Raw genomic sequence first — 72,089 nt, 5'->3', positions numbered from 1 at the left:
GATGGCTCAGTGGTTAAGAGTGCTGACTGCCCTTCCATAGGTTATGAGTTCAAATCCCAGCAACTATGTGGTGGCTCACAACCATCTATAATGAGATCCGATGCCTTCTGGGGTGTCTAAAGACAGCTACAGTGCACTTACATATAATAAATCTTTTTTAAAAAAAATCACTGAGCTATCTCTCCAGGTCTTCCTTTTATTACCATTATTAATTATTCTATTAAGGTTGCTTCATACTCATTTGTTCTGAAATTCTTTTTCTGTGGCATAAATCAAGATTTGTATTTAACATGAGCAGATGTCTCAGAAAGGAACTCTTTATAAAGTAAATAAACCTAAGGAATGACTTAGCGTCCTGGAACGGCACTTGGCTTGGAATATGCACACACGTATAGCAAGGCACTTGACAGCCCATGTCTCTCACAGACATGCCTGAAGCACATGCACGTCTCCTAGCAACATAGGCTCCCACCTATGGGCTGCAGAGAACACTCAGCAGTTACTACTGAGGATCTCCCGAAGGACCCGGGTTCAATCCCCAGCAGCCATAAGGTGACTACAGACATTTGTAACTACAGTTCCGAGGGATCTGATGCCTTCCTTTGGCCTCCGTAGACACTGAATGCATGCAGGTGAGACACCCGCACACAAATTATTATTATTTTTAAAAGGGACTCCCATCTGCATCCGTTTGCATGCACACACCATTCTCAACAATGGGAGACATTTTTTCCTTCACCTTAACAACTACCAAACGTACACATATTCTATTCAATTGAGCTCCTATCATTGTCTGGATATGAGGGCAGAGGAGCTGAACAGGTCTAAACTGCTTTTGAGTTCATTCACAATACAAAAAAACTGTCTTCTAAGGGAACTTTTGGAGGGAACCTTTTTCTTATCGTCTTATCCATATGCACAATGGAGCGTGCATGTAACTAAAATCAGATATATTACAGGTAGGGACGGGCTCAGTAGAGCAAGGTTATACAACTTGAAAATTGTTTCTCAAAATAGAAGACCACCCAAATTATGCCTAGTGAACAAAGTCCTCCTACTTTTGAACACGATAAAAGGAAGCTTCAAACAATCATGAGTATTCGTGCCCAGGAGAGCATCAAGCAGCACCCCTTCTGCTACTTCCTTCAGAGCCTGCCCTTCCCCCACAGCGTTGTTAGCATGCTATAGCAGAGCACTGGAGTCAGATGCTCCGCACTGGACCATTAAACTATGAGGATTTCAGACATAAATTATAAACTTAAATAAAATGCTCTTAGTCAAAAAATAAAACGCCTCAATCCCCACACCCAGCCCTCTCAACTTGTTCCTGACCCTGTGAAAGGGAAGAGCCAAAAGGGAAGATTCCTCCTTTGAGTCTTTGAAAAGCTGCTCAGTCTGCTTTCCCAGAAGAGCTCAGAGGAAGAAGAAACCATGAAGTCCAAAGACACTTTGGGGATTACGGAAGAGAAGGTTCCCCTCCAACCTATGTTGATTTTTAGACAGGCTCTGTAGCTGGATCTAGGGATCTCATTAATATCGAGTCTGATTAACAAGAGAAAAATATCAAAGTTTTATTAAATTTACATATACCTGAGAAGCCACAAGACAGTGATGTCAGAAGAAATAATCAAAGCATGTTGCTTTTCAGACAAAGAAAATCATCAAGGAATAGTGGGCAATGGCTATTTAGGCTAGCATCATTAATTCTGGGCAAATTTCTAAGAAATACATGTTGCGGGGAGTTACAGAGCTAGTGCATGGTAAGAGTGGTTTCAAAGAATTTGTTTATTCAAATTATTGTAACCCCAAATGCTAGCCTCCAGTGATCAAGGCTACTTTCAGGCCTTGGTACATGAAAACCATCTCTCCCAAAAGAATCTTTTAGCTTTCTGCGTGAAAGGGAAGACAGATCAAATAACCGTTTCTGAGGTTGTATTTCCTCAAGTGACTCAGCCTGACATAATCTCATTCAGGTCTCTGAGAGCAAAGCAAGCCAGGGCTTCACCAGACTGACAGAGAAAAGGGGTGTGAAGGGGACTCTGTACCTGAAGACTGAGGGGAGAACGGTCTCTGTGGGGAGGCTGAGGCAACTTCACAGAGCCCCAGACCCTTGCCAAGGAAAGCAAAGAAGGCCTTACAGTCAGGTCAAGACCTCACCAACCGTGACCGTTAGGGATAATCTCTTGTATACTATGTAAAAGCATCACCTGTCAATAAAAAAACTGATGGTCAAGTAGCAAACGGGAGGAGGTAGAAGGTAGGAGTTCCGGGAGAGAGATGAGAACTCTGGGAAGAGTCTGGTAAGCAGGAAATTCACCCCAGACTCAGCAGAAATCAAACGTAGAAAATTAAGGAGAGGTGACTATTCATGTGGCAGACATAGAATAGTATAAATGGGTTAAATAAGTTACGAGCTAGTGGGAACAAGCTTAGCTTTTTAATAAACAATGAGCCTCTGAGTTGTGATGTGAGAAGTGGGGTGTGGATGGAAAAGCCTGCGGCTGCAGTGACCTGCACGGAGTGGGTGGAGCAAAGTCTTCTCAATAAGTACCAGTGTGCAGAAAAGACAAGAACCAGTCAGTGTGCGCTCTTCCCTTCATCCTGGCCAATGAGCCAAGAAGTCATTCTCAGGAGCAGCAAGGACACATGGGAAATGCGCCACACCCCAGGACCTCACCTGCTGCTCTGACATCACAGCAGCCCACCCACCTCCACACAGGATTCAGAAGAGAGAAAAGACCAAGAGTAAGAGTCATGAGTTTGACCCCAAATCAGCTAAGAATAAGCTACCTAAAACAGGGATCGCCCATCACGGTCGTAGAGAAATCAAGGCAGTCCCAGTTCTTGAGAGTTTGCATTTGTAGCAGAGTCATACCAGAGATGTACAAAGAGGAAGAAGCAAGAAAATGCAGGGAGAAGAGCAGTGTTTATGCTGGGAACACAGTGTACACAGATGGAGGTCAGCAGCCTCTGGCTCGGCCTGCAGACGATATCAGGAGAGCAGATCTCAGCACACAGGACTGGAGGAGCGTAAGTTCCTCCAGAAAATCTTGGGGAAAACCTAGCAAGGATGCTGGAGGTCACAGAGCACAAGGGATGGCAGCACCAACAGGTCCTTTGTAGAAGGATGTAGTACCTCTGCAGGTCTGGAGGTTTTGGAGTAGGATGAGGTTGTCTGGATCAGAAGAGGAAGCCTGGTGTACTGGCTGGTTTCGTGTGACAACTTGACACAGCTGGAGTTATCACAGAGAAAGGAGCCTCAGTTGAGGAAATCCCTCCATGAGATCTAGCTGTAAGGGATTTTCTCAATTACTAATCAAGAGGGAAGGGCTCTTTGTGGGTGGTGCCATCCCTGAGCTGGTGGTCTTGGATTCTATAGGAAAGCAAGCTGAGCAAGCCAGGGGAAGCAAGTCAGTAAGCAGCACTCCACCATGGCCTCTGCATCAGCTCCTGCTTCCTGACCTGCTTGAGTTCCAGTCCTGACTTCCTTTGGTGATGAACAGCAATGTGGAAGTGTAAGCTGAATAAACCCTTTCCTCCCCAACTTGCTTCTTGGTCATGATGTTTTATGGAGGAGTAGAAACCCTGACTAAGACCCCTGGTCATCCTCCAATCAGTCATTCCAAAGAACTGGAAAGAAAGAGAGTACAACTAAGAAAGTTATTGTAGATTGAATGTGTATGCCCTCTCACTCAGTCATTGAAATGCCAGCCCCCAGTGGGATGACCTTAGAAGGAAGGCCTCTGGGAGAGAATTAGGTAGTCAGAGCAAGAGGCTGAGAATTCCTCTCCTAAACACTGTGAAACAGGCAAAACTGGAAATGGCATAAAGCCTTTCTTCAGTGGCCTATTCCCTCCTACAAGGCTGCATCTCCTAAGCTAACTGGAGATCAGGTGTTTAAACATATGGGCCTATCGGGGATATTCTCATTCACACCACTACACCTTTCTGTCTTATCCGCTGAGATGCTGGAAAATTACTACTGGAAAGAGAGGAGGGGCAACCAGCAAATACTATAAGTTCGCCTAATGTTACGTAGGTTCAGCTTCGATGAGCTATTTCCAAGTCAGAAAGTCAGCAGCAATCAAAACCCAAGAGAGCAGCATTTGCTCTGTGCTGTGAAGCACTGTTCTCTGGGTATGCCGTGGTCACTGTCCTTCTAAACTCAACGCTGTGACTGCCAGCCCAGGAGCTGAGCAGGACAGAGTCCATTGATGCTCCATTGTAGGGGAGGGCCCAGCAGTTCTATAGGCCGTTAACGGATTCTGAGGGGTGGGAGGAAGAGGCCTCACCCCACCCACTCGCTCCTCCACCCCTGAAGATGTGGACAGCTGACTATGATTACTGGGAGAGTGGGGGACATTTTCTTCCATGATATAAGCACTCAGAAGTTGAGCCACGTTCCTGAAAAGAAACATTGCCCCAAGTTCTTCTTCATAACCTACTTGCTCAATTAGCAACCATGGTGTGACTCATTGGTTGATGGAGTTCGATGTGAGTGGAATCCTTCCATTGGTCTGCCACACCTAGCATAAACTAGTGACTGTCGCCCTTAGAAAAACTCATGCAACGCTCGGCCCGTAGCTATGCCAGCGATGCTGGCCATTTGGATCCCAGAGGTCACAATGTTTTGGAGGGGTAAGAAGAAGAAAAGGAAAATCTGCCCTTCTTCCCCAACAGGCAGACCCGTGTGAATCACTTATTAAAATAGTCTCAAACAAGCTGCTACAGGCTCCTATTTTATCTGCTCTTAGAACATAAAATTCATAGTACAATATTAAAAAAAAGTTATAAGGCTTAAGGCTTAATGCTCCTTACTCGAATAATTACAAATAAACGTGTGTTCTGTGAAGGTCATATGTAATGAGTACCAGCAACTATATCGAGGAAGCATTTAAATTTCAAACTGCTGAGTGTTTTCCCCCTAAGGTGACTTTGGTGAACTTGGTACTAAAGCTCTTCTTAGCTCCAACTTCCATTAGAAATGTTGTATCGCTTTTTAAGGAAGAATGCACTTGATAACAGCGGATATATGTGTTTGCCATTTTGAGCGGGCGAAAAGTGTACGTCTCCTGTGAGCTACACCTGCTCTATTTGATGTGCTATAAAATAGTATAATTAGTTTCTGGTACATATGCCATAACTCACACCTGAAAGTGCTTTCTCCTTCAGGAGTCACCATGGAGACCACGCAACGCAAGTGTCACGGTGGCTCTGCCCCTGGCCAGAGCTGATTTTCAGAAGTCTTTGAGAATGTAACTCTCTTAAAGCATCTCTTGTATAAGTCCCTGAGACAAGAAGTGCTGAGCTTTTGAGGCTATTTCCTCCTCGTAAAGCACTAAGATGTTTTCTAGAAATCAGATAGGTAATGTGAGTGATGAAGACATTTATGAAATAATGAAATGAGAAGGATCACCAATTGACCCACTAACGATTTTTAAAAAACTGAGTGTGATGCTGGGCAGTGGTGGCGCACGCCTGTAATCCCAGCACTCTGGGAGGCAGAGGCAGGTAGATTTCTGAGTTTGAGGCCAGCCTGGTCTACAGAGCGAGTTCCAGGACAGCCAGGGCTACACAGAGAAACCCTGTCTCGAAAAAAAACCAAATCCCCCCCCCCAAAAAAGTAAATAAATAAATAAATAAAAACCGAGTTTAAGCAGAGGACCAGCATCTGAATAAATATGCAACCTCTCAAAGAGACACTAGGAAGAAGGTTTTCACGTAGTATTACTTGGGTTAAATTTTCACTGTTCCTCATATTATGTGTTCTATACTGTAATGCTGGTGGAACAAATTGAAAAACTCAACCCTTCAGTCTCTGCTCCCTGCATTTCCTTTAGACAGGAGCAATTCTGGGTTGATATTTTTGAGATAGATGGGTAAAGGAAAGGCCATCCAGATCCTGACAATACAGATGTGGATGTTGCAGCCAACCATCAGACTGAGCACAGGGACCGAGATGGAGGAGTTAGGGGAAGGACTGCAGTAGTTGAAGGGGTTTGCAGCTCATAGGAAAAACAATATCATCTTACCAGATCCACCCCTGCCTCCCCGAGCTCCCAAAGACTAAACCACCAACTAAAGAGTACACATGGAGGAACTCATGGCTCCAGCTGCATATGTAGCAGAGGATGGCCTTGTCGGACACCAATGGGAAGGGAGGTCCTTAGTCCTGTGAAGGCTCAATGCCCCAGAGTAGGACCATTTGAGGGCGGTGAGGTGGGAGTGAGTGGGTGGGTAGGAGAGCACCCTCATAGAAGCAGGGGAGGGGGTGGGATAGGGGGCTTGAGGAGGGGAAACCGAGAAGGGGGATAACATTTGAAATGTGAACAAATAAAATAACTAATTTAACAAAGAAAAAGAAAAAAGAAAAACTCAACCCAAGTTCACCTCTCTTTAACTGGGACCCAATGCGGAAGAAGCATTGGTCAGCTGTGCCTCTAACAAGGACCAGAGCAGGAACTGCTGTAGTGACTGAGCAGTGGCCAACACTGTCACGAGTTCAGCTGAGGTAAGAACTGGATCTGTCACAACTCTGCAGATTCACTGACCAGGGACAAGAGACCTCAGTGACACCTATACTAACAAATCTAAATCGAATACAGTTGGGCAACAGCAGCTCTGGGATGCCAAGAGCTCTGAACAGCTAGGTAGGAAGCCCAAGTCCAGATATGAAAGGAACAGCCAGGCCAAGGTTACAGTGCCATTTGATCATATTTTGACTGCTTTGTCCTTGGTCAATGTGTTTGTTGCTTGGGAGCAGTCGACTTCATCACTTCCTAGTTTGCAGTTTGAGTGTGATTAATGACCCAAGACAGACAAACAGACTGGGGCCTCTACCTCTGAAATGCTCTGCTCTTCAGTAGCTCTGTGTATACACATCCTTGTTCCTTGACTACGCCTGCTTGAATGTCAAGAATGAAGTCAAGACTCAGTGCTCTGAAATGACATCACAGTCTGTTGTCCAAAGAAAGAAACTGTAGCCAATACTGTTGTTTCTTCTTCTATCAGTAGACAGTAGCCCATACCTTCAAAGACTAGAAAGAGGGCAGAAAGCAGGCTAGAGCAAGCCACAGCTGGCTCAAAAGAGAACTGGGCTATTTCAGAAACAACAGCAAGGAACTGGCCCCAAAGGTATAGACAAAGATTAGTGTTTCGAAACCATCAACCTTGCAGAGTCATGTCAAGATTAAATTGGTTTATTTTCCGTGATGACATTTCCTCTGCAGCTCTGATGAGGACGTCAACGACAACAACAACAACAAAGCCTAAAGAAAATTCAAACTACGTAAGATACCTGCTCGGTCAGAAATGCCATTATCAAGAAATCTTATCACCAATACCAGTAAGGATGTGGAGAAAGAGGAACCAGAAGAACCCTTACCAGCTGCTGGGATGAGTGCAAAATAGTATATCTACTATGGAAATTAGTATTGGGGTTTCTAAAAAAAAAAAAATTAAAAATAGAGCTACCATATAATCCACCTACACAACTCTCGGGATGTACCGAGGACTCCAGAGTCCTTCCAGACAGATATTGCACATCTGTGCCTCTTTCTAGTCTACTTGAAGTAGCAGGAAGATGGACCCAGTCTTGCTGCTCACCAACTGATGAATAGAGGGTGACAATGTGGTGCAGACATATAAATGAATTTTCCTCAGTCGTAAAGAAAACGCAAGTTTCGGGGAAATGGGTAGATTTAGAAAGTATAACACAAAGCAAAGTTTTCTATTGTATTGAATTACTCAATTTCAAAAATCACATGTTCTCTCTCATATGCAGTATCTAGCTAGCCTTTGGTGTGGTGTGTGTGTGTGTGTGTGTGTGTGTGTATGTGTGTAGATTAGGGTAAAATCTAAAGCTAGAAAGTAGACCAAAGCAGGGTGGTGTTGGTGCATGCCTGTAATCCCAACACTCTGGAAGGCAGAGGCAGGCGGATTTCTGAGTTCGAGACCAGCCTGGTCTACAGAGTGAGTTCCAGGACAGCCAAGGCTATACAGAGAAACCCTGTCTTGAAAAAATACCAAATCCAAAAAACCAAAAAAGAGAAAAAAAAAAGAAAAAAAGAGAAGAGAAGAGAAAAGAAAGAAAGAAAAAAAGAGAAAGAGAAAGAGAAGGAGAAAGAGAAAGAGAAAGAGGAAAAAAAGAAAGTAGACCACGAGAGTAAAAATAAGCTATGAGGCAAGATGGAGGAGGACACATGGGACATAGGAGAAGGGGCTGGAAGGGGGAGGGGCCAGGGTGGTGGGGGAGCCGGTGGTAAGGAGACTCTACTAAAACATACTTTGTTTGAAAATCCCATAATAACATATAATATTCTGTATGCTAACTTAAGAATCGTAAAATTAAGAATTAAGAAACGTCTTGGACTGGAGAGATGGCTCAGTGGTTAAGAGCACTGACTGCTCCTCCAAAGGTCCTGAGTTCAAATCCCAGCAACCACATGGTGGCTCACAAACCATCTGTAATGAGATCTGACGCCCTCTTCTGGTGTGTCTGAACACAGATACAGTGTGCTTAGATATAATAATAAATAAATCTTTAAAAAGAAAAAAAAAAAGAAAAGAAAGAAACTTCTTCTTGAACCCAGCAAGATCAAGTCAATAGCTATGAGCTTGACTGACCTCAGAAGACTGGGCTGGATATGTGTGCCTGCTCTTAACCCCAGCTCTTGGTGGGAAGAGACAAAATCCAGCAGGACTCTATAAACTCCAGGCCACTGGGGTCTGTATATGAAATCCCACAATAGGCCTTCCTGGTGAGACTCAATAAACAGTAAATAGTTCATTCATTCATTCATTCATTCACTCATTCATTCACTCATTCACTCATTCACTCATTCATTCACTCATTCAATCAGGGTCAGTGAGATAGCTCAGTTAGCTCCTCGCCACTATGACTGACAACCTGAGTTCAGTCCAGGGAACCCACAGGAAGGCTGGGAGAGACAATTAGTGACCAATTTGAAGATGCGGGAGAGGGGGATGGTGGGAAGGAGAGACTGTTCTGTACTTAAGAGTACTTCCTGCATTTTCAAAGTCCCCGAGTTCAGTTCCCATCTTCTGTCCCACACATCTCACAATAACCAGGTGTCATTCCAACCCAGGAGATGCGGTCCTGTCCTCCAGTCTCCACAGGCATCCACACGCAAGGATCCACACACATACACATACAAAAATAAAAATAACTCTTAAAAACACTAGAAGATGTGAAATTTGGAAAAAAAAATAACAGAATGCACGGGAAAAGTATCATTAAGGAACTGTAAGGGAAGGTTCATGATGAAATATAAGAATTTCCTCCCGGTGGGGAGGGGGCATGTTTTCAATAGGTAAAAGAGCATTTCCTTCTTCAGCTGTGACTGAGCCTCTGTCATCATCCCGGATGACAGGCCCTGTGCAGGTGTGAAAAGCAGGCACTCTTAGCTCAGAAGGAGAAGTAGGCCGCTTTCACTCTGACTCACCCTTGTTTGTGTGCAACCAAAATAACAACGCTGTCTACAAATGTTTCTGGAATCAAAAGGTTAATAATACACAGGAGCTTTCGAGGCAGTTCCCTGACCACTGGTTCAGTTTCTGCTCCTTCAGAGCCATCCGCAGCCATGACTGGGAGCAGGGAGGTTGAGCCGCGTGCGAGGATGAGGAGGGCAGAGCTATCCTTCCCGTCTTCAGGTTCTCCTACATGGGCAGGCGAGCCGGTGAGCTGCGGGTGCAGGACGTCACGGTGCTGTCCTGCAGGCACCACCAGCCCATGGGGGATGCAGAGCCGGAGTCATTATCAGGAGTTGTGCTGTCATGGTCCTGTTTGTGACCGTGTGGAAGGTATATGTTGTGTGTGTTGGCTGCATCCCAGTTGTTGACTAAACAGGAACTTCTTTAACCCAGCAAGATCAAGTCAACAGCTATGAGCTTGACTGACCTGGAAAGGTGTCATGCCAGCCACTTGGAAACGAAAGCAAAGCGACTGCTGCTAACAGGTATGAAGTTCCTTTCCCCGGAAGTAAAAACTGGGCCAGATCTGTGGTGCGGTGACACAATTTTGTAAACATACCAAAACCCTCCAAATCATTCATAAACTGTTTACAAGGGTGAACTTATGCTATATCTGAGTTATAGTCCTATCTTTTCACCAGAAGATGATTAAAGAGTAGTTAGCATGTACCAGGAATCTGTACTAGGTTCTGGATAAATAATAATAGTAATAACAGTAATAACAACAACAATAATAATAATAATAATAAATTTAAAGCTGATGCGTTTGAGTTACTATGCATCAGACTTGGTCCTGAGTCCTTTGTAGATATTCTCTGACATTCATAAGAGAGCCTCAGGACCTTATTTAAAACAAGGGACAGATTCAGCCCCTTGCTCAAAATCACACAGGTGAGACTAGATCAAATTAACTGTGTTGGGCCTTATTTGGCCAGATGCTGAGGCCTAGTGAGGGAGCCTGAGCCTTTGCTCAAGTTTAGAGACCTGTCTCGGTCACTTCCTTACTGGAGTGACTCAGCACGGCCTGCTTAAGCCCGCCTTTGCCTACCTAATTCTGATGTAGAATAACTTCATTGGCCCTGTCAGTCCCCATATCCTCCATCCCCCTCCTCCCCCTATGTCATCTCACCTCAGCTAAAAACCCCACCTCTTCTCTCAGCCCTTTATAAACAAAAGACTGATACAATTAAATTCTTGCTTGGACAGACTCTGGGATCTGGGCATTATTCTCCAGCTCCTCTGGACTTGCCTGCAGAGAGCAGACACAAATGAATCTGCAATTTTGTAGGCGATTTTGTGTTCAAATGCCTTCGGTTGGTTGGCTGGCTGGTTGGTTGGTTGGTTAATTGGTTGAGTTTGTGTTTAAATGTTATTAGGTTGGTTGGTTGGGTGGGTGGTTGGTTTGGTTAGTTACTGGAGACTGAACCTGCAACCTCTCACAAGTTAGACAAGTTTTACCACTAAACTAAATTTGTGTTCCCCCCCCACACACACACACACAGACACATGGTATGTGTCTCTGTGTGTGTGTGTGTGTGTGTGTGTGTGTGTTGAGACAGGATCTACTAGGTACCCAGGCTAGACCTGAACTCTCTCTGTAGCTCAGGTAAACCTCAAATTTGCAATCCTCTGGCCTCAGCTCTTTAGTAACTGCAATCACAAGTATGACCCGCCAGGCATGGTATTTTTGGTTTTTTTGGAACAGAGTCTTAAAATGTAGCCCAAGCCATCCTCAAACTTGTGGTCCTCTTGCCTCTGCCTCCCAAGTGCTGTGATTACAGACAGTTACCATCAGGTCAACCTTAAACATCACCCCTTTCTTATCGCTCAACTTAACTAGGAATGTGGGTCCGTTTTCTCCACGCACAGGTCCGACTGCTGTATCAAGACTTCCAGACACAAGAACGTAAGAGCCCCCATTGACGAACGACAACATACACAAAGCACTTCACAGCCACAAGAGGCAAGCGTCTCTGTGGAGCCACAAAGAACTTGGGTTATGTCCGATGGGGTGCCTGGGACCTCTTGCCCTGACTGATACGACCAGGGCTATCGAACTCCAATGCACTCACTCGCTGTTACCCACTGGTCATTCAGATCTAAAGATGGCCAAATATACAAGGCCCAGCATACTGGAATAGACATGCGTAACCTCCCTACATTTGATTTAAGTGATGGATCATAGGGTCTACCTAACAGAGCACAAAACAGTGGCAGAGCTAAGTAAAAGGCTTCTTGCTCTTACACAGCAAGAAGCTTAGAGGCAAGCATCCAGGAATGAAGGACTAGTAGCTCTGTGAGTCTATTAGAGAGCAGGAGACCCAGGCTACTCATGTCTAAGGTTTTGTGAACAATAGTGACTTAGGGAGGAAAGAGCTTATTTCAGCTTCTGAGTCCTAACCACGGTGCATCACGAAAAGAAGTTAGAACAGGAACCCGGAGGGAGGCAGTAACTGAAGCAGAGGCTGTGAAGGAGCACTGCTTATGGGTGGCTTGCTTTCTTATGACATGTGAATCCACCAGCCTAGGGGTAGCACAACCCACAGAAGCTGGGCCCTCCTATATCAATCAGGAAAATGTACCACAAACTTGTCCATAGGCCAGTGGGGGGCCATTTTCCATTAAAAGAGTATCCCTTCTAAAAGGACTCTAGCTTTTGCCACGTTGAGCTGAAAGTAGCCAGCACATTGTGAAACTGGAGGTGACCTTGAACTTCCCACAGACATGTGCCACCATGCCCAGTTTCTGCAATACTGGAGAATAGAACCCTAAGTCTCATGTATGTCCCCAGGTCCTTCAAATCTCCTTGTAAAGAGCTATCTTAAATACCGGTCAGTTTCAGCCACTTGGCAAGAACTCTATCAGTGGCTTCAATGAAGACTACAAAATGGATTATTTTTAAGCTGGCCACATTTATTATCTATTCATGATGGACAATGACTATACAAAGTCAGCTAACACACTGAGATGAAAACAGCAAGAAATGCAAAAATGTGAGTGGATACATATCAACAAATGTTTCTTGTAGGGATTTGAACTCACACCTTCTCATTGGGTCAGTATGATTAACCTCAGGATATGCTAACTCTTTAAAAGTTATGTGGTCTAGAAAAATATACACTCAAGCTAATAGATCATAAGAAAAGTCTATAGTTTCTTCTTGCTCTTGTTTCTTGGCACAAACTTTGTACCTCTAAACAATAGAAATGAATTGCCTAGTGGTCTTGTTTGTTAGATCTCTGTGGCCGGGATAGAACACTGACCAAAAGTAACCTGGGGAGGGGAGGGGTTTATTTCATCTTACGCTTCTGAGTGTCAGTTCAACATTGTGGGAAGCCAAGGCAGAAACCTGAAGAAGCAGAAACCACAGAGGAAAGCTGCTTACTGACCTAGTCTCCATAGCTCAACCACTTTCCATAGAACCCAGGACCAACTGTCCCCAGTGGCCCCGCACAGTCGGATGAGCCGACTCACATCTATCAGTAATAAATAAATACCCACAGACATGCTCACAGGCTAATCTGTTGGAGAGACGATTTCTCAATTGAGGTCCCACTTCAATTCACAGAGGGTTGACTCTGAAATTTCAAAAGCCCATGCCAGGCCCTATCCCTGACCCCCCCAGTGCCTGTTGTCTGCTGCCCAAGATGAAAAGCTCTCAGCCACTGATCTAGCACCATGCCTACTGCTTTCCACCATGACTGAACCTGCCTAGCCCTTTGAAACTGTAACCATGCATATCTGTGTGTTCATTTGTTATCCTTGTCAGCTGTAACAAAGTACCAGCCAGAAGCAACTAGCTAAAGGAAAGGTTTATTGCGGCTCATTGCTCCATATGAGTTTAGTTCTTGGGCTACCACCAGCACGGTTTCACTGATTACACAAATGGGAACTTATGGCAGTACACAGAGCAGAGAAGGCAGGATAGAACCAAAGGCATAAAATTCAAAGGCCCAGTCCTAGTTCCCTACCCTCCCATCAGCCAGGACTATAAAAGCTCCACAGCCTTTCAAAATGGCACCACAACCTAAGGACCAAGCATTCAAACACGGGACGGACCTCCTCAGATGCAAACTGTATCATTGCTGAGCAATTTGATAAAGTAATTTTTGTAAAGACAATCTTATATAGCTCAGGCTAGCCCATAATTTACTATATAGCGGAGGATGCTTTGGTCTTAGGATCCTCCTGCCTCAGCCTCCCAGGTTCAGGGATTACAGACTCGCACCACCATGCCCAGTTTATGTGAGTGGTACTGTGGCCAAAATCCAGGCCTCCCTGCATACTAAACAGGGACTCTACCAGACAAACTACATCCTTAGTCCTGTGGAAGGACATTTTAAACTGCCTAATTTATGAGTGTTTTTAATATTACCCCTAGTGAGCACTTTCATTTCTGAGTCTAGACAATTTCAATGAAGCAAGACATCCCTTCACCCAGGGGAGCACTCAAAGGCCGAATGCCACCCCTGCCCCCGTTTGTTTTAAGTTACCTTTGAAGACATCAAAGTTCCAGAGCCTTAAGCAGTTATGAAAGGAGGGCTTCTCCCTGCAGTGGGCCTGCGGGGGTTCTCCTCAGTGCATCTCTTTGGAGACCAAGGGAGGAAGGCAGGCAGGCGACCTCACACCCCAGCAAGACTGTGATCCTGACAGTGCTCCCCCACCCCCTACCCTCACCCCCAACCTCCTACCACCCCCCGCCCCCCGCCCCCCGCCCCCCGCATGACTCCATAGCTGGTTTGGTCATGAAATGAAGCAGAATGTGAAAGATAGTAAGGGCGCCAAGGTCTGAACAGGAGTGTTTTCCCTTTCGCCATTTCAAAGGCATCGGCTGCTGCTGGGGGATCTCCTAGAGGAGAGATTTCAAAAGGGATTCAAAAATGCAAGAGGGGGGAAAAAAACAAGCCAGAGATGGTTGATGATTCTACCTTAAGCTCAGGTTCCACACATGCAGTGGAAAGAGGGGTCAGCCTTGGGAGTCCCAGACTTTCTCTTGCGCTGGATTCCTCAACTTTGAGGCTTTGATTCAGGTCATTCCTTGCCCTGCGGACCACTGCTCTAACATAACCAGCAGCATCCTTAGCCTCTGTTCCCTGGATGCCAGAGTCACACCACCCCCACCCCCGGAAATAACCAAAAACTGCCTCCAAACATTACCAAATGCCCCACCCCCACCCCAGGGTTGTAGGGAAATGGTCCTCGACCCAAACACAACTTCTGAGACTTTCATTGCTTCAGCTCCCTGGAACTCTCCAGCAGCTCATAGAATGTCTGGGAACTCTGAGTTTGACCTGGCCTATCACAGACCAGTAGTAACCTTTCACTCTCCTGTTCCCTTAGACCTGTCTCCAAAATCGCATTATAACTGTATTTTCAATATACTACACAGAAGCTGATTAGTGAGGAATGGGGGAGAAGAGCCGCGATGCTTCTCCTAGAGGTATCTCAGGGAGATCTCTAAAACAGCACACACCTACCTCCTGGACCCCAAAGGATGCCAATAACTGCAGCTCGTCACATTTTAAATTGTATAATTTGTCAACAGTGTTAACAGCTAAGAAATTACTTTTTAAAGTGCAGCGCCTTACCCGCACACATAAAATGAAATGCTGGCATAGATGAACGCCTAAAACACGGGTGAGAATGTCTGTTTACAAAGTCATTTCATACAGCTAACCAACTGACTATAGGAGTAGCTGTTCTCTGGATATGGAAGGCAGCAGTGAAATGGATGGTGCCGTAGCTTTAAATGCTCTGACACAGGATGCTCATAGCATGGTCGTGGTCGCGGGGTGATTGACACCTTTTCTTATGTATCCTGCATCCATAATAGCTACAGGGGGGAAAATAGGTCCTTTTCTGCCTCTGCCTCCTGGGCATGCACAGGGCCAGACCCGGACTTCGCCCCTTCCTCCAGCCCCATTCCCTCCTCTACTGGTTCTGCCTGCAGCTGCTTTTCCCCAGCTCTCTCCTTCTGGTCGCATCAATTTTTCATTGCTTCAAGCTGGGCCTCTGAGCATGCGCGAATCCGCCCGCCGCCGGCCTCCTCACCTCCTGTACAGCTGGCTGAGTGATTAGCTCTGGGACAGGACAGAGATGGACCATTAATTCCCAAAGTGTGCCGTTGTTTCTGTGGCTGTCTTCCTGGGGATAAGTCTGAGGCGGTTTTGCAGATTCCCTCAAAGAGTGAATAGAGGAAATAGCAGGAGGAGAAGGAATAACAAAAAAAAAAAAAAAAAAGCTACAAGCTGGAGGGGGCGGGGCGGTGTGCATGTTTTAAAACCATGCACTTTTTAAAGGGCAAGTTGTATACATTCCTGGTACTTTTTAAAGGGGACTGCCCTTGTACATTATTTCCTGCTAAGCCTCCTATTGGTTATTCCTGTAGCTTTGCCCCCTTACGACTGGGCCCAAGGGCCCTGTAAATATCCACCCAAACACAAAATTCGAGAGAGTGCAAGAGTTTTATATCTTTGGACTTTGCGGTTTTAATGTTAAACTAATTAAGGTTCTCCAAAGAAACGGAATCTATAAAATGTAAGCGGGAGGTACGCAGGGTCCGAGACTGATAGACACTGGCTCTGGGTTGAACAGTTCAAATTTGCAGGGTGCTTCAGCAGGGGGAGGGAGGGGGATGGGAGGGGTGGGGAGCGGGCAGGCTGGTGGGGGCGGGCGCTGGGGCAGTGGAAAGCTGATGGCCCAGCCCAAGTCCGAAGGGAGAGCGAGGCAGACTCCCTGCCCCTTTAGAGTCCGTGTTCTCTTTTCTTTAAGGTCTTTGACAGATTGGGTGAGCCTACCCACACTGTAGATGGTGAGCTGCCTCACTCAGAGACTGCTGATGTAAATGTTAGTCACATCTGAAAAAAGAAATAACAGACCAAAAAAAAAAAAGCATCACGGCAATATCTAGCCTGGGGTTTGACCAGGTGGACACACACATAAAATCAACTGTCGTATCTAATAGACTAGAGCTACATCCAAGCAGAGACTGAGATTCGGGCAAGCCCCCCTACAGAGTGCCTTTGCAGAGGTCTGGACTTGGGCACCATAGAGAGTCGTAGTGTCTGCCTCTGTATATCTAGTTACTCCTTCTTGTGCAAACCACAACTGCACTGGAATCCCTGGTCTCCTCCTCAGACAGTCATAATGTAAGCATGAGCCCCTCCCGATGGGTGCCTTGTTGATCTCTTTGCTGCTACTTCATGGCAAAGAGCAGATTCTCCCAGTGGACCCACCACGAGTTACTGCAAGCATTAATGTTCTGGGGAGCTCATGGGTTAGGGTCAAATAGCCGAGATAAGCAATCACAGCATAACAGAAGGACCGCTAACCAAGGAGCCAGACATTATATTTGCCAGTAACAAATATTAAGCACCCAACCCATTTCTCTACATAAAATGAGAAGGCTGGACCCAGTGAGCCAAAACTGTACGTTTTGTGCCAACTTTAATAAGTTCTTTCATCCTGTTAGCCCACGACAATGTAGGCTTTGCTTGCAGGAAACTCCACCCATAACCAAACTGACAGCATTTTGGTATTGTGTACACAATGTATGAAGAAACTACAGACTGCATCCCTGCATCGAGTGATTTCAAATCTAATGGAGGAATGATTCTGTGGCAATGAATTCAGCAAGGAACGCTCTGGAAGACCTTCAACTATGGCGATAATGCAAAAAATCAGTACTATCTAGGCGTTTCTGGGAACAGATGGGTGACAGGCGCAGCGCGAGGATTTTTAGGGCACTGAAATGTCTCTGTATGAGGCTATGTTGGTGTGACATATGGCTTCACATATTGTCCAGAACGCAGGTGGATAGCACCAAGAGCAGGCGGAATGAAAACGATGTATTTTGGAGAGATTGTGCTGTGTCGACATGGGTTCACAGATTCTAGCAAATGTACCGCACTCACGGGGCTGAGGGGTGAAGGTGGAGAAGGTGGTGACGGAAGTGCAGAGACTGGAGTTACAGAGCAAGTCTGTGCATTTGTCATGAACCTAAACCTCCTATCAAATAAACAAACTTTGGTTTTGTCCTTTTTCTTTTTTCCTTTAACATCTGAAAGTTACAGTGCCAGGACTGGTTCAAGAGCCAGAGATTTCATCGAATACACATCTCTAACAGTCTTTCAGCGTCTTGTCCTTAGGCTGTCACTAGCGGTCGCAAGATGGCTGTCACAGCTTCTAGCTCTGCATCTATGAGCGTTCCTACAGAGGCATGCTGAGAGAAAGCACACCTAATGGGCTATTTGCCTGATGGGCTCTGATTTTTTTTCCCCCAGGAAAGAGTTCTTGGCAAATGTACAAAAGACGGCTGCTTTTGTCTTTTCAGCTGAGACTCCGCCACACTCAGCACCAGAGGCTAATCCTGGGAAATGGACCCACTACAATTTATCTCAGAATGCTTTTGTGCTCACTGACCAAAGAAGGAAGAAAATGGCTTAACGGATGAGAAAAAAGAAAAAAAAGAAAACTTACATACACATATAAATGCATGTATAGCCAGCGATTCATTTGTTCATACAGAGAATGTGCATTTCTTTACTATGAATAGCCAAAGGAAAATTCAGGTATTCATATATTTAGAGGGAGAAAACACATAATTACTTTCTATACATAAAATCAAAAGAAAATTCAGCTCATTGTATTATCACAGAAAAAATTCATATTTATATATTTTTTCTATATATTTTTTTCAAAAGAGAATTCTAGAAAATGTTACTTTGTCGGAAAGTCAGGCAACTTTTCTCTATATATGTGTTGTGGGAATACCCACAACAAAAGACAATTGTGAAAAGAAACATCAGCATGCTTACTAACATAGGCAGCATGAACCACACCGAGGAAACTTCATGAAAGCAACTCAAAGGGGTACCCGAACATTCTGGCATCTTTTAAAAAGAACAGTATATTTGTAGAGAAAAGAAAAGACAAAGAAAAGGGGTTTTCAGCTTCCAGCAGTGGAGACTGTGGGAAGATGGCCACAGAGAGGGCGTCATTAGGGTAGGATTTGACTGTAGAGATCCTCTCAGGGACAGTAAGAGCCTACGGCCATCCAGGAAAAAAGAAAGCACAGTGTTCTTATACAAAGTAGGGAAGGGGAGAGTCTTTTCACTTTGTAGCTTTCTAACTGCCTAATTTAGCACAAATAGAGTTTTTTGAGACAAGGGGGTGAACTTTCGAAGTGACATATTCTGGCTTCCTTCAACTCAGGTCAATGTTTTCTTGACCAAGGCACAAGCAAGGAGGCTGGAAGAGCAAAGGGGAAAGTCAGCTCAGAGGCGAGGCACATAAAGTAGAGGGGATGCTGGCGGTGGGCGGGGCTCGCTGGGTACTGTCTTCTCTTTTCCTTTTATGACATAGCTCCAGGTGACAGAGTTGGGAGGATAATAGGACTTTGTAGCTGGTGTTCCCAGAAGCAGGACTGTTGGCTTCCTTCTGGGGACAAATCTGGGGTCAGCAAGGTCTTCTGTGTTGAATGTGCAGTGAGAACAGAAGAAAACAAGTTTTTCTAACATGTGTGCACTGATTTTCTTAGCTATGCATCCCTGTGGTAGAGTTTCCAATTTATAAATTTGGAAGAAAGAGATTAGGGATAACTATTAATCAAATAAAAAGGTTATAAGAAAATACTATAATGAAAGTCATTTTAAACTAGTGAGTTATTAAAGTAGACATGCTAGTATACTCCGATGTCCTCTGCATATCAGAGATAGAGGCAAGAGTTTAAGACCATCGTGGACCATGTGTCAAGTTCCAGGCCGGAAAGGACTATATAAAGAGGCCTTGCCAACAAAAAAATAAAATAAAATAAAAAAGGATCATTGGCCAAGCAAGATGGCTCATCAGGTAAAGTCACTTGTCACCAAGACTGACAACATGATTACCAAGTTTGAGAAATCTGATGACTTGAATTCAATCCTTGAAACCCACACGATAGTAAGAGAGAACCTGAACCAGCCACCACAAGCCACCACACACACACACACACAAGCGGGCACGTGCACACACATACACACATACACACAATACACACATGCACACACACATGCACATACACATGCACACACACTCATGCACACACACACACACACACATGCACACACAAATCAATCCATGAGAACAGAAAGGCACTCATACACAGACACACATACCACAAACACACACAAATCAGTCAATCGATACATGGTAAACAGAATGAAACTTAACACCGAGTTAAATTTCTAGAATTTTCCTCTTGACATCTTAAGACCACAGTTATCCACAGGTAGGTACATCCCGGAAGCAAGCCCTCAGACAAAGGGAGATCCCCATATCATTATTAAGCAGTGGTGTGACTCCAAAACACACACACACACAAAAGAAGAGGATTTGTCAATGAGGCCAGACTTCCAGGCCCCTCCATACTTACCCCTATGCCACTGTCTATGGACAGGCAGTGCGTGCCTCTAAACCAGGAGTGAGAAGGGAGGAGGGAGAAGGGAGGAGGGAGACAGCTAGCGCAGGAGGCATAGGGAGAGCCACAAATGAGAACAAAGTATGATGTATGAGGCAAGAATGGATCCCGGGACTCTATATGCTAAAATAAACAACCAAGGCTGGGGCCTATGGGGCCTATGGGGCCTATGGGGCCTATGGGGCCTAGGGGGCCTAGGGGGCCTAGGGGGCCTAGGGGGCCTAGGGGGCCTAGGGGGCCTTTTCCTTCTTCTCTCAAAACAGCAATGGAAACCACGGAGAGAAAGCATGAGAATTCTCTGTTCCTTCTGCTAATCAGCAAATTCAGTTCTTGTTCTAATTCAGGGACGTCCAACCTTTAGATATTGGGACAAGACCTGATGGTCTACATTCTTGCTCTCCTGGGGCTGGCAAGCCACAGGTTAAACACATCTGCTCTAAATAATGGGATAAGAATGCTCCAGGTGACCATTTTTTTTTTCCCAAATGTGGGCCCTGAATGCCCGGCCCTTATCTCCAAGGGCGTCTGACTCCTGTCCTTTGATGACTGGCTAATCATCCTGCCTCTGGTAAGGACAGCCCAGGCTGCAGAGTAAGACTGGTAACTTCCAACTCTGGCTAGAGAGACTTGGTAAGTCACCAAATCGCCCACTTCCCTTCCCTGTTAAGTGAGGTGGTGCTTGTATCTCCCTCACAGACCAACGTCGGAAGGACTGAAGCCAAGAAACTACACTAAACCCTCAGAACAATTCCCAGCTCAGAGTCCTTGCCACACCCTGCTCCGGAAGCTCAAATATGGCCTTCCTTCTCCAACAGACTGTGCTGCGGAAGCACAGACGGTGTCTAACATCTCGATTCCATCTCTCTTCATTGGCAGGTCCCTCTCCACCCACCTAGCCCAACATGTCCGGTGTCAATTAGCAATAAATGAATGAATGAACGCCATCGCACTATCCAAGACGCAAAAGCAAAACAAACAAAACAGAAAATACCAAGTACACAAGACAGCTGGGAGAAATTGGAACTCTGTGCTTGGTTGATGAGCATGTAAAATAGTGTTGCTGACAGAAAACAATATGGTGGTTCCCCCAAAAATTCAAAATTCAGAAATATTGTGCCGTCCGGCAATTCTACTTTTCAGTACCTACCTGAAAGAACTGAGGGCGGGGATTTAAACGGAATTTGTGTGCTCTCATTCCCTGCAGTCTTAGTCACTAAAAGTGGTCCCACTGTCTATTTGTGGATGGATTGATTGAATATATAGATAGCAGAATATTACTCAGCCTTAAAAAGGGGAATTCTGGTTTTTTTAATTGGATATTTTATTTATTTACATTTCAAATGTTATCCCCCCCTTTCTGGTTTCCCCTCTGTAAACCCCCTATCCTATCCCATCCCTCTGCTTCTATGAGGGTGTTCCCCCACCCACACACCCACTCCTGCCTCCCCACCCTAGCATTCCCTTACATTTGGGCATCAAGCCTCCACAGGACCAAGGGCCTCCCCTCCCATTGATGCCAGATAAGGCCCAAAAGGGGAATTCTGACATGTGCAACTGTGTGGATGACATCTAGACAGTATGACACTAAGTGAAAGAAGCTAGTCACAAGAAGTCAAATAGGCCATTGATGTGTGAGGCACTTGCCTCTAAGACTGATGGACTGGGATCCACAAGGAACACACACACACACACACACACACAGAGAGAGAGAGAGAGAGAGAGAGAGAATCAAGTGATCAGCCAGAATAGCCAGAATCATAGAAACAGCCAAGAGATCTGGGAAGAGGTTCCTGGCAGATAACTCAGTGTGTAAAGTACTGTTGTGCCAGTGTAAGAACTACTGTGCACATGCCTGGCGTCCACGGAAAAGCCAAGTGCACCAGCTGCATTTGTAATCCAGAGGCGGGGATGCGGAGACAGGTGGATCTCAGGGGCTCCCTGTCAATCTAGCTCAGAAGACCGGAGCAATATGTTCAGGGAAAAACTATGCTTCAAATAAAGTGGAAAGCAAAAGAAGATGTCTTTCATTGTCCTGGTCCCCACATACACAGCTGGCCAACAAGAAATGTCTTAATAGATTTAATCTTTTAGTTTTGCAAGATGAAAGAACCAGAGGCCAATGCACACATACTAAATATCCCAAAGCACACTGACCTGTACAGTCAGGTGATGTAGATGATGAACTTTACATCATATATTTTACATATATATTTATTTTATTTAGAGAGGATTGAATGAATGCAGTGATGTGTGCTGTTCTACACACCAATCCAGAAAATATTACAGTAAGTGAGAGAAGCCAGAACGAAACCTACAACGATATGTTTGATGCTTGTATAAAAAAAAATCCAGATGAGGTAAATCCACGGAGTAACCAGGTAGATTAGTGACCAAGGGTTAAGGAGGGTAGGGAAGAGGCGTGGCTGCGAACAGGTGCAGGGAATCATTGGGCGGTGATGAGCAAAGGTTGACCAAGCTTCACGGAGGAGGGAGGTTCTGATGCACACAGCTGGGGTCTATAGCCAATGGTGATGTACAGTATACCAAAAAGGATGCTGGGTGCTTCCATCATGAAGAAATGACAAATGCTGGAGAAGACAGTCTCAAACGTTAAGCCATGGGTACATGTGGTAGACTATTCCTGCCAAACATACGCCTGTATATTGTGTATGCCAATTATTTAAAGTAGAATAAATATAGGCAAGGAAGAAGAGACTGATTTGACTCTGAAATGCTACAGGAAGAAGTTCAAATAGGTCATCTTTGCACATTTCAGTCTCTGACCCAGGAGCCTTAAAAAGTTCCCAGGCTCCCTGCCTGCCACCAGGCCCTAAAAATGTGAGGCTCTAGCAGCTGACCAGAAGATCCATCTCTCTGGGGAGAGAAGCTGAGTGTCTCTAACCTTGAATCTCCTTAGAGCTCTAAGAATAGACCTGGTACACAGCATTCCCCTTAGAAACACCCTGCAGGGAATTCAGCTTGCTACTCGCCTGGTAATGATGTAATTACGCGCCATTCATTGATAATGTGCAAAAACAATCACAAGTTGGTATAAACAAACAGCTGCTGAGAACAGGCGTCCTGCAAAAATGCTAAAGGCAAACTTGAAGAAAAAAAAAAAAAAAACTCTGGGTAATCCCAAGTGTGCTGCAGAGCATATGTGACCATTCAGGAGTGACAAAGACACATTCTGCAGGGCGCCATATAGGCAAGAGCGTTAGGGAAGGAAACCCTGAGTTGGAAAGGTGGAATGAGAGAGAAAGCGAAGTGCGACTTGATTCACTCTGTCAGGCATCATCCGCCATCCACGCGCTTCTCAGCTTGAAGCTGCTGCCTTCTGTCCTAACACACTTCACACAGAGCGCAGATTCAGATGCTCCTCCCAGAAAATACTTTCTCCACCAGCCAACAGGAGCCTGGTGAGCTTGTTCAAGATGCCACACCCAGTCAAAGCCTTGCTGTCTTGGTGCAGTGGGCAGGCAGAACCACTCAAGACCACCTGCACCTGCACCCTGCAAGGGCCTGGTGAAGATTCTAGAACAGAGTGTAAGAACCGCAACCCCTAGTATTTGAAAACTATGAAGTCATCCCTGCGGCTGAAGTCGAAACATATGTAAACAATGTAGCGCTCTAACAAGCACTGTTCTGTTCCCGAAGCCACCCTCCTCCTCTTTGCTTAGAAGCTGCTGCAAAGGAAGAGTCTGAAGCAAGGGGATTTGTCATCTGAAGCCAGCTGCAGCCTATGTGTGTGTCAACCGAGGCAGGGCAGGCTGGGAGCACTTTCTCAGTTCCTAGATTGTATAAAATGTATCGTTTGTCTTTTTGAGACAGGGTCTCTCAAGCGCAGACTGGCCTCTAACTTACTTTGTAGTTAAGGATAATCTTAGCCTTCTATCCTGAATCTATCTCCTGTGTGTAAATGTGCTAAGTTTACAAGGGTACCCTACCATCCCCTGTTTACACCATACTCATTTGATTCTACATATTTTCTTATTCTAGACATTTTGATTATGTGACAGCATAAATATCTGTCTGACCTTTACTCCTTTATTTTTCAGATCTATCCTTGTTATTGCATGCAAGGTTTCATTACTTTTTATGGCTGAGTAGTATTCCGCTATACTTACTTTACTTTTTAAATTTGACATACACATAATATTTTACACATTCATTAGCTGGTATGGACTTGGGTTGTTTCTAATTTTGCCCTTGTGTTTACTGATGATGTAGATTTTTGTATATAGGTTTTAATGTAATGCATGTTTGTATTTAATGATATTATATGCTTTTGTATAGGTTTTAGTATAATGTATGCTTCTGGCTCTCTTGGGTGTATGCCTAGGAGTGGAACTACTGAGTCATACGGTGAGTTCTCTTTAGCTTTTAGAGGAAGTCCGGGAGCAGCTGCTAACTCTACACCTGCAGCTCTTACCCTGTGGAGGGGGCAGAGCCGTTTCTTGTTTCTTTGTTTCGTGTTCTTTATTATCCCAGTTGAGCCTGGAGTCCATTTTTCAAGACCCCCTCCAGACATGTTTATATTTTCTCCAACTTGACCCCAACCAATGATAGGTATCTTGAACCTATCAGGAAACAAAAGAGAGTTCTAGCTAAGTGCCGAGCACTGGAGTCCACAGCTCAAGTGCTTAGGTTTGTGGGTGTTGGTTTGTTTTTTGCAACTCATGATGAGACTTGATGTAGGTATCCCTGCCCCATTTTATCTAAAAAGCTTATGCTGACTTTATTTCTCCCCCATCTAGGACCCTAAGAACTGGGGTTCCCAATATGCACTATAGAACTTTGTAATAACCATAGCACTTGGATCCAAACAACAGGATCTTAAGATGCAGAACTCCCTGCTCCTCTTTTTAGCTGGTTTAACTACTTTGGAGTTCAGTGAAGACTCTGTCAGTCTTATTCACACACTATGTACCCAGAGCTTAGAACAGCGCATGTATGGTGTATAGTAGTTGTTCAAAAAGTATTTGCTAAGTAAATGAACTTTTCTGATAAATGAAAAGATTTTGCCAAACGAAGATACTTTTAACAGTTGTGCTAAGGCTTGCTTCCCAAAAGGACTAAGTAAAAAAAAAAAAAAAAAAAAAAACCCAAAAAACAAAAAAGCCCACAAAAGATATGTTAAAATATATTTCACTAGAAAAAATGAAAGAAGAAATATACACACATGCATGTACACACTTAACCAGGCACACATACACACACACACATACACACACACACACACACACCAGGCCCTTCTGAATCAGGCTCTCGAGTGGGATGTGGAGTCCTTGTTACCCTTCCCCAGAGGATGCTAGCAGAGCTTTCCACAGAATCACTTCCCAAGCCTCTGCTCCTAGAGGCGTTGCCATGGGAACAGTGCTGTCCATGGCTACCTTCCTAGGCTCAGGAGGTCTCACTGGGAACCAGCCCCGCATTTCAGCAACACTGCAGCCAGGAAACCTTTCCTAGCTTCATTCAGTTGAATCCAGTCAGCTCCCTGACTGCTGCTGGACGATTTCACTACCGTTAGACTATCAACGGCTGCCCATTCCAACATGGTGTCAAACAAGAGTCAGGAGACTGGGAGGGCAGTGTCCTCCTGCACAAGGCTATGATAAGAACCATCGCAGAGGCCCATTGAAGGGCTCTAATCAGAACCAAGGCCTGTAATCAGAACATTTACAAAGGACTTCACAAACCGAACCTTTGTTACAAGGTTCTTGAATCACAAGGACATAAAAAACAATTGCCTGGGACGCTCTCCATCACTGAACTGACGTCAATTCCCACAATAAGTCCACAGTCAATGTTCTCTTCAGCTCAAAACAACTTATGTGTCCTCCCCATTTTACCTTCAAAAAGCCTTGCTTCTCTCTGCCTCCCTGAACATGCCCACCGTTGCCATGGTCACTTCTCTTCCCCATTAAGCCTGTTCCTGTGGAAGGTCACTCTCTGTCATTTAAGTTGACGAGAACATTGTGCCCGGATGATGGGTCTGTCCATGTCAGAAGAAAGCCGCGGGTCAGCCTCTTCTCAATCCTTACTTTCAGTCTGCTTTCCTATTTTTAACTAATGGGGATTAAAGGCATGCTAGTCTGGACATCAGAAGCACTGCAAACCAAGCAAGAGACTCACACCACTGCTCTATTCTGTAGCCCCAGCCCCAGCCCCAGCCCATAAGTACATCTCCAAGCACTGTAAGGACAAGTACATCCCATGCAGGCAAGAATAGAGTTCCCTGTTGCCCTCCACCTATATCAAAGACCAGCTCTCTTTACAGTCTGGGTTCCTCTCTCAAAGTTGAAGAGATTATAGGAATATAACACACAGTGTTGGAAATTATACTGGTGTGTCAAAATAGGAAAAGAAGTTTCTTAACCACTTTTCCTTACTTGTTCAAGTCTCACACACAGCCTTCTCCAAAGAACAAGGATAACTTTCTTATTTAGCAAGTTGAAATCTACAGATATTCAATTCTTTGTCTTCAATTTGAGTAGACCCTCAGGGTGACAAGATCAAGTCGGGAATATAGGTCCCCTTATGTACTGGCTGTTTTTCTGTGTCAACTTGACACAAGCTACAGTTATCACAGAGAAAGGAGCTTCAATTGAAGAAATTCCTCCATGACATCCAGCTGTGGGGCATTTTCTCGATTAGTGATCAAGAGGGGAGGGCCCCTTGTGGGTGATGCCATCCCTGGGCTGGTGGTCTTGGTTCTATAAGAAAGCAAGATGAGCAAGCCAGGGGAAGCAGGCCAGTAAGTAACATTCCTCCATGACCTCTGCATCAGCTCCTGCTTTCTGACTGCTTGAGTTCCAGTCCTGATTTCCTTTGGTGATGAACAGCAATGTGGAAGTATAAGCTGAATAAACCCTTTCCTCCACAGCTTGTCTCCTGGTCATGATGTTTGTGCAGAAATGGGAACCCTGACTAAGACAAATTGGTACCAGGAGTGGGGTATTCCTGTGACAACCTGACCATGTTTTGGGGAGGACTGTGGAAGGACCTTGGAACTTTACGCTAGAAGAGCCATTGGTTGTTAAGAGTTCTGTGGAATGTTCTGTAGGAGCTTGGAAGATAATGCTGAAAACAGTGCAGAAGATGGAGGCCTGGCTTGTGAAATTTCAGAGGGAAGATTAAAGACTCTTATCAGGGCCATGTTGTTTTGATAGTGAAGATTCTGTGGTTTTGGTTAGCTGACACTGCAGAATAAGCTGAGAGTAACAAGATACCAGAACTACTAAAGTGAACCTTTGCATTACTGGTACTATTGATGCCGGTTAGCTGGACCTAATACTGCCACGATCTTCTTAATCTTTAAAATCTTAATCTTTAAAATTTAAAAAAAAAAAGATATGTTATAGTCTGACTCTTTGGCTCTTCCAAAATTCTCTAAGAAACTTAGTCTTCCAAAGTCCTATGTTAATAGTATTTGGAACTGAGGCCTTTGGAAAGCAATTAGGATTGGAAGAGTTCCTGGGGCCCTCTTGATCACATTAGTGGCTTCTTAGAGAGACTCATAAGAGCAAGTTTTCTCTTTCCCCCACATAGTACCCGCAGAATCCCCACTAGCCAGCAGGTCCTCACCAAATGTGGCACCCTTGGACTTCTCAACTTCCAGAACTATTAAAAATAATGTTTTCTGTGATTTTAAGACTGGTTTTCTCTAAACATGCCCCAGGTTAGACCAAACTCATGATCTTCCTACATCAGTCTCCTTGGTGCTGGAATCCCTGATGTGGTCCACCATGCTTCTGCCTTCTTCCTTTTCCTTGTTCAGTTTCAGCAGCAAGAACTGGATGTGGTCAAGAGATGCGTAGTGGCTTGGTCTAATGCTGCTTGCATTCTAATGCTAATTTTGGGGCCCCAAAACTGCCTCAAAGACAAGAGAGTCTGCACATAGCCCTTGGCGACCCTGCCCCCATTTGATTGTGATTGGTGAATGAAGATGCCAACAGCCAACAACTAGGGAGAAGAGAAATAGGTAGGGTTGAGTTTTGGCAGGCATAGAGGAAGGAGCCGAGAGGAGAAGTAGCAGCTATGGGACAGAGAAGATGTGCAGGAGAGAGAAGGAGAGAAAAGGCCACCATGGAAGAACAATGACAAGCAGGAGGGAGGAGAAGAGCCACCATGGGCTAAAGGTCAGAGAATGTGGCCCAAAGGGCTGCCTAACTAGGTCAAGAGCAGCCAAGATGGAAGTTAGGAATCAGTAAGTAATAACTCAAAATTATCAGTAGGAAGTGGATTCCAACAGCATGGAGGTTAGGCAGTTGCCCAGCTGTTGTGCTACGTAAGGCATATTAAAATATCAAGGCTGTTGTGCCTTTCATCCAGGAACATAAATGGTCTAAGGCGGGAAGGAATACCACGCTGGGATTTTTAAATGTTTTTTACAGCAGCGGTGACTTGATTTCTACCTTTCAGCATTCCTAGATGCAAGATTCCTATGACCTGAAACGTCAGCCCTACAGAGACTAAGTCCTATAAAACAGTTCTAAAGTTTGCCAGGCACAGTGGCACACACCTTTAGTCCTAGTGCTCAGGAGACAGAGGCTAGTGAATCTCTGAGTTCAAAACCAGCCTGGTTTACAGAGAGAATTCCAGGACAGCTTAGAACTACAGAAAGAAATCCTGTCTTGAAAAAAAAATTAGAGAGGAGTAGGAGGAAGAGGAGGGGGGGAAAGAGGGAAGAAGAAAGGAAGGAAGGAAGGAAGGAAGGAAGGAAGGAAAGAAGGAAGGAAAAGTTCTAAAAACTATTGGCTAACATAAGTGAGTTTCAAGGAGCAACAATGGCCCCTTAGGGGCCACGCACGACTTCCTTCCTGAAGTGAGAACCCACAGACCAAGACAGAACCATGGACATGACTAAAATCAAGTCCTTCTCACATCTGACAGTCTGTTATTTCTGGGCAGAAGCTCCTCCTACTAGGTCCAAAAGAGCATCAGGGTCTGTCCTGACAGCAGCCCCACACTCCACCACCATCACAAATCGCTATGGCCCCCTGCTCCGTGGCTCTCTGAGGAGAACCCTTACAATCCCAAGAGCAAAGTGGACCACCCGGAAGTGACGACCAGCAGTTCACGTGAATAACTCAGGTCACAACCACTGTATCGGCCGCCCCGCTTCCTCTCCCCTCACGTCGTCTCTGAGAGGCCTGCATGAGGACCTCTTGCCTTGCCAAGCCAGCTGCTCCGGCTGTGGCAGCTGCATTAGAGCGTGACCTCCCCACACTGGAGAGGGACTGCCAACTGAAGGGAGTCAAAAAGTCTAGGGTGGCTGGAAACCGCCATGTGAACAGAGAGGAAAGAGAGAGAAGGCAGAGCTGGGAGAAACTCTGAGGCAGGAAAATGAGAGCTGCTCAGACACCCGTGGATTCTGGTCGTTCATTTCCTGATTCCCATTTCCTGAAGCTTAATGACACCCATAAAGCATCTCTGAGTGAGATCCCAGGAACTCATTTGCATTACAGATACAGTGTTCTCATTTACACTGGCCATCTCTCACACAGTTACCCGAGGTCTCCTTGCCACTGGGGGCCATTTTAGATACCTAGTCCCAACTCCAGACTTTCGTGGCATAGTCAGGAACAAAGGGGATTCAAAAGGCATTTAATAAATGGAAGGGCCCCTCGATTATCACACATTATCCTTTATGAGCATGTGTTTCATATAAAATTGTGGAACATTATATTTGGTAGCTTATACACACAAATATAGAAACATGCAAATAATTAACATCTTCTCGGTCATCCACAGCTGATACTTAGAATACTTGTTTAAATCAACATTCGAGGACACGGCAGCAGAAGGAAAGAGCAGTGTGTCAATATGGATGACCTTTCAACCCACATGCAATGTTGTGGCAAAGAAGTAAATAAAAGTTGTTTGGCTTTTTTCCCCTTGGGTAGGCTAATATCCACATGCTAAAGATTAAAACCTCCCATGTTCAACCTTATATAGCAAAAGGGGCATTGTCATGTGTGATCGAGTTAAGAATCTTGAGATGAGGAGACGATTCTGAGTCATTTGTAAAATCTAAACTATCATCACAAGTGTCCTTCGGAGAAGAAGACACATTTGATGACAGACGTAGGAGATGATGGAGGCAAGAAGCTAGGATGACTTGAGAAGTAGTCACAGACCAGGCAGGTGGCTTCCGAAAGCTAACACAGCAGAGAGAGCGTCCAGTAAATCACAGCCCTGCCCACTGAGTCTACCCCAAGGGAACAGATTTCAGACTTCTGAGGCAGCAGAAGTCATAAAACGAGCTCGAGGTATTTTATTGTGGTGGTTAGAATGGGGATGTTTGAATGCTTGGTCCCCACTTAGTGGGACTGTTTGGGAAGGATTAGGAGGTGTGGCCATGTTGGAAGAGGTGTGTCTTGGCGGTAGGGGGTAGGATTAAGTTTCAAAAATCCATGCCAGGCCCAGTTTCTCCTCTCTCCCCCTTCTCCTCCCCTCTTTCTCTCCCTCCCTGCCATCTCTCTCCCCCTCCCTTCCTCCCTTTCCTCCTCTTCTTCTCCTCTCCCTCTCCCCCTCCCCCTCCCCCTATTTGTAAGCAGGGAGTATGCTGTTTCAATGTCCCCTAGGCACCAATGTTCCAACAAGGGGCTCAGAAGCAAGCAGAAGAATTCCTTCCCTCCCTCCTTTCACCCTCCCTCCCCTCTCTCCCTCCCTCCCCTCCCTCTTCCCCTCCCCCTCCCCCTCTCCCTCCCCCTCTCTCTCTCTCTCTCTCTCTCTCTCTCTCTCTTTCTCCCCCCCCCCCATGGGAGACAGCAGAGAACAACTCTAGGGAAGCAGCACTCCCACTCACAGCATGGTCAGCCTGGCCAGAGGACCACCCCTGCCTCTAAGGGGAGCTGGGAGTCTTTACAGCAAGGTGCCCAGTTAGAAATGTAAAGCAACAAGATAGAATGAGAGAGAGGTTGGGCATTGTGGTAGAGGCGTGTAAATCCAGTGCTCAGAGAACTGAAGCAGGAGGATCCTGAGCTCAAGAACAGCCTGGGTGGTACAGTGAGACCCTGACTCCATCATAAAAATAACAGGGGGCGGGAAACGGGAGCAGATATTGAGACAGCAAGTGGTCTGTGCCTGGGACAGGGTGTATGCATAATGATCAAAGTTAAAATCAGGGCAGCCCTGGCAGCCAAGCACAGCGCCCCAATAATGAATCCAGCTGATGAAACAAATTCAGGCCACGCCTTCACCTGTCTCCTGCCATGTCAAAGATTTATGTTTGCCTTGTTGTTGTTGTTGTTATTGTTGTTGTTGTTGTTGGTGGTGGTGGTGGTGGTGGTAGTAATCGGTGTGCAGGGGTGGCAGTGTAGTAGTAGAGCCTGCAATATACAAAAATGTTACAAGCTGGGCACAGTGGTCACACTTGTAATTTCAGCACAAAAGAAGCTGAGGCTGGAGGATTTCTGTAAGTTTGAGGCTTGCCTGGGCTACATAGTAAGTTTCAGGCCAGCTTGGACTTACAGCTTAAGATCCTGTCTTAACTAATGAAAAGAGAGAAAGGAAAAGGAGGAGGGAGGGAGGGAGGGAGGGAGGGAGGGAGGGAGGGGGGAAAGAAAGGGGAGGGAAAGAGAGAGAGGGGAGCGGGAGGGAGGGGAGGGAGGGAGGGAAAGAAGGGAGGGAGGGTGAGAGGGAGGGAAGGAGTTCTTCTGCTTGCTTCTGAGCCCCTTGTTGGAACATTGGTGCCCATGGGACATTGAAACAGCACACTGCTCTAAAGGGAAACAAAACTATTCTTTACAATTGACGTGGTAATTCTGGGGGAAATCCCAAGGCTGCTGGGTTTGTTTCTCTCCTGAGTTAAACTGAAAGGCCCAACCCTTGGTGAGGAAGATGGAGCCGGCTGAGTTCTCTGTGCGGTCGACTTCAGAGCCTCTCAGTGGATGAGAAGCCATCTTGAACAGCACCCGCAATTACCCACGCTGTCTAGGCCCACAGTGAAGGCTGGTTGCCATGGCGCCGCTTTTAATTGTTCCCGTGCTGACGCATCTTGTCACACTGTCACATGCTGCCCCGCTGCACGGGGACCACGTTTCTTTCTCTCATCCTGCCGTTTGCTGACTGACAGTTCAGCTCTGCACCTGGGCTCCATCGCGCAAGGAGCAAGTGCGCGTGGACGCCACACCCCGTGCCTCGCCCATCTGTAAGGCACTTGGGTTGGAACATCTGTACTGGGAGACCAGCGACCTAGATTTCTCCTCCCAGTTCTCTACTGCATGCCTTTTGCAGAGGCCTTAACCTTTCTGTGCCCTGGGCGCCTCATCTGCACCGTGAAAAACGACCACGGGCTGTCTCCACAGTCTCTCCCTGATGTAAACTCTGATCGGCATACCCTTTCCCAGGCGCAGAGGCTAGGCTGAGCGCCTACGTCCAAATGCTAGTGAGGCAATTCCTGTAAGCTCTTACACAGGCCTCCCAGACTGACTCTTCCTGAAACTCCCCCCTAGGCCCTCGGGGCTATAAGGGATTTGTTTTGAGTTAATTCCCTGGCAAGATGCCACTTGCCAAGTGATTCCCACTGATGTGCACAGGGACTGTGTGTTCTTCTCTGCTCGGGTCATTATTTGCTTTGAAAATGCTTTCTTCTCAAAGTCCCTGGTTAGTGCTTTGGCCTCGGAGTTAGCTCTCCACCTGCAGAAAGCACGTTCTAAATTTAGAGAACGGCCTACGTGGGAAGCTGGCCAGCAGACCTGATTTCCAGAGGCCTGTCTTAGGGGAGCGAGAGCCGGGAGAAGAGGGCTCTGATACCTGCCTAGCCAGCGTGCAGCTGGGCCCGCTGGCCAGAATACAGATGAGCTCATCTTTCCGTTTCTGCTTGCTTTGCCAGACCTCTGGTGTTCATGTGCTGGCTGCAGGAGCTGGGCTCCCACCTTCCAATTCTCCTTCCCAGCCTCAGTTATTTCTGGAAATCCCCAGTTGGGGCTTCACATACAGCTACACAGCCAAAAGGATGGCCAGGAAAGTCAGTTGATAAAGATAACAGGGTGTCTTTGCGGTTCAGGCTGGCCTTGAACTCACTAGGTAGACAAAGATAAACCTTGAACGGCTATTTTTGCCTGAACCTCCTGCCTGAGGATTACAGGCAGGTAGCGCCATGCCTTGTTGTATGCTGTTCTGAGACTGGAAGTCCTGGCTTTGTGCCTTGCTAGGCATGTACTCTACCACCTTAGTCACATCCTCAGCCTGTACTGCTTGGTTTTTGCTTTTTTGTTTTTGGGGGGTTTTGATACAAGGTCTTATGTAGCCCAGGCTAGCCTCAAACTCCTTCTCCTCCTGCCTCTGCATCTGGAGGGCTTGTGGCCATTCGGCTAATCATTCTGATAATATGGGCTGCACGTATCCGTTTTCCTCATAAGGAGCAAGGAAATCTCCGGCCAGACTTCAGGGATGGCAAAACACTGGCTGGCTCTTGAAGCCCGGATACTGGGACAAATGATGGTCTGAGGGAACGACAGGATGAAGCAGGCATCTGGTGCCTTGCTCCTGGGTAGCACAACTGTGCAAGCCAACCTCCAGTAGGCCTGCTGGCTCGAGTTGTTTAAGCTCCAACGCTTATTATTATGACAAAGACATAGTTGCATATCCTCTCAGAGTCAGGCCTGAGCACTGGGTGGCGAGCCCTCTCAAACTTAACTCTTCTGGAGAATGGACTTCCATTTAACTTACTAATTATTATGATTAAAGACCAGGTTCTGCGAAGTTAGCATTCTGTTATGTACGCCAATGATTCCCAATCAATAAAGATAACTCCAAAGACTACAGCTGGTTAGCTTCTAGGATAGTTACCAGGCTTCTAGCCTGGCTAACTTATTCCAGACCGCCTCCCCTATCTCTGAGACAGGCTCACGTAAGGAATGGCTTGGCATTTTAGGATCCCGTTAGGCATGGGCTGTGCACACGCCCCTCCTAGAACTGAGGAGCTAGGAACCTGTTAGTAACGGAAGCTCTCCTGTATGAGTCTCTAGGTCTCCTGCTTTAAACAATAGAGTTAGTCACTCCCTTTAATAACTCCTTGATAAGTCAGGCGGTGGTGGCGCATGCCTGTAATCCCAGCACTCTGGGAGGCAGAGGCAGGCAGATTTCTGGGTTCGAGGCCAGCCTGGTCTACAGAGTGAGTTCCAGGACAGCCAGGGCTACACAGAGAAACCCTGTCTTGAAAAAAAAAAACAAATCCAAAAAACAAACAAACAAACAAAAAAACTCCTTGATAATGATCCAGGATCTACAAAAATGGGTTGATCTGGCCTAGACTACTTTTGGTACATACATAATAATGCAGCCCTTATTCTTCAAACTGAACTTCTAGGCATATCCCCCGCCCCACCATCTTATGGCTATACATTATTGGATGTACATATGGTTAAAATCAGATGCATTATGGGAAGTATTTTAGTCACTGCTCTGTTGCTGTGGAAAGACACCATCACCATGGCAACTCTTTTTTTTTTTAAGATTTATTTATTATATGTAAGTACACTGTAGCTGTCTTCAGATGCTCCAGAAGAAGGCGTCAGATCGCATTACAGATGGTTGTGAGCCACCATGTGGTTGCTGGGATTTGAACTCAGGACCTTTGGAAGGGCAGTCAGTGCTCTTAACCACTGAGCCATCTCTCCAGCCTGACCATGGCAACTCTTTAAGAAAAAAAACATGTAGTTGGGGATGACTTACAGTTCCAGAAGTTTAGTCCGTCATCATCATGGCAGGGAACATGGCGGCCTGGAGGCAGACACGGCGCTGCAGAAGGAGCTAAGAGTTCTACATTCTGATCTACAGGCAGCAGGATCCAGGTTGGGGTTTTGAAACCTCAGAGTTCACCCCAGTGACACACTTCTCTAACAAAGCCATGCCTCCTAATCCTTCTCAGGTAGTGCCATCTCCTGATGGCTAAACATTCAAATATATAGCCTCTGGGGGCTCTTATTCAAGCCACCACAGGAAGAGCATGCGCAGGAGAGGAGGCGTTATATAACTAAATCTGCCAATCAAAATAATCACCCCCAACTATGTCCCTTCACAAACAATTTTGAACTTCATAAAAAGAAGCCCCAAATAGTAATTGGGACCCTTGGGTATCTTCATTCATGTGTCCTCTGGCAACCTCAGCACTGAATTTCTGATCTGTCATATTGCTATACTTTGAATAAAATCCTGTCACTACTTTGCCATGTGAGTGAACTTGTGAGTGAACTTTTATTTCACCCTTGAGGCCCAGGACCCAGGAACATCTGGCCCAGACCCTAATCACCAATAATCACTCTACAGAGACTTCTGTTCTTTGAAGTTTCATTTGACCAAGTTTATTGTCTTGATGGTTCCTTTTACTAAATTATTTAAATAAATTTGGGGGTAGATGTTTATCATACATTTCACAACAGCCACGTATTTTACTGTTGGAAAATGATCCCTTGGTGCTTATCCAACTAATAATACTTCTTGATCAACTATTACAGCTGCCTAAGTCCACCAAAGCTGCTATAACAAAATACCGTAGACGATGTCAGTTAAACAATAGAAAGGTTTTCACAGTTCTGGGGACTGAGAAACCCCAAACCAGGAAAACATCAGGAAGAGCCTGCTTATGGTTCAGAGACAGCCTCACAAACTAGAAGGGGCAGAGGAACTTTCTGGGTCTTCTCTTAGAAGGGCACTAGCCCTATTCATGAGGGCCACACTGTCATGGTCTAGTTCAAATCCCTCAGTTCTCAGCGTTGTCTGGTTGGGGTTTAGCATCTTAATGCCTCAGTGTGAGGCACAGACCTTCAGTCTGTAGCAACAGACAAGTCACTGTGTGTGGGCCCAGAAGCAACATGCAACACAGAACAAGACATCCAGGGCCTCTCTCCTCATGAAGGAAACAAAGACTGCAAGTTCACAGAGTATAAATGATGATTTGGACTGTGTTACTGTGACAGAGGTTGGGGGGGGGCGGGGGGAGCTCTCAGAGCAGATGACGTTAAGCTGAGGCAGCAGGTGGCAGAGACCATGGGATCCAAAAGAGGGAACAGTGATCCGAGGACCAGATGTCAGAGTTCACCAGAGTTCACCCAGGCAGGGTAAGGGTGAACTGAGCAAAAAAAAAAAAAAAAAAAAAAAAATGGCAGAAAAGCCTCAAGAGATAGAGAGCTTGAAATTGGATGTCAGCATTTCTCATCCCTTTAGAACCAAGGAATCAAGAAGAGGATGTTCACCTGCCAAACTCTGTGTGGTGCAATATCATGATTATTCTAATATGTCACATGAATGTTTTTTTATAAAGCTGTCTTAAAGTTCACATATTACATAGCATGGTACCGCTCTCAAAACAAAATGACAAAAAATGGGGAAGTAGAGGGCAGGGAGACAGCTCATGCTGAAGAGTTAGGTTCTCAGCACACACCTGGCCAGCTACAACCGCCTGGAACTCCAGCTCCAGGGGATCCAGTGATCAGCGCCCTCTGCTGGATTCCCCTGGCAACTGCGCGCACACACACACACACACACACACACACACACACACTCAGACAGACAGACAGATAGATAGATAGATAGATAGATAGATAGATAGATAGGTAGAAAGATAGGTGGGTGGGTGGGTGGATGGATGGGTAGATGGATGGATAGACAGACAGACAGACAGACAGACAGACAGACAGATAGATAATTTGGACAATTGAGGTGGCCTTGTACCCTGAGTTTAATCCCTGGAACCCATGTGACAGAAGAAAAGAACTGATTGTACATATACACCATATATGCTAGTAATTGTATACATATACCCCAGTGTGTGTGTGTGTGTGTGTGTGTGTGTAGATTATATGTAAATTTAAAAATAGTGGGGAGATGGCTCAGCGGTTAAGAGCACTGACTACTCTTCCAGAGGTCCTGAGTTCAAATCCCATCAACCGCATGGTGGCTCACGACCATCCGTAAAGAGATCTGATGCCCTCTTCCGGCATGTCAGGAGACAGCTATGGTGTACTTACATATAATAATAAATAAATTAAAAAAATAAAAAAAACTAAAAGGTTGACTTTTGTGAATAAACTAACCTCTGTTTATTCAGGCGTCTCCATTTCTCACTGTGCTATGTTCCCATCCCAGGACACAGGCCAACACCATCCCTGTGTCCCACCCCAGGACACAGGCCAACACCATCCCTGTGTCATTTGTGGTCTCTTTTCTTCTTCAGCTTTCCTGATTTTTCTTGGCTGTGACCCTTAAAGTTGGCATTTTGGACAATATCCTTTAAGTTAGTCCGATGATTAGAGATGAAGTTACAGATTTGGGAAAAGATAATAAGGGTTTCCTCCCTCCCTTCCCCTCCCCTCTCCTCCTCCTCATTCTCTCCCCCACCTCCTTCTGCCTCTTTCTATCCTTATCTTTAACAGAGATATAACTTAAGACCTTGGCTGAGAGTTGTCTCGTGATACTCGTGGGAGGAGGAATTTTGTGCTCTTCCAGAGAAAAGGGAAGACGCTGAACCTGAGAAGGGGAAGGGTGTGTGCTGTTCTGAAGAGAAAGGACCACGTGGCTGCGAACCAGTGACCCCCGAAAGCCTCTCTTCAGACTCTGACAGAGCTCAGATCAACTGGGAGATGCTTTCCTGCAAAATCAAGCGAGACACCGTGTCCTGCAAAGTCACGACAAGCTAAGAGTTTGCTGGATATCAGCTTTTTCTCACAGACAGTTTGAGTAGCATGAAGTCCTACTGTGTGGAGGGCTGTTTTTCCTCCTCAGTGGGTGAAGGCATGGTCATGCAAGATTAAATAGGAATTGATTCTAAGACAGACAGGAAGCAGAAAAAGGATTTTAGCTTCAGACTGGTATTCCTAGCTGAAGAAACAGCTTATTGAGGGACATGGACTGGGGGTGGTAGTCCTTGGGCTGAGGTAGAAGGACTTGAGCCCAGAAGGTTGAGGTTAGCCTAGGCAGTATAATAAGACTCTGTCTCTAAAGAGAAAAGTAGGAAGAGGCTGAGGGAAGGGAGAAATAGAAGGAGGGGAAGGACAGGCGAGGGAGGAGAAGGCAGGTAAGCAAGCCAGGCTTGGCTGAGACTCTTAATCCAGCACTCAGGAGCTAAGGCAGGAGAATTGCCTGAAGTTTAATGCCACCCCTAGGTTATATAACAGGGCCCTGTATCAAGAGAGAGAGAGAGAGAGAGAGAGAGAGAGAGAGAGAGAGAGTAAGCAAGCGGAAAGGAAGGAGGGAGGGAAGAGGGGAGGAAAGGGGAAGGAGGGAGGAGGGAGAGGCATTTGCCCGATGTGAGTGTGGGATTGCCTGGAGAGCAGGATTAACAGAATGGTAGGAGCCAAGGTTACGGTGGCACAGGGCCGGAGAATGAAGGGCTTCGCATTAACTGATGTGGACCAAGTGTGGGACTTTAGATCTCACAAATAGAGAGAAATCAGCAGCTGACTTAATTCATTCAAACCCCAACCACACCCCAAGTCACAGCTTTCAAGGAACTGACAGGCCAGTGAGTACCGTGGGATGCTGCATGGTCTTCATCAGCGCAAACAAAATTCCTCATCACTTGTTGGAAAGAGTAGCCTGGCTGCGGGGCGAGCCTGTCATCCCATCCGGCTGAAACAGGAGGATCAGAAGGAGTTTAAGGTCTGCCTGGAATACACACGAGACTCTGTTTCAAAATAAAAAAGTTTTAAAAAAAATAATAAAGTGCAGGAGGAGTGGACTGTAAAATACCCTCACCTTGCAAAACAAAGAAAATGGATCTGGGTGCTGGGGAGGCGGGGCTGCGTGTCACTGCCACTGTGCAGTGTGCAGTGTGTACAGTGCTGCTGCTGCTGCAAGGCGGACCTGTGTGGCCAGAGCCTTTCTCATCGTTCCAGCAGCGAAGTCACAACCCTCACTGCTGCCTTAGAACAGTGGTTCTCAACCTGGGGGTCTCGACCCCTCCAGAGTCCAGTGATCCTTTCACAGAGGTCACCCAAGACCATCAACAAACACAGTTATTTACATTCCAATTCACAACAGTAGCAAAATTACAGGTAGCAATGAAGATAATTTTAGGATGGAGGTCACCATAACATGCGGAGCTGTATTACAGGGTGAAAGCATCAGGGGGATTGAGAAACATTGATCTAGCGCTTCCGCCTCCTTTATAGTGGCTTTGCTACTCCCTGCTATTAGTTATTGATACTGGCTCCACCCTTCTGCCCACCAACGCTCTATTCGCTGTGTGTGTGTGTGTGTGTGTGTTGCAGATGTGAGCATATGTGAAGAACAAATTGGCCATGGAGAGGGCAGCACTGGGGTGACAGCCTTAATCATGTCTGTTGGCATCAGAAGCTGTTTACAATCTCTGAATAAGCGATGATGTCATCCCTAGGTGACAAGGACCCTCTTGCATCTGTTGCCATGGCAACCGCCACACACCTGTGCATCTCACCTATGCATGGTGGTGTGTGTGATTACATTACGGCTCAAATAAAAGGCAGAGACCTCCCTCCCCCCCAAACCCCTTCTTCCTCTTCTCTTCCCTGCTTTCCCCCTATAAACCTCTTCTTGTGGGACTGGAGTGGCCTGGTTTGATCTGTCCGGATACGAGCCACTTCCTAACACAACAATGTTCCCACCTTATTTTGGGGGAGAGGGCAGTGTTGTTTGATTAGCTAGTTAGTTGATTATCGTAGTTATTTCAAACAGTCTCAGAATGTAGCCTGGCTGGCCTCAAAGTTTCTATATAAGCTAGGATGGCCTCAAACTCACAGACATCCACCTGCCTCTGCCTTTCAAGAGCTGGCCTTAAAGGAGTGGACCACTATAGCTGGCTTCACTTTATATTTTAAGATGAGGCTCTGCTCTTCAGTTGCTACGATAAAACATTCTGACCAAAAGCAGCTTTTGAAGGAAAGGAAATGAAGACTCGGCTTGCCCTTCAGGTCACAGTCTATCAGTGAGGAGACTCAAGGGAGAAAGCTGGAGGGAGGAACAGAAGAGGGGACCATGGAGGAATGCTGCTACTGACTTGCTGAGCATGCTTCCTCACAAAACACAGGACCACCTGGCCAGGAATAACCCTGCCCTCAGGAGCCACCCACCCCCTTCAGCCAGCAATCCCGAAAATACCCAACAGACATCTCACAGGCCAATCTGATGATGGCGATCCTCCAACCTCAGATCACTCTGGGTTGTGTCAGTCCCAGCAGTAACGAAACGACTCTCCTTTTTTCTTTGTATGTTTGTTTGCAAGAGAGTCTGTTGTGGATAGCCTTGGGCTTGTATTTTGATGCTAATTCCACTCCTCAGAAGGGCTGCAGATGAGGACTTGCCTTGTGAACCTTCTCTTCACCTTGGTTCAAATAAAGGCTTGAGCCAATAAAGATTGGGCAGGAGGAAGGGGGAGGAGCTGAGAGTTTAGGGGAGGAGCCTCGGGAGATCAACAGGAAGGAGAGGAGCTAGAGAGGATCAATGGAGAGGCTGCAGAGAGAGAAGCTCGTGGCTGGAGAAACCGCATTATATGGGATAATATAGATGGGAATAGAGTAGTGTAGTGGGAGACCTGCCCAATCTAGGCTTGTAGCTTGTTTTGTTACTGATTGAGTTGAGGTTTCTTTTACAGGGAAATTGGGCTGGAAACAAAGTAGCAACAAGAGTCTTCAACATAGTATGTCCTCAAACTCAATATGTAAGTTAGGATAATATTAACGTCTGCTTTCCCTGCCTCTAATATACCTCTGGAATATTGGAATTACAGGCATTATGCAATACTACAGAATTGTGATGCAGAAATACAGAATTATGCGTTACTAGAGCTTGAATCCAGAGCTTTCTGCATGCTAGGCAGGTGCTCTACCCACTGAGCTACATCGACAGAATCTCCCTCTCATCCAACACAATCTGCTTCTCCTTTTGTGTGCCTCCAGTCACTTATGGGAACAGCCAACCATCACATCCCCCGAACCAGAAAATTTAGTCATTGTTAAAGAAGAACTTTTCTGCTTCCCACGTCTGATCTACTGTCAAAACAGAATCCATCTTAAACTGCGTTTTCTCTTCCTCGCCCAGAAATACTCCACACTCCCACTGCCTTTCACCTCTGCCTTTTCATCTTTCAGTGGCTACCTTTCCTTGGAAGGCCCTGCCATTCTCTGGGGTTATTTATAATGGTAACTTCTCCACTGAACAGCAGGAATTAGGTACCTGGGGATGCTAGCTGCTCTTTGCCCATGTATGAAAAACAGTTTATCACTCACAAGAAGGAAACAATATTCTGATCACTCTCTGGCACAAGAAAAGTCTGGCTTTAGAATTTAGTATATTTAGTCCCATATAAAACTAAGGGTGCTTGTCGCTGAGTCTTCTTTGTCTCTGCTTGATCTCCTCCAGGAAGAACCTCCAGCTAAAAGAGAGTGGGTGTGGCTGCATCCTCCTGCTCCTCCATCGCCCTGTCTCTACCAGGTCCTACTTTCTGTGATTCTTGACCACTCCAGATATCTATTAAACAATTTAAGATGGCAGGTCCCTCTTGGCTACTTGGTGCTGATCAGGCACTTCCATGACTGCTCTTCATCCCACAGAGGAGATGGGCGTGGCTTCTGGTTCTTCTGGCCACTACACCCTTATTCACCCTAGAGTGGGAACCCTAGAGTAGGAGGGCCATTTCCAACACTCTTTCTGATGGATCTCATCAACCCCACAGGTAATCTGCCTGGGGAGGATCTCCCTACGAATCAAGACTCCGTTTACACTTGATCTCAGGAAACAAGCACATTAGTGTAGATATGAGCAAGGCAGATCCCAACCTTTTAAAAAAAATACAATTCTGATTAGATACACTCAAATGTCACCTAATGATAGTGTTCTGGAAAATGTTCTGGCAGACACATTCATCACTGTTTGAATATCAGAACACATATACACAAACCAGAATGGAAATACTATCATTAAGTAATATAATCTTTTAAAATTGTATTCGTGAGTGCCTGTGTGTGTGTGTGTGTATGTGTGTGTGTGTGTCCTTCCACTATATGGGTTCCCAGGATCAAATTCAGCTTGCCGGTTTTATGAGGCAAGCTCCTTCCTTTACCAGCTGAGTCATGTTCCCAGCCCTAGGTTATGTAATCTTAAGGGACCACTGTTAGAACATATGACCCATGATTACTTGAAACCCTATGCAACACATGACACATAACGCATGCGTCAAAAAGTTCACCTTTTAATACAAACATATCAGGGAACTGCAGAGATAGCTCATTGATTAAAAGCTCTGACAGCTCTTCCAGAGGACCCAAGTTTGATTCCCAGCACCCACATGGCAGCTCACAGCCATCTGTAACTTCCATTCTAGGGCATCTGACTCCCTCTTCTGGCCTCTGTATGCACACGGTGCACAGACATGCATTCAGACAAACACTCATGCACATAAAATACAAATAAGTAAAGTCTCAAAAAACTATTTTAAGTATACATGTCAGTGGACTTTAGCATATTCATTCACACTTGTACAATCATCCCCTCTCTAAACATGCTCTTCATCCCCAGAAGAAACTATGTATCTGTTAGCAATCAGTCATTATCCCTTCTCTACCATCCCCCTGCCTCTGGAAAATACTAACCTGCTTTCCACTCCCAAGATGTTTTAATCCTGAAGAGTTATACAAACGAAGCCCAACAATCGGTAAAAGGTTGAGTCTTTCTCTTTCTGTGTCCCATGTCCCCTCAGTGACAGGACCTCCATGTAGTACTGAGCAGGTAAGGTAGTTTTATACCTAGTTTCTTCCAGTTCACACAATGTTTTCTGGGTTTGTCCTCACTGTGCTGCAGTGAGGACACGGTATTACCTCGGTGTTGTAAGAATATTATATTCTTCTTATAATAACTGAGAATTATATTTTCTCAGTGCTGTTTGGATACATTGCATTTTGTTTACCCATCAGCCTCTGGGCAGAACCGACTGCATTCATGTTTCAGCTATTCTCAGAAATGCTGCCAGGAACACTCACGGGTGAGTCTTTGTTCAGACATGTGTTTTCAGTTCTGCTGGGTATATACCTAGGAATCACATGGTGGTGACTCTGTTAAGCTTTCTAGAGGAACTGCCATTCCATGTTTGCAAGTGCCTGCATCATTTACATGTATGTCTCCTTCAACAACATGGGAGGATTTTACTTTTCCACATCCAGGCCACCTTTAATCATGAACTATCATTTTTATATTTTTAAATCCTTCCGGGCACAGAATAGTGTCCTATTGTGAGGATAGTTCCCTGGTTGATAATGATGCTAAGCGGTTTTCCAGGTACTTACTATCTAGCTGTGTAGTTTCTCTAGAGAAATTGTATTCAATTCTTCACCTTCGTTTTCTTTTGAGACAGAGTCTTCTGGTGGCTTCACATCTTAGCATCTAAGTGCTAAGGAGCCCAGGTGACCAGTGCCACCGAGGTCAGACAGCCAGTGGGGTGTGCCCATAGCTGAGGCCGTTGATTCCAACTCTGTGCGGATGACAGAGTCTATTATATACAGAGTCAGGTTAAACTCTGCTTTTCACCAGGCAGCCATTAGACACACCCCAGCCATTCTAGAGATCTTCTGGTGTCGCAGATCTAGTATTCTTGCTTCCTGAAAGGTATATGTCTCTTCCTGTTCCTACTTTCCAATACACAGTTAGCAGAGTAAATGGTGCCTATATTTCTGAAAGCCAAAAATGAGGTTTCAGAACATATCAGTGTGTGCACCATATAGGAGGTCTTGGCTGCATGAATTTGGTGTCCTTCCGATCTCAGGTCTGTGAACTGAAGGGCTGTGACTACCATGGTGTCACAAATCAGGCCTCTACTCAACAGTCCTGAAGTTTGGCTAGCTTTAGTTAGTCTTTCTGTGATGGGTCTGGTTGCTTATTTTGATTTCCCCAGCCAGTGTGAACATGGCTATGCGGGCAGAACTCCCGTCCCCATGACCACAGTTTCCCTACTCTTTGGTCTCAGAACCTATTGTTGTTCAAAGACAGTGGGCTTGTGTGTGTGTGTGTGTGTGTGTGTGTGTGAATTAAGCTTGCTGATACTATATTCAAACTTAACACTGAACCGCTTTACAAATGTTTCTTAATGCTTTCTAAAAGAATTGAAAGAGCTGCGACCCCTTACATACCAACATAGATGGCATTTTAGTGAAAATACTTTTTCAAAACAAAACATAAGAGTGACATTGTTTTCTATCTGTCTTAGTCAGGGTTTCTCTTCCTGCACAAACATCATGACCAAGAAGCAAGTTGGGGAGGAAAGGGTTTATTCAGCTTACAGTTCCAAATTGCTGTTTATCACCAAAGGAGGTCAGGATTGGAGCAGGAGCTGATGCAGAGGCCATGGAGGGATGTTTCTTACTAGCTTGCTTTTACTGGTTTGCTAAGCCTGCTCTCTTATAGAACCCAAAATTATGATCCCAGGGATGGTAACACCCACAAGGGGCCCTCCCCCCTTGATCACTAATTGAGAAAATGCCCCACAGCTGGATCTAATGGAGGCACTTCCCCAAATGAAACTCCTTTCTCTGTGATAACTAGAGCCTGTGTCAAGTTGACACACAAAACCAGCCAGTACACTATCTTAGTGAATCTTCTAAAGATTGGATGATGAGAAAAATGGATTCTCACATCAGCTCTTCACTGGGTCTGTTTCGTTTGTTGTTTTGTTTGAATTAGGTGAGGAAAATCTAACTTCCCACAAATATACAATTGGGAAGGAAAAAAAAACATATTCAAGTTTTTTGTTTTTGTTTATTTATTTTTTTAGAGAGCTGGATAATCTATGGCACTAAAACTAGAAAGAACCTTTTCCCTGCAGCTCTGCTGAAATGAAAACTCTAGTATTCTTTTAAAGACTTCAGTTTTAATTATATGTATGTATGTATGTATACCCCGGGATGTGTGTCTGTGCACGTGAGCGCAGTACTTACAAAGGCCAGAAGAGGGCAGAAGAAGGCATAGGATACCCTGGATCCGGGGTTGCAGGCAGTTGTGAGCTGCCCTGCATGGGTGTTGGGAACTGAACCTGGATTTTCTGCAAGAACAGGGCATGCTCTTAATCACTGAGCCAACTCTTAGGCCTGAGGTCAAGCATTTTGATGGACATTTTGTTACATTAGGAGTCCACTGCATTTTGTGCTTTGTGTGTTTTCTTATTTAAGACCCTGTGTGTGCCTCCTCCTCTCCTGCATCTCCCGGCTCCTCACCCCACCTAAGCCCTTCCCATCTGAGTATTGGACTCTCATTGTCATTCTGTTTATATTCCTCCACCTTCCCCATCCCTCCCTAAACCCTCTTCCTTCCCTCTGCCCTGGCCTCTGTCTGGAATCTTGGCATCTACAGTTCCTCACACCCGCATCTATGCTCCTTCTTGAGGCAGAAAATCTCAGATTAAACTTCAGATTTTTTAAAAAAAATCTTCATACAATAGAGTTTGATCTTTTCCCCCATCTTCTCCCAGAAACTCCTCAGCTCCCTACCCACCTAAATTCATTCTCTCTCTCAAAAAGAAGAAGAAGAAGAAGAAGAAGAAGAAGAAGAAGAAGAAGAAGAAGAAGAAGAAGAAGAAGAAGAAGAGGAGGAGGAAGAAAACTAAATGTCAAAAAGACAAAACATCAACAACAATAAAAAACAAAGCAAAACATAGCAATAAAGCGACTCCTAATACCACACCGCTTCTTTCAGAGAAGCTTCTTCTTGCAGAAGATGGTAATTAATACAGATCTGCACTGCACCCATCAGAAAGGAAGAGACTTTAGAGAACCCAGCCCTAATGGGACACCATCATCAAACACCCCCACTCAGGGGTCAGGGGTCAATGCAGAAGAAGAGGCGAGGTGGAAATCTTGTAAGAGCCAGACATGGTAGGGCCTGCGAGGGAGCAAGAGTCTTGCAGGCACAATATGACTGACGCACGGATGAACTCACAGAGAGCGTGCACACAGTCTGCACAAGCTCAAGGCAGACAGGATCCCAACAGTCCAGAGAAGAGGAAGTGGGCACAAAGTTCCACCCAGAATCAAGAAGCTCATTCAGAGACTTTAAGGGTTGAAGTGTTCAAAGCTTTTCTCCTTTCCTTTTTTTTATTTGCAGTAGAAGATAAAGCAGGGTCTCCTGGAACCTACCCTCATCTTACCCTCCATGGGATGGAGCCTTGAGCTCCCCGATCCTCCTGCCTCAGACTCCTGTGTACTGAGATCACAGTGTGTGTCACCCAGCTCAGCTGGGATATTCAGATTTTTGTGTTGATCTAATGGAGAGCCTTTATTTTGCTTCCCATTGTAAGAGAATCTGGCTCCTCCCGACATGTTTCATGTCTTGGCTCAGCTGAACCCACATTGGCACGGGGTCAGCATTCCAAACTCTAACACATCCCGAGAGACATCAAACTATCACTCCATTGGGCTGGTGCCCAGGCCATTTATGTTGGATAAATCATTCTTCAGGTCAGAGAAACCCCCAGAAGATTCGGGTCCATGAGTTGTGAGCACGCTACGCCCTTTCCTTGGCCATCAGCTCTGGACCAAATGTCGCCTCCTCCAAAAACTTTTCCTTAACTTCACCACAGGGAGAATTAATAGTTTTCTCTTTCTCTGGTCCAACACAGTTATTTATAAATGCAATAAACCTTTGGCATTCATAATTCAACACTCCTCGTTTAGACAACTTAAAATCACTCAAGCAACTCTAGTTCCAGGAAGCGCTCATGAACCCCAGAGGCCACCAAGGAGCCGTCCAATGTGATAGCCTTAGGGTCTCATTATTAGAAGCTCTCCCTTGGGCTCTCCTCCAACCCAAGCAGCCTCGAGGTGGAGCAGCCTCGAACCCTCAGCAGGACAAGTTCTTATAGGAAATGGGAGCAAGTGGGGGAGGGGGCTGTCTGGTCTGTGGAGCATCGAATAGAAGGACTCTAAGCAGACAGGTGGATGCTCTGAAGGAAGACAGGGCATACAATCACTAACATCTGAACGTGCATCTGAAACAATTAGAGTAATCTTTGATTGACTGTTGCTAGGAAGTAGCTAGGGAGTAACTCTGGGATTTGGGCCAAGGACTACAAGCAGTGGGGTCCTTCCTGGTTCTTGGGTACAGCTTGGGTTCTGCTGCAGGTCAGTACTCTTTTTTTTTTCCTTTAAGATAGAGACGGGTTCCAAGATGGAGTAGGTTTGGCCTTTCACAAGTCTACAAGGTGCCATCATTTGACGAAAGCGAAAGTGAGAACTGTTCTTTGAAAAGGTAGGAGAAGAAAATGAGTCACTTCCCACACTGGAAGCCTCTCATTCCTCCTGCCACACGGTGCAGATCGCATCCCTTCTGACTAGGTTCAGCTCTAATGACAATAGGTATTTGGGGGACAGGACAGGTAGCTCCGTGGTAGATTGTTTGCCTAGCATGTGTGAGGCCCTGGGCTGAGTCCCCAGAATGGGAATGGGGTGGTCTTCGTGTGAAGTGTTTTCATGTGAAGATATTTATATAACAAACAAACAAAAAAACCCCTCATAGCCTGAATAAGGTCCTAAATCAACCTCCAACAGTTAGCACTAGGGGGGATAAAGAATCTGAAGATGTTGGCTTTAAGGTTTGCATAACTCTTCAACAATGTCAGGAAATGGAATCAGTGCCTTGAGCAGACGACTATGTCAAAAACAGACGCACACATATTGATGCCGTTCCCTGTCGGGATCTATTGAATAACAATACTCTCACAGGCTACATCAGTTTCTTGGCAGCAACTTGCAAAGTAATCCCAACTTTCTTGATATCTGGCCAAGCCAAACACATGTTCTTTAAGTCCAACTTTAACTGTTAATAGTAACTTTTAGATCACTCGTTACACATCATGCAATAATATGTGCATGTTTATCCATCAAATTTATAGGTAGGTAGGCAGGTAGGTAGGTGTGTGTGTGTGTGTGTGTGTGTGTGTGTGTTTAAAGAATTTCCATAGGGAGTGAAAGAGTTCATTAAAACAGTGTTTCTCAACCTGTGAGTCAAGACCCATTTGGAAGTCAAACAACCCTTTCACCGTGGTCACACATATCTGATAATCTTTACCTATCAGATATTTACATTTCTATTCCTCACAGTAGCAAGATTACAGCTATGAAGTAGAAATAAAAATAACTTTTTGGTTGGAGGTTACCACACCATGAGGTTCAGAAACCCTGAGCCAGAGCCTGCGAGGTGGGAGTTGGGGAGCACTAAAGAGTCTCTGTTCAGGGGGTCAGATAACTAGCCTCACTGGAGGTCTGCTGTGCAGTCAGCGCTGAGAGGAGCTCGGACAGAGCTGCCAAAGCATCCTGCCAGAGTGTGGAAGCAGCAAAACCGAAGGCAAGATGGGGTCAGAGAAGCCAACAGGCTGGCGGCAGATCCCGATGTCCAAATGGGCAGACAGACAGCTAGCAGTCTCAGCAGTGGGGACTGAGCCGAGCTAAGCCCCTGAGACTGTGGGGAGGTCTCTGCCTATCCTGCCATCAAAGTGCTAAGTGTCTGCTTCTCTACTGCTTCCGGGTGAGGGAGTCCGGCCTGTTCCTCGGGCTGGTGTGTCCAGGAAGTTATTGAACCAGGTATGATTCCCAGGGGCTCCTTTAGTCCCAGTGCACCTTGAAAACCTTATAGGGTGCCGGCCTTTCTGTTTTAACCATTGTACCAAGCAGACGCCATTGTTTATGTGCCAGCCAAGGGCAGAGTTGGCTTCTGCATTCGTATCCAAATAGAGTCAAGTTCTTCTTGTAAAATGGAGTCTCTCCCAGCAAAGTATAGCCTGGGAAGGTTTGTTGTTTTGTTGTTGTTGTTGTTTTGTTTTGTTTTTTTAAGATTTATGTATTTATTTATGTCTTTATTATATACACAGTGTTCTGCCTGCACATATGTCTGCAAGCCACAAGAGGCACCAGATCTCATTACAGATCTCATTACAGATGGTTGGGAGCCTCCATGCGATTGCTGGGAATTGAACTCAGGACCTCTGGAAGAGCAGTCAGTGCTCTCAATCTCTGAACCATCCCTTCAGCCCTGACCTGGAGAAACTTAGGGCAGGACAAAGCCTGATGCCAACAGTCAGGGCGATTGTAGGATTCTTGGCGAGTCCACAGGGCACATGTTGTGCCAAGAGGCCAGCTCTAGACAGCAGCTCCTCACCTAACTCCATGCCAGAGGGCTTCAACCGGAAAGCCTGCCTTCCCATCCCAAATTTTAGCATTTTACTGAGTTCCTGGAACTCTCTAGTGCCTTTTGCTTTCTTTTTATCACCCAGTCCTTGGACGTGTTCTTTCACTAAACCACATACTCATCCATCTGAGTTGGAGGAGGAGGAGCTCCCAGTCCTCTCTGAGGCCAACTGAAAACCCAGAGGTACATCATATAACCTACACATACCCTCCAGTCTACTCGAAGTTATCTCTAGATAATTAAAATTTCTGATACGATGTAAATGTTATGTAAATGGTTAATCTATTGTGTTCTTAAGGAAATAACAACAATAACAACAAGGAAATCAGAGCTGAACATGTTGAATACAGGTGCTACTTTTATAGGCCAATTCCTTTTAAGCCATGGCTAATTACATCCATGGTTGATGGTGATGAGGTCTAGCATAGGAATAACTTAGCAACCTAAGGCACCTCTTGGCTTGGGCAGTAAACATACCCTTATAACTGAAAGTGCATCTAGCAACTGTTGACAACCTGGATTTGCCTCCAGGTGGCAACCTACACCAATATGTCTGCTTTAAACAATAAAAGTAAATCACTCCCCTTAACCACCTCGTCAGAATGCCCCATGCCCATCCCATCCCAGCATGGATGTATCAGGGCCTGGGAAACAGCAATCCACCTAGCACTGGTTTGGGGTACACAAGCAGTTAGGACAAATCGTGACCTTTGGATGAACTTTTAGGAAGACTTCCTTATTTACCAACTTATGCCTATACATCACTGGGCACACACATGATTAAAATCAGATGTTTCATGGGAGAGAGCTTTGCAAAGAGCAAAGGCTTACATAATCCAAGCCTGTCAAAGAACCACCAGGGACACGCCCTTCAGTAACGAAAGTCCACTCCCTCCTAGACCCTGGAAAGGAAGGTGCCAGAAGATAATCTGGGGCTCTTGTGTATTTTATCTACTTATCTATGTCTGTCTGTCTGTCTGTCTGTTGAGGGTGGGGCATCAATTCTCTTCGTCTGCCATATAGGTTCTGGGGGCTCAAGCCAGATTGTCAGGCTCAATCACAAGTGCCTCTACTTACTGATTCTGAGACATCTTGCTTTAATAATAAAAGGGGGTGTGTGTGTGTGTGTGTGTGTGTGTGAGAGAGAGAGAGAGAGAGAGAGAGAGAGAGAGCTCTCCCACCCCCAACCCTCTGGAACTGGGACTTACATTATGGCCGTGGGTAAGAGTCTGTGCTTCCTGCCTGCAGAGACACATTACTTTCTTTTCTTGTTTTGGAAAATGAAACCCAGCTCTGCAGTATGTGGGTGTCTTTAATAAACAAAATGAAATGTTACTCAGGGGTGCAAAGCATGGCACACAGGCTGAGCTATCTGGATGTTTCCTCCTAGGCAGCCATCTCCCCTGATAGCAGCAAGATGGGGTGGCGGGTGGGCGTCTGTTCTCTCTCTGTGTGATTCTGGTGAGAGGGGTCCCCGCCCTAGCAGATAGAAGCACTCCTCCTCTTCCAAGTTGGGTGTCCTTGCCAACTGAAACAATCACTTACACGCTTACACCAGAAGGTCCCTGCGCCTTACATCAGCCGGAGGCCTTTTCTTACACTGTGGTGAAAGAAAGGTTTACTTTGCTGTGGTGGGTACCAGACACCCGGTGATGTTAGCAAGCATTGTCTCTGGCTTGGCTTTGTGAAATCTTGCCTGAGAGCCAGGCCAGAGAAGAGAAGAGGCCCCACTGATGAAGGAAGCGAAGGATCCTGAGGACACTGATTGTCTGGATTCAGTGCTACCCCATGCATGGCGTCAGTCCTGTGTGCGAACTCCTGCCCCCACGCCTTTGCTTCTAACCACTCTGCAATTACACTTCTATCCCTGGCTGTCCCAAGTGCCCCGCACAATAAAGGTGGCTTCAGACAACCCAAGAGGTTTGTCCAGAGCCTCTCAGCTGGACAGAAGAAATAAGAGCTGCTGTTAGCTGCCTTGCTCCAGCAGGCAGCCCGTAGGCTCCCTTCCAGATCACGTTCGACTCACGTGTACCACCACCTCTGAGGGAGAGCTCCAGCCAGGAGCTGGCAGCAAGAACTCAGTCAGCACTCAGCTTAATAATCACCATGTTCAGTTCTGGGCTATTGTAGAGCCGTGTTCTCCGAGGACAGCCGAAACAAAAACTGAATGCCCAGGAAGGTTCGGCTGCATTCAAGAAGCCAGGGCCTCCACTTGTCCTGGATGCAAAAGGGATGATTGTTCTCAGACTCCCTGGAAGAGACAACTCTTGGCTCCTGTGCTCGCAGGAGCCACTGTGCAAATGTTCCCTGAACGGAAAGCAGCAGGAAGCAGCTGTTAAGGGAAAGGACAATTAGAAAGGAGAGGCCACTTTAATATTTTTATCCTCTGGCCATCGTGGGCTGCTGGATTGCTTCTGTGGTGCTGGGGTCGGAAACTGGACTGAAAGGCAAAAATTCATGCCCTCAGGAAGCGTGGCTCTGGGTTAAAGTGGGCAAGAAAACCAGAGGGTTAATAGTGCAAGCAGTGTACGCATGCGGAGATACAGTAATACAAGAATGTCGTCCCCACACTAGGGCTGGGGGGATGGCTCAGTGGTTAAGACCACCGACTGCTCTTCCAGAGATCCTGAGTTCAATCTCCAGCAACTACATGGTGGCTCAGAACTGTCTGTAATGGGATCCGATGCCCTCTTCTGGTGTGTCTGAAGACAGCTACAGTATACTCATATACATGAAATAAATAAATAAGTCTTTGGGAGAAAAAAAAAAAGAATGTGGACCACCAACAGCATGTTTTCTTCCTTAGCTTCTAGGATGCCATTCATTCCAAGAGGCCGGGTGCCCAGGTAGGATCAGGATGAACTGTGATTTTAAGCCAGTGATTCACAACCCAGCATTCTGAATTCCATCTCAGAGGTTTTCATTCAGTAACTCCAGGAGAGGCTTATGACGCTGCATTTCTAGTAAGTTCAGAGCGATGCGGACATCGCTGGCCTGAGGATGCTCAGGGAAGCAGTATCATCCAACTGAGATGATCTGGACCAAGTGTCTGCAGGTCCTTAACATCAAAATCAAAGGCTTGAAGAATCTCACACAGATGGCAAAGTATACAGGTCAAATGGACTGCCAAAGAGAGCAGAGGGTTCCCTGAGGTGAATCCTCAAAGGAGCTGGCGACAGGACTCAGTAGGCTAAAAAAAAAAATAAAAATACTTGCTGCACAGGCCTGACAACATGAGTTTGAACCTTAGACCCCACCGAAGAAAGTGGTGTGTGTGTGTGTGTGTGTGTGTGTGTGTGTGTGTGTAATTCAGTCTCTACCACCATCTGCCTCAACAATCAGCTCCATAGCACTGCCTCTGTCCTGGCCCAGCCCACCACCCCCATCCCCCCTCCCACTCTCACCCCCCACCCTCCATCCCCCCTCCCACCCCCAATTCCCACCACTTCTTGTTTTACTGTCTTTTGTAATCTTCACTTAGCATCTGATATTTTATTTGTGATAGAAAAGATTTTCTTCTCTCTCTTTCTCTCTCTCTGTCTCTCTCTCTGTCTCTCTCTGTCCCCCCTCTCTCTCTGTCCCCCTCTCTCTCTGTCTCTCTCCCCCCTCTCTCTCTATGTCTCTCTCTGTGTCTGTCTCTGTCTTGCTCTCCCTCTCCCTCTCTCCCCCTCCCTCCCTACTTCCTCCCAGGGTTAAATCCAAAATGGATCCAAAGAACACAGAGGCAGGCAAGCTTCTTAATAAAGTATCCTGATGACTTTTTAAGCTGAGATATGTCACAGATTTGGATCCCTACCTCTGTCACTCCCCCAGGGCAATCCTGTTCTTTCAAGCACTTTCCTGGCTCCAAGCCCTGGGTCCATCCAGGAAAACCTGGGTTGAAGCTGCAAATTCAGGCTGAGAGAGGGGCGGAGTGTTGAGGGAAGGAAAACCTGCTGCAGCAAGGCTGAGGGGTAGATGCAGGGAAGCCCTTCCCCTGCTGTCTTTAGGGAGCTCCTTCCACCATCTTCAAGTGAGTATGAAACATACTGTAGAAGGAGATAGAATCTTTACATCAAAGCCAAGAGTGTCGTCTGTCACCAACTTGACTTTTACTGCAAGTTTGAGAACTAAAAGAGTGATTGGAAGCAGTTAGGAAAGGGAGAGAGGCCTGGCACGGGACTAAGCAGTTACAACCCTTAGTGTGGCGAACACTGGGAGGCTGGGGTAGCAAGCAAAGGAAGAAACATCAATCTGTCTTAAATGCTTCAGAACTGAACTCCTGCACACAAAGGGAGGAAACCCGGAAGAAAGACCTTAAAGCAGAGAAGAAAAAAGCCCAAGTCTCCAGCTCCCCTGAGGACCCTCTGAGGAAGGCCGCCCAGACCCTGTGTCTGCACTTCATCAGAAAGCCATTTGCAGGCTGGATCAGACAGCTATTTCCTTTCCAACATAGGGGGTGGGGTTGGGGATGGGAGGGAATGCAGAGGCATTTATTTTTAAAGGCATGCAACTGGTGGGTTGTAAATCTACATAAAGAATCTTTCGCTGGTTTCAAGATCTCTGTTGTACTTATTTTTCAAGCAAATATATGTTGTCCCTTCTGAGGAACTTGTGACTGTCTCCTTCACAGGGCATAATATATGCACCCTTCCCAAGGAACCTAAGATGTTAGGGAGAGCTGTCTCTGTCTGTCTGCACCCCTCTGCCTCTCTCTCCTCTCTCCCTCCCTCCCCTCCCTCTTCCTTCCCTTCCCCCTCCCCTCCCTCTCCCCTCCCTCTCCCTCTCTGCTTCCCTCTTGCTTTTTGTGTGTGCAAGTGTATAGATGTGCTTACGTTGGGTTTTCAGGCACGGTATCACTATGCAGCCCAGGATGGCTTGAGCTTACAATCTTCCTGCTTCAGCTTCTGAGGTACTGGGATTGAAAGTGGATACTTGTGGCTCCTGAGTTCCTTTTTATGTTTTTTTTAATTGCAATTACTTATTTGTGTGTACTTCACTGAGCACACATAGAGGTCTGGGAACAACTTTATTTTTAAAAACTTGTTTATTGGATCTTTGTGAATTTCACACCATGCACCCCAACCCCAATCATCTCCCCCTCCCCTCATACCCACCCTCCACCCTTGTACACTCCCCCACTCCCCCAAGAGAAAAACAATCTCATTGTGGAAGCAGTAGTGTGTCACAGTGTCCCACAGAATACCCTTTTGGCCACACTTCTTTGCTTGCAAATGTTCCTTACAATGATTTGTTGGTCTGATATGCATCCTCTGGCTTCTGCAACTCTATCAGTACTGGAACCTCAGTGGGACTCCTCTCAGATATCCTGTGATTGTGTCCTCTGTGTCATGGAGATCATGTAGTTTTGGATCTGTAGAACCTGTAGGATCTGTAGGAGCCCTTCATGCCCCCCAGCAGTTCATCAGTGGGGTAGATGTTGGGATGGGCCAATTCAAAGCCCTAGATCTGGACCTGAGAGGTAGCTGAGCTGGTCAGCCTGCCTCTCCTGCTCTCAGACCCTTGGGGCCTGCTACCCAGCAAACCCCTCCCCCAACTGGGGCCAGTTCTACCCTGCTCCCCAGTATTGCAGCTGATGAGGCACAGGGCAGGTTCTCCCACTCTCATAACCCTAGGACCAACTATCCCACAGGCTCTAGGTGGCAAGGGGTGATGGAGGGAAGGAGGGCCTCTCTCCCTCATCCACACAACACTACACACAGCAGACAAGAAGCAGGGCTGGCTCTCCCAAGTGCTGCAGCTGGTGAGACAGAGAACAAAGTCTAAGAATTGGCTGGCTCCTTCTACCACATGGTACCTGGGAGTCAAACTCAGACCAAGTGGCAAGTTACCACTGTTGAACCATTGTCCTAGTTGGGGCTTCAATTGCTGTGATAAAACCACATGATCAAAAGCAACTAGAGGAAACAGGAGTGCAGTTCTCCAGTTATACACTCCATCCCTGAGACACACAAGGAAGACCTGAAGCAGAAGCCATGGAGGAGTTCTGCCTCCTGGCTTGCTCCCTGTGGCTTGCTCAGCTAGCTTCTCATACAACTCAGGGCCAGCAGACCATGGTTGACCCCATGTGCAATGAGCTGGGCCCTCCCAAGTCAATCATTGATCTGATCAAGAAAACACCAACTTGCCCATAGGCCAATCTTATGGAGCCATTTTCTTAACTAAGATTCCCTCTTCCTGAGGTAGGAAGATTATAAGAGCCAACAGACTATGGAGTTCACTGTGAGATTGTGTCTCCCGGAAATGTCAGAGGCTACACTCGTAGTCTCGCTGACATGACTGCGTAAAGAGCAGAGCCAGGATGACACTGGTAAACAGGCTAAAGCAACAGGGACAACCCTTGGTCAACCCGACACAAAGGACTACAGGCTGTTGTAGTATATTTGACCATACTGTGAATCCTGAGATTGTGTTGTTTACTGGGAAAACCTGTTTCTAGTTGTGGTGTGACTCAGCCTTAGCTCAAAGCTTTAATCTCTCTGGCTGGAATATAGACAGGCCCTTAGTACACACCTCTAACCCCAAACAATGAAAGTAAAGTTGGTTTGTGGGAGAAAGCACCAGTGTTTGAAAGTGACATTAACTGAGTGGCAGACAAAGTGACGGATCAGAGAAAGATTTGACAGAATAGGATGTGCTCAAGTCTCATGAGAAGAGAGAGGAAAGAGATGCTACTTAAGAGAGCAGTGCGGAGGAAGGAGAGGAGAGAGTTCTACCGGGACAGTTATAGAGAGACAGGTTACAGAGAGAAGAAGCTAGGTGTTCTCAGAACACAGGTGAAGACAGAATGAGCCAGAAATTGAGGAGGAGCAGAAGATTAGAACAGATTGCCAGAGTTTGAGGCCAAGGAGAGCAATCCAGTCAGAGTCTGAGAAAGAAGCCAAAGTGAGTCACTGTGCTTGGAGGGGAGTTTGAGCCAGAGTAGCTGAGTTCAAACGGTCAGCAAGAGATCAGAAAGAGCTAGAAAGGGCGAGCTTTATTCAGCAGTAAGTCTCAGAGGCTGAAAATACTGTAAGCCTAGATAAGATTGCACAGAGGCCAGAAGCTTCCAGCACTAGGCCTAGGTCTGTAGACGGAGGCTGAAAACCTCTAAGATGACAATTACATCATCAGGAGAATGAAAGATGCTGGTACAAGAGGCAACTAGGAACGCTGAGAGCAGGAGAGACTGCCTATCCTATATATACCTAGTGGTCAGCCCTGAAAACATACATATATGTAACATTATACAGATTGAGCAAGTTATATGTGTATGTGTGTGCACATGTGTGTATGTGTATAAAACAGCAATTAATGAAAAAAGACAGGTAGGTGCCCCTTTCAAATATGGGGGAGGGAGGTCTGAGGGGAGAGAAAGAAAGAAGGAACTAATGCAATTATGTAATTATATTATATATAATAATCTCAAAAGATAAAAATAATTTAAAAAAAAAAGACTCCCTCTACCCAAGTATGTCTAGGTTTGTGTCACAGTCACAAAACCCAAGAGGCACAGTGGTCTCAGCAGCCCTCTCTCTGTGAGACATTTATTTTCCTTCTATAAACCTCAAAGTCTCACTGAATTCTCTTCCTCCACCCTCACAGATACGACCTTCTCTATCTTCAGTGTCACAATAGTCAGTGGCAGACGGAAACCCTCTGTAAGTAAGCTCTCTGTTATTATAGCAAATGCCTGAGAAAGCTTGGTGTATAGAGAGAAAAGGATTGTTCTGGCTTACAGTTTTGTAAGCATCAGTCTATGGTCCGTTGGTCCTGTGGCTTCCGGGTCTGCACCAAAGCACCACATCACAGCAGGAGAACGAACTTGGCAGTTAACTTTAGAGTCACCAGAAAGCCAAGGTGAGGAAGAGACCATGGTACCAAAATCTCATTTGAGGGACCACTCTCAAAGACCTAAACATCTGCCAATAGGCCCCACCTCTCAAGGTTTTGCCACCTATCAAAGCTACTAAGCAGGTGACCAAGTCTTTAACGTGAGGACCTCTGGGCACATTTCAGATCTAGACAATAGCACTAGCTAAGTGCCCAGGGAATTGTTAAAGCCTATTTGCGACATAAGGAACGAGGAAACCAACCTTGGACCAGGAAACAATTGGGGTAGAACCTTTTAATGATTACCTAGCTGTTAGCACTGCACACAACTTAACATGCCTTACAGGATGGTGAAGCATACTGTAGACATCTTAGATTTATTTATTACAACTTCCAGCAGATGGTGTCTTGTTCTAATATATTAGTATGCAAATGGAGGTTTTTTAACAGATGGAATTATAGTGCTTTGGGCAGATTTAGGTATAATTTTCGACTTTTTTCCCCAGCGCTGCAGATTAAATTCAGGCTTTAGTATGCCAGACGGGCACTCTATTGCTGAGCTGCACTGAGGCTTAAGTACCCCTTTATGATGAATACAATCATGTTGTACGTGACAGCAGCAGCCACGCCAACATGCATCAAGTGGCAGAAACTCTTCCACAGCTGTTCTAGAACAAAACAAAACCGCCACCTTGAAATTCATCTCTTCACCCAAGAAGGAGTTTGCTGAGATTAATATTAGTTGAAACACCCTCAAAGTCACAAAATCGCCAGGTAGAGTTTTTTCTTTGGCACAAAGTTCAAAGTTGTAATGCATCATTGTGGGGAAGCTTGAAACAACTGGTCACATGACATCCAAGAAGCAGAGAGTGATGAGTACTGGTTCTCAGCTCCTTTTCTCCTTTTCATATAGTGCAGACCCCAAGCCAGGGGGATGGTTGCGCCCACGGTGGACGGGTCTTACCATCTCTGTTAACCTAATCAAGATCATTCCCAAAGGCATGCCCAACAGCCCATCTCCCAGGAGATTCTGGGTCTGAGCAAACTATCAATTGAGACCAACCATCACAGGATGTGGACAGCGTCATCATCCCATGGTTCCCAGAGTTAACAGAAGGGAGGTTGTGAGCTGACCCCCGGTGTTACTGGCATTCCACCGCCATATTTCTGCCTTGTCCTAACACTCAAAGCAATGGAACTAGCCAACCACAAACTGAAGCCTCTGAGATCGTGAGCCAAATATTCCTCCTTTAAGGTGTTATCCACAGGTATTTTGTCACTGTGACGACAAGCTGATTCACATGATTGCTATTATGGAATAGTAAGAGTGGGCACTGTAGAGAGGTTGTTGGTCACTAGTACTCATCTTTATGAAATGGGCCGGCCCATTCATAAAATGGATGGTTTGCTGGATTCATGGGTTATTTCAAGTGTGGCTTTGATATAAGAAGGACCTCTCAGTGGCTTGCTAGCTCTGTCCTCTTATACTCTGGCTTACCTTAGTATACAGAAGAATGTTCCCATCAGCCATCTCATTTGGAACGTCCCAGCCTTCAGAACAATGAGTCACATGAACCTCTATTTTCCATTAGTTATTGCCTGTGGTATTCAGTTATAGCAACACAAAACACATATGCCTACAATCTTATGCCAAATGTTAACCTCAAAGGAATCTAGCCAGCAGCTGCTGCCTAGCCCCTGTGTGCAGGAACTCATGGAAGGAAGCTCTGAGAGCCAATCCACAGGGGTAACCCGGAGATCTACAGTGGAGCACATCACATCTCTGCTTTCTGTGCTCCTGGGGAAAAAAAATCCTTTGATCTTTAAACAGCAATGTAGTCCCTGTAGTGAAAAGCTGGTGTGGCAATTAGGAGACATTCTGGAATCAGCAAAAAATGTATGCATGTGTGAGTGCACATGTATGCTGTATTTGTGCATGCGTGTCTGTGCATGGGTGAATGTGTGTGTGTGCTGTGTGTGTACACGTGTGCACATGTGTGTCTGTGTGTTATGTGTAAGTGTCTGTGTGCTGTGCATGTATATGTGTGTGTTCTGCGTTGTGATGTTTTGTTGTATGACAGGTTGTCATGTAGCTCACACTGACCTAAAACACAATGGCAGCCGTGAGTGCCTTAGAGCCTCTGACCCTCCCACCTCTACCTCCCAAATCTCGAGGCTACAGCCATGCGCCACAACCATGCCACAAAAGTTTCCTTTGTATCATTCATTATGCTTTGCAATTTACTGTTGAAATTATTATTTCACAGTATTATATTTATGATGCCACTAAGCAGTTCAAAAAGTTCTCCCTGAAATGCAAATCAAAACAACCCTGAGATTTCACCTTACACCAGTCAGAATGGCTAAGATTAAAAATTCAGGAGACAGCAGATGTTGGAGAGGGTGTGGAGAAAGAGGAACACTCCTCCACTGCTGGTGGGGTTGCAAATTGGTACAACCACTCTGGAAATCAGTCTGGCGGTTCCTCCGAAAACTGGGCACCTCACTTCTGGAAGATCCTGCTATACCACTCCTGGGCATATATCCAGAGGATTCCCCACCATGTAATAAGGATACATGCCCTACTATGTTCATATCAGCCCTATTTATAATTGCCAGATGCTGGAAAGAACCCAGGTATCCCTCAACAGAAGAGTGGATGCAAAAAATGTGGTATATCTACACAGTGGAGTACTATTCAGCCATTAGAAACAATGAATTCATGAAATTCTTAGGCAAATGGATGGAGCTAGAGAACATCATACTAAGTGAGGTAATCCAGACTCAAAAGATGAATCATGGTATGCACTCACTAATAAGTGGATATTAACCTAGAAAACTGGAATACCCAAAACATAATCCACACATCAAATGAGGTACAAGAAGAAAGGAGGAGTGGTCCCTGGTTCTGGAAAGACTCAGTGAAGCAGTATTCGGCAAAACCAGAATGGGGAAGTGGGAAGGGGTGGGTGGGAGGACAGGGGGAGAGAAGAGGGCTTACGGGACTTTCGGGGAGTGGGGGGCTAGAAACGGGGAAATCATTTGGAATGTAAATAAAAAATATATCGAATAATAAAAAAAGTTCTCCCTGCGTTTCTTCAGTTATACTGACATGCAAATGGAGCTTTGCTGGGAAACTGGAGCACACATATTAGTAATTAGCACCTTCGACCCTGATACTCCATCAAGAAAACAGTAAAGGAAGACAGGAGAAAAGAAGCAGTAACAGCTAAGGGAGTTCAGAGGCTAAAGACACACGACTGCCTTTAGAAACATAGAAAGAGCCGGGTGTGGTGGTGCACGCCTGTAATCCCAGAACCCGGGAGGCAGAGGCAGGCAGATTTCTGAGTTCGAGGCCAGCCTGGTCCACAGAGTGAGTTCTAGGACAGCCAGGGGGCTACACAGAGAAACCCTGTCTCCAAAAACCAAAAAAGGAAGAAAGAAGAAGAAGAAGAAGAAGAAGAAGAAGAAGAAGAAGAAGAAGAAGAAGAAGAAGAAGAAGAAGAAGAAGAAGAAGAGAAGAGAAAAAAGAAAGAGAGAGAAAGAAAGAAAGAAAGAAAGAAAGAAAGAAAGAGAGAGAGAGAGAAAGAAAGAAAGTGTCAAGCCGACCCTAAACATCAGCTACCCCTGCAGCTGTGAGGTCCCCTGACCTGCAAGCCCTATCCACTCACAGCCCGCAGGCCGCATAGCCCCAGGTTCCTGTTAGTTCCCCGACCCCTCAACAATCAAGGGCACGATAAGAGTGAGCTAGCCCTATAGATCACTTCGGAATACTGAGTGTGAAAACCCCAGCTAGTGAAAGAGCCGCTCACAAGCCTGTGTCTCCTTTCCCCCGGGGGTGGGGGATTCTCCATCTGCATCATAGTGATCAGACAACACAGCTGTCCCCTGATCTATGCAAGTCAATACTTTGAACTTCCAAAGACACTCCCTAGATAATGCTGAGAAGAGAGTCTGTGGGAGAAAGTGTGCAACCATCAAACAATGGCCTCTGGGCATCCCTACGTATGACTGAGGCAGGAGGAAGAGGGAAGTGGAGGCATAAGAGTTTGGGGATTGTTTCTGTTGGGTTGGTTTTGTTATTTGGGAAGTGGGCATGACTCAACACTGCTCCCAGGCTGGGTATAGAAATGAAGAGTCACATAGAACCCCCTGTGCCCCCTTACCACCCAGGACCACTTAGGGATGTGACTGGAGAGCAGGTGCTGGACACAGAAGTGTCAGACCCTGTGTCTCTTATTCAGACTCATAACCTAAGCCTATTGTTTTGATATTTGCACACTCTCCTGAATTAACCCTTTCTGATCTGCTACTTCCTCTGGTCCATTATATCCATCTGGGGCTGCAGGTCATGGCCAGAATCCTTGTAAGCCAGATACCATCTGTTTTCTCAATGACTACACTAACGTAGGGGTAACAAGATGCAGGAGACAAGACAATCGAAGCTAGGAACACACAGAACAACCTGGGAGTTAATTCCAACCAAGAGACTTAAAACCTGTCTTAAACTCTAGTCCTGTTGCGTGACTTCCTCCAGCAGTTAATCCAGGAACAGGCCTGTTTCGGGTTGAAACCGGGAAGACGGAGCCTGAGGCACTTGGAAAGAACTCCAGTCTTCTTGCATCCTCAGTGTCAGGAATGAGAGAGAGAAAAAAAATTAAATCCATAAAAGAAAGAAGCATAAAGAACAATAAATTCCCCAGCACTTGGGAGGCAGAGGCAGGCGGATTTCTGAGTTCGAGGCCAGCATGCTCTACAGAGTGAGTTCCAGGACAGCCAGGGCTACACAGAGAAACCCTGTCTCGAAAAACCAAAACCAAAAAAAAAAAAAAAAAAAAAAAAAAAAACAACCAATAAATTCGTGGTTGAGACCAACGGCTAAGACTGGAGCATCTTTTAAGCCACCTGTAAGATATCTCCCAAATAATCCAGAGCAGGGAGCTGGCCAGCGTCAGAGAGCACAAGCTGTACAGTTGCCCAGGACACAAGCACAGAACAGCCTCACACCTTGTTCATGCCTTGCTCTTGATGTCTTGAAATTGTTTCTGCAGAGAGCCCAACCATCTTCATGTTGTGCTGCGTTGTGTAAATGTTGTAGTCCTGGTGAAAAGCACCACTGTGTGGAACTCAGAAAACAGAAGTTCCGAGCACTCAGTTCATGTTTCCCTTTAAGGTAAGCTGACTTCCTTCTTTTAAAAAAGGATTATCTTTATTTTATGGTATGAGTATCTTGTTTGCATGGATGCCTGTGCGCCATGGGTCTGACTTGTGCCCTCTGAGTTTCAGAGATCTAGGGATGGTTGTATCTACCGCAAGGATGCTGAGAACAGAACCTGATTCTCTGCAAGAGCAACAAGTGATGTTAACTGCAGAGCCGTCTCTCCGCCCCCTAATTCCTTTCTTTTTTTTTAAATATATATGTTTTTATTTTCTATATTCTTTGTTTACATTCCAAATGATTTCCCCTTTCCCAGATCCCCCCTCCCCATATGTCCCATAAACCTTCTTCTCTCCATCCATTCTCCAATCACCTCCCTCCTTTTTCTCTGTCTTTATATTCCTCTCCAATGCTAGATCAATCCTTTCCAGGACCAGGACCCTATCCACATGGGAGTCATTTGTTATGCAATTTGTGCCTTGGGTATTCAGAGCTTCTGGGCTAATTAATATCCACTTATCAGAGATTGCATTCCATGTGTATTCTTTTGTGATTGGGTTACCTCACTTAGGATGATATTTTCCAGTTCCAACCATTTGCCTAAAAATTTTGTGAATTCATTGTTTCTAATTACTGAGTAGTATTCCATTGTGTAAATATACCACATTTTCTGTATCCATTCCTCCTTTGAGGGACATCTGGGTTCCTTCCAGCTTCTGGCTATTATAAATAAGGCTGCTATGAACATAATGGAGCATGTGTCCTTATTGCATGCCGGGGAATCCTTTGGGTATATGCTCAGGTACCTGGTATAGCAGGGTCCTCCGGAAGTGTCATGTCCAGTTTTCTGAGGAACCGCCAGACTGATTTCCAAAGTGGTTGTACCATCTTACAGCCCCACCAGCAGTGGAGGAGCGTTCCTTTTTCTCCACATCCTCATCAACACCTGCTGTCTCCTGAGTTGTTGACCTTAGCCATTCTGACTGGTGTAAGGTGAAATCTCAGGGTTGTTTTGATTTGCATTTCCCTAATGACTAATGATGTTAAACACTTCTTAAGGTGCCTCTCGGCCATCCGAATTTCTTCAGGTGAAAATTCTTTGTTTAGATCTGTACCCCATTTTTAATAGGGTTATTTGGTTCCCTGGGGTCTAACTTCTTGAGTTCTTCTTAAATGATGTTTTCCCTCGCTTTCTCAAATTATTCACACTTAGGACAGGACTAGAGAGAAGTCAAGTTGGACCTGAATGCCTGACCCGAATGACCTTGATTATATATATATATATATATATATATATATATATATATATATACACACACACACACACATATGTGTGTTATACATATATATTATATATAATGTATGAGTATATATGTATATGCATATATATAGTCATTCTTCTCTCATATATTACATCCCAGACACAGTTTCCCCTTCCTCCTCTCCGCCTAGACCCCTCCCCCGACCTTCCTTCTCCCCCCAGTTCCACTGTTCCTCCATTTCCCTTCCAAATACAGCAGGCCTCCCAGAGACATCAGCCAAACATGGCATATAGAGTTACAATAAGACTAAGCACTTAACTAAGCACTGATCAAGACTGTTGAGGCAACCAAAGGGTCCACAAAAGAGTCAAAAGAGTCAGAGACAGTCCCTGACCCCACTGTTAGGAGTCCCATAAGAACACCAAGCTAAACAACCTTAACTCATATGCAGAGAATCAGACCCACACAGACTGCCTGATTGTTAGTTCAGTGTCTGTGAGCCCCTGTGGGCCCTGGTTAGTTGATTCTATGGGTCATTTTCTTGTGGTACCTTGTCCCCTCTGGCTCCTACAATCCTTCCTCTCCCTCTTCTGTGAGATTCCCCGAGCTCTGCCTAGTGTTTGGCTGTGGGTCTCTGCATCTGCTCCCTTCAGTGGCTGGATGAAGACTCTCTGGTGAGGATTATGATCTTCAAGTGTATCAGATATCATTGGGAATCATTTCACTGCCTTTTCCCCCCAGTCATGTTTAGCTCTAGCCCAGGTCTCTGGGCTATCCATCCTCTGGTTCCTGGTCCCCCAGGCAGTGTCACAGGTGGGCTCCCTCTTGTGGCAAAAGTCTCAAGTTAGACCAGTCATGGCTGACCAGTCCCACAAGATCTGGCCACCTTTACCCCAGCACATCTTGCAGGCAGGACAAGTTGTAGGCCAAAGAGTTTGTGGCTGGGTTGGTGTACCAATCTCTCCTTGATTCCTACCAGAGACACTACTGTTCCTCCAGAAAGAGCTCTGTTGGCACCAGAGCTTCTCTGTGGCCTGCAGAGGGAGCAATCGGGAAGTTCTAGAGTGAGTGCCTCCAGAAGCGAACTTCAGCCAACAGAGAACAAATAAGTGGGCGCAGCCCTGGGCTTCTTCGGCCAGAGCAGGGATAGTCTAGATAATTCTGACGCATGCTCTGTTATTCTCAACGCTTCCTCCCGAGGTGAGGCTTTTAAGTTCTCCTCAGAAGCAGATGTAGTGCTCCAGACATCGCTCCACTAGGCGTGGCCTCAGTTCTTCCAGGTCTCCTCATCCTCCAGAGTGACTGCTCATTCTCCAGCTACCTCAGCCATGCCCCAGGCAGCAGCGAAGAGAGAGCACAGGAGAAAGATGTCCCTCTGCCCATAAGACCCCTAATGGTTATTATATATGTCTGGTGAGTCTACAGCAATGGCCAGGCCCTACTGTTACCGCTCTGCCACAGAGGGAAGAGAAGGAGGGGAGGAGGAAGGAAGACAGGCTCTGCAAGGAAGTCTTGGAAATGTAATGATTACTCTGGATATGTCTAAGTTTTAAAGGTCATTCTACTGTTACAGAAGAGAACCAACACAGGAGAGCAGCTAATGGCCCTTCCCACCCCAGCCTCCGAGAGTCCCTTGTGCTCTAGTGGGACCCAGGAAAAGCAAAATAACTGTCCTTGCTGCAGAGAGGTTCTGATGTGACTGTGAGGACCCTGGTTCTCAGGAAGCACTGTAATCTGGGATGTGAGAGGCCGGTCACTGATGGATGGATGGATGGATGGATGGATGCATGGATGGATGGATGCATGGATGGATGCATGGATGGATGGATGCATGGATGGATGCATGGATGGATGCATGGATGTCTTGCAAGGATGCCAACCTGAATAGGTGACAGATGGGGTCCAGATGCCCTCCCATGATCCTCACAAATGGAACCCAGGAGGTAAAGGTATGAACCAGTCTAGTACACGTTCCCAGCCCCCCAGTGACATGCAGATGTGGCAGTCATTTAGGGCTGTCACCAAATACTCTGCTGTCCTGCGTCCTGTTTGCCTGTCCCCTGGAAGTTCCCTGTGTTTATGATATTGTTTGGCCAGTTACATTTAAGCAAAACTGAGATGTATCTTGTGTAGGCTAAACAGAAGAGCCTGCGATGGTCAGTTTTACGTCTTATTTTGGCTGAGCTGTAGTATCCCGTTTCTGATCAAACAATGCAGATGCTTCAGCAAATTCACTTTAGAAGTGTTTGATATTTAGATCAGGAGACTGAATAAAACATTATGCTCTAACATGCGAGAAGGCTTCATCTGATCCATTGAAGATCATAAGGGATAAGCACCATGATCCCCTAAGGAAGAAACTCTTGCTTCGGGCCGCCTTCAGACTCCAGCTGTATCGTTAGTTTTTCTCTGTCCCCAGCCTCCTCGCCTTGCCTACGCTGTAGATTTCATATCTGTCAACCCCCACAAGTGTGTGGGCCAGAGAAATTTTTGGTTCTGCCTTTCTCTATTTCTCTTTTTTTCCAAACACAGGCAAACACCCCAACAGCCCGATGGTTCTGTTTCTCTGGAGAACCCTAAGACAGAACCTGCAGCCAACGAGTTGTTCACATTTTATTTTCCTGCCACAAAAACCTTGGAAGCAGTCAGGCAGTGGTGGCGCAAGCCTTTAATCCCAGCACTTGGGAGGCAGAGGAAGGGGGATTTCTGAGTTCGAGGCCATCCTGGTCCACAGAGTGAGTTCCAGGACAGCCAGGGCTACACAGAGAAACCCTGTCTTGAAAAACCAAAGGGGGGGGGGGGACCTTGGAAAACGTGGAGATTAAATCTCTTCAACCGGGATCCTTGAGAGATTATGGCAAGTAGCATCCAAGCAAGTGAGACAGGAGAGCAGAGTGGAGAGTGGGGCGCATGGGTCGTGCATTAGCATCCGAGAAGAGCCAGTGGGGCGGGGGGAGGACTGGAACACTGATACCCTGCCTAGCATCACGCCCATAGGCAACGGGGCTGGCACAGAGCATACTCCAGCTATGTAAACAACCTAGAGGTCTCCTCCATCCTTTGTGTACCAGTTGCGTATATGCTGCTAACTTTTCCTCCAAGTTCTCTCCTCTGATTCTCTTGGAGTGTTCCATCCCTTTCTTTGTTTGGGGTTGGTTGGTTGGGGTTTTTTTTTTTTTTTGGATTTGTTTTTGTGTGTGTGTGTGTGTGTGTGTGTGTGTGTGTGTGTGTGTTTTTTTCGAGATAGGGTTTCTCTGTGTAGCCCTGGCTGTCCTGGAACTCACTCTGTAGACCAGGCTGGCCTCGCACTCAGAAATCCACCTGCCTCTGCCTCCCAGAGTGCTGGGATTACAGGCGTGCGCCACCACCGCCCGGCCTTTGTTTTGTTTTTGAGACAGGCTCTCACTATATAGCCCCAGCTGGCCTGGAACTTGCTATGTAGACCAGGCTGGCATCAAACTGATTAGAAATCTACTTTCCTCTCCCTTCAGGGTCCTGTACCTCCATGCCTGGCCAAGTGTGTTCTTTCTTAGTAAATTTCCCCTCCTGTTAGCATTATCTACAAGTTCCTTCCTGATTCCTTGGCCTATGACTCAAATATCTAAACATCCCCTCAATTGCCCACCAAACCCTAAATGCAGTGATAACACAGGCTCCTTTGTTAAGTCACTGAGCTGAGGCAGGGTCTTTATTGCCCCATGATGTAGTCTAGCCAGGCCCAAAGACACAGAAGAGAATTCAGAATCTATACATAAACAGTGCTCCCTGTCTTCTGTTCTGGACTTGCTAATTAAGATTCATTCCTTTTATAAAATTCACTATTTCTGATTTCTGCAGGCCGGTATCACGCCGGGCGTTTAAAGTCTCCTGAGACCAGAGTTAGCTCTCCAATGCCTTCTTCAGCATCCCTGGAGTTAATGCTCTAGTCCCCTTCCCTCACCTGCTCCAGCCTTTAAAGTTCTAAAATTACCTCTGCCTGCCAGGTGTGCAGTGCGCTTGGGAGTCAGAAGTAGGTAAGTGCAAAGCTACCCGGTCCTCCACAGCAGGTTCAGGCCAGCTAGCCGGGAATGTACAGTGAACCCCTGTCAGGAAAAAGGAAAAAAAAAACAAAACTAAACTAAAATTACCTCTTCCTTTCAACTTATGAAAATATTTCTTAGAATGAGAGAAATCAAAACTTTGTAAAAAGAAATAATAGACAAATTCCTGTAACTCTCAATAGATGCTTCATCCCCCCACCCCCACCCCACGACACTTGAAAAGAAGATTAACAAAAACAAAACAAAATCTGACTCAAGTGAAGCTGCAGGTGGGGAAGAGTCAGGAGGGAAAAATCAAGGAAGATGTTTTGCCTGCAATATGAAAGACATTCTGGAGCAAGGGGGTTTCCACGGGCGCTTGCTGATACAGCCAGCATCGCTCAGCGTTGCTTTGGGGGTCTGGGGGCTTCTCTGTAGCACAGAGCAGGGACCGCTCAGGTTCCCTCGCAGAGGCCCGGCTTACCCTTCCAATGGCTCCTTGTTCACACTCCAGCTTCCAGCATCTCACACCCCTTCCCTTGGCCCTCGGATTCTGGTCTCCAGCTTTACCCAGGGCATGTGTTGCATGCTCTGGGATGTGTTGCAAAAGTGTCACCCTGAGCATCACAACTCCCCTCCCGCGCACCCCTGGAGGCTTACCGCTCATCCCACAGGTCGTGTTTATCCCTAAGACATCACGCGCTGGCTCCGTTCAAAATGCAAGCGGGGCAAGATTGGAGGTCCAGATGTTCACACTGGGATGCAGTCCAGAAAGCGCTATTTTTACATGCTCTTCTCCAGGTGGCTCTATGCGGGCTGGAGGGAGACTATATTTACAGAAATAGTGCCCCAGAGAGAGGTAGGGCGGGAGTTCTTAGCCCAGCCTCCCTCCCCTCTTGGCTCCGGGTTCTCTTCGCTAGTCAGCTCTGACTTCATTTGTTACTGAGGTATCCAGGCCATCTGCTCTCAACCTTAAAACAAAACAAACAAAAGCAACAATTGCAAGATGGAGCCTTGCTTCTAGGAATTCTGGTGCCATTTGTGATTCTTCCTGTGCACCAAGGAATCTGGCCTTCTCTGTGAGGTCGTCTTTGATGGCAAAGTTGAGAATACCTTGTGAATCTTTCTCTCACGGGCTTTCTGCAGGCTTTGCACTGGGCCAGTGATGGGGCCCGAAGGAAAGACAAAAGAAAGAAAGCATCAGAAACCTGCTCAAAAGAGTCAAAGGAAAACATCAATAACCAAGAATAAGCGCGTCTGCTTAATGTCCTGACTTTATAACAGTGGCCACGGGCATCATCCAAAATCAGACAAGATACATTGAAGGGTTAATTCCTATGGCCCATAGAAAAGGCTGCACAACAGGCTTCCACCCTCTCTACATACACCTGGAAAAAATTTCTCTCAACCTGACTCCAACACAGCCCAAGTCTTTGACCAAAACCCATGCACCCCCTGGTGGTCGGGAGGTAAACTACAATCGAGAATAGGCGACTCCGAAGCTTTTTCTGGTTTTCTATTTCATGTCTCTTCTAGTCAGCATCCCACACAGAACTTGTCTCTAGGATAGCTTTGCAGGAACAGCCTCCTCAGACGGTATTGAGATGAGCTGGAAGGTTGACCATAGTGGGTGGTCAACTTCTCCAGAGACAAGCCTCGTGACAGATTATCCAATCCCAAGCGGTCAACCCTAAATGTGCATACATACAAGACAACGTTAAATGGATCCAGCAGGTTGCATTTATGTACGTGTGTGTGCATGCTCGGGTGTGCATGTGTGTGTGTGTCAACAATAATTAAAGAAGAGGTCACGGATTTGAGATGGAGTGGGATGGAACATAGGATTCGGGGTAGAAATAATGTCAGTATACAACTAGCAACATATATGCTTCCTCTGAGACAAATGGCCTGCTCTCTGATTACTAACACCCTGGTAGATATGGCGATTTAAAAAATGTAAAAGGAGACAGTATTCAAGTGCTGTGGAGGAAACACTCCAAACTACTCATTACTGTCTCAAAATGTTTACTACTTTTTATATTTTATTTATACCTTATGTGTATGTACATATACCCACATGCAACAGTTCTTGGGTAGTGTTTCCTTCTTTCCTTCCATCAAGAGAGTTGTAGGGCCTGGATGCCCGCCACCACGTTTGGTGACAGGAGCCTCTACCCGCTGAGAAAGCTAGCTGTCTCCTACTTATCTGTTACCTTTACTTAGCATGACAGCTCCTTTTCGTCTGTCACTGTCCCCTTTCCTCTGAAGTGTGTCTTCTTGCTCGTATTCTATTAACCCAGTGTTTCTCAACCTGTAGGCTGACGCCCCTTTAGGGGCCAAACAACCCTTTCACTGGGGTCACCTGAGACCGTTAGAAAATTTGGATATTCACATTATGATTCGTAACAGTAGTAAAATTACAGTTATGAAGTAGTAACAAAAGTGATTTTATAGTCTGGGGTCACCACAGCATGAGGAACTGTAGTAAAGGGTCTCATCAGGAAGGCTGAGAGACTCTGGTTTAACCAAACACTTTCTTTTTCCCATTTGCCTCCTCTCTCCAACTACTAAAACCTCCGATTTGTCTGACCCATTATCTTTCTGACTCCAGGAAACTGCCCTTAAGTACCTCTCTGAGTCCATTTGTTAGGGTTTAACAAGATCTCTCTACATGCCTCAGTGTCTTAGAGCTCTCTGTAGAGTCCAGGCTGGTCTCAGACTTATAGACATCCTCCTGCCTCTGCCTCCTGAGTGCTGGGATTACAGGTACCACACCTGGCTCGGATCCACTTCTAAACTCTTTTATCAATGAGCCCAAGGACAGAGACCCTGTGCCCCCCCATTGATATTAAGGGGGATCAGAGGAAGAGAAATATTAAAGATAAGCCACACAAAACGACACAATACAGCAAGGCCAAGATTTTCAAGTATTTTCCTGATATTGTTTTGGAGATGAGTTCATATAACACATCCTTGCATCAGACACATTATGCAGCCAAAGATAACCTTGAACTTCTGATAGATCGTCTTGCCTTTGTCTCCTGAATTTTACAATTCTAAGCATGCACCATCATTCACAACTTTATCCAGTGGTACGCCTTGTGCATGCACTCAGTCAAACAAATCGTATTCAGCCTAGGCAAGGATTTTCTTTTTTTAAATTCTCATTCTTACATCTATTTACAATACGCTTATTTATTTACTTACTGTACACACACACACACACACACACACACACGAACACTGTGGCTCACACGTGGAATGCAGAGATCAACTTGGAAGAGTGGGTTCTCTCCTTCCACCATGTGGTCCTGGGGAACTGAACTCAGGTGTCAGAGGGGCAGCAGTTTCATGGACCCGCTGAGCCATCTTGTTGGCCCCCGTCAAGCATTTTCAATAGGTAACATCCGCTATGGGTCTATGGTTGCTCCCCAGTTAGTTTCAGGGAGTGGAGGTGTGAAGTCCCTGTGGTGATGCTGAGAGATGGTCGAGCCTGTAAGGGGTGGAGCCTATTGGAAAGAAACCGAGTCTTTGGAGGCATCAACGTTGGAAAGGATTAATCTGTTGTCTTGGTAGTTTGGGCAGCTCTCACATAATGCGTTGTTCATTAGCAGATCAGGACTGGCCACTGATCCCGCCACCTCTATGGTTCCAGCTTTGGCTCTCTGGCTCCCTGTGATTTCTTCTCCATACATCAGTGCACCTGTGATGACATCTACAGGAGGCCCTTGCCAGAACCAAATCAGTGTCAGCACTATGTACTTAAAACTCCAGAACTAGGAGTCAATAAGTAAGCCCTTTTTTCTTTATAAAGTACCCAGTCTCTAGTATTTTGATACAGCAACAGAAGACACACTAATTCAACACCTACCCATAGCATGTTCACTTACTGCTAATGTTGTTTATTTGAAAATACGTGGAGCAGTGTGAAGAAGCAGCGAGGACGACCCCTGGACGGACCAAACCTGCGAGCCGCTGTAAACCGGTGTTCAGCGCCAACGTCCACTGCCACCGCCACCGCCACGCCCAAAAGAGAGGCTGAAGGGGACGCTAAAGAAGACAAAGCCAAGGTGAAGGCCGAGTCGCAGAGAAGATCCACACAGTGTCTGCTAAACCTGCTCCTCCAAAGCCAGCGTCCAAGCCTAAGATGGCAAAGAAGGGAGAGAAGGTACCCAAGGGGAAGAAGGGAAAAGCTGACACCGGCAAGGATGCAAATAATCCTGCAGAAAATGGAGATGCCAAAACAGACCAGGCACAGGAAGCTGAAGGTGCTGGAGATGCCAAATGACATGTGTGCGTTTTTGGTAACTGTGCACTTCTGGTGACTGTACAATTTGAAGTACTATTTTTTTATCAAGTTTTATAAAAATGCAAAATTTTGTTTTACTTTTTTTTTAAGCTATATTGTTAACACACAGAACACTTCATTATTGGGGGCAAGGATCATGTGTCACTAACAAAATATCTCCCAAGCTGGATTGAGGACAGACATCCTCTTTCCCTGATAATTTTGAAAGGCTCCTGGGGGCTCCCAAGAGAGACATCCTGGTCTTGACACAGGTGGCCACCAAGGCACAAAATGCCTTGTGGTCTGGGAAAACTCTAAATTCATTTTTATATCCTCTTCCCCCGCACCATCAACATAGACTTAATTCCCTTAAAACCAGAGACCCGTTGGAACCTGGCCTCCAAAATTGCTTTTCCAGTCTATTGGGCGATGTGGACTTTGCAGTAACTTCATC

The 72,089-nt window shown here is 45.9% G+C and overlaps 1 pseudogene; it reads left to right on the top strand.

Annotated features, from left to right (window-relative positions):
- Positions 1-33,418: 33,418 nt before the first annotated feature.
- Positions 33,419-71,635, top strand: LOC127667116 (non-histone chromosomal protein HMG-17-like; annotated as a pseudogene).
- The last annotated feature ends 454 nt before the right edge of the window (positions 71,636-72,089 follow it).

Source organism: Apodemus sylvaticus, chromosome 16 (genome assembly GCF_947179515.1).
Source record: "Apodemus sylvaticus chromosome 16, mApoSyl1.1, whole genome shotgun sequence".
Classification (NCBI taxonomy): domain Eukaryota; kingdom Metazoa; phylum Chordata; class Mammalia; order Rodentia; family Muridae; genus Apodemus; species Apodemus sylvaticus.
Note: the sequence above shows the minus strand (reverse complement) of the source record. Positions and strands in the feature narration are given on the sequence as shown.